Source organism: Peromyscus leucopus, chromosome X (genome assembly GCF_004664715.2).
Source record: "Peromyscus leucopus breed LL Stock chromosome X, UCI_PerLeu_2.1, whole genome shotgun sequence".
NCBI lineage: Eukaryota > Metazoa > Chordata > Mammalia > Rodentia > Cricetidae > Peromyscus > Peromyscus leucopus.
This window is the reverse complement of record NC_051083.1, coordinates 136650470-136718724: the sequence shown is the minus strand read 5'-3', so window position 1 is coordinate 136718724 and position 68255 is coordinate 136650470. Positions and strand designations below refer to the sequence as shown.

Sequence of the window (68255 nt, the reverse complement as noted above, 5' to 3'; positions counted from 1 at the left end):
ACTATACAGAAAAACCCTGTCTCAGATTTAAAAAAAAAAAATAGAAAAGGAAAGGAAAAAATAAGCACAGGGTTCACCGCCAAGATGGTCTACAAAACGAGTTCCAGGGCAGCCAGGACTGTTACACAGAGAAACCCTGTCTCAAACAAAACAACAAATAACCACAAAAAGAAACACAGGGGGCTGGAGAGATGGCTCAGAGGTTAAGAGCACCGACTGCTCTTCCAGAGGTCCTGAGTTCAATTCCCAGCACCCACATGGTGGCTCACAACCATCTGTAATGAGATCCGGCACCCTCTTCCGTATACATAATAAATTAATTAATTAATTAATTAATTAATTAATTAATTAATTAAAAGAAAAGAAACACAGGAATGAAGCCTGGGCAAGCAAGAGACCAATATGTGGTGATATATTGTGTCTCCCCAAATATTCTGTACCCTAATAAAGCTTATCTGAGAATCAGAGTAAAAAGCCAGCCACTATATTAAACACAGAAGTCAGGCAATGGTAGCACACGCCTTTTATCCTAGTATTTGGGAGGCAGAGATCCATGTGGGTCTCTGTGAGTTCAAGGCCACACTGGGAACAGAGCCAGGCATGGTGACACATGCCTTTAATCCCAGCACTAGCCATAGAGGTCTGTACAGACAGACAGGAAGTGACAGAGCTGGGCAGAAAGAGGAAGTGATGTAGCTGGGCTGAAAAAGAAAATGAGAGAACAGAACAGAAAGGCATATAGTCGTGGGTATACAGGAGGTAATTTTCTTTGGAGACTGAGGCATCTTTAAGGTGAGATTGGCTGTGGCTTGTTCTATTCCTCTGATATCTCAGGTTTTCACCCCAATATCTGGCTCCAGGTTTTTTTATTAATAAAATTGTTTAGCGGGGCTGGAGAGATGGCTCAGAGGTTAAGAGCACCGACTGCTCTTCCAGAGGACCTGAGTTCAATTCCCAGCAACCACATGGTGGCTCACAACCATCTGTAATGGAGATCTGGTGCCCTCTTCTGGCCTGCAGGCAGAACACTGTACACATAGTAAATAAATAAATCTTAAAAAAAAATAAAATAAAATTGTTTAGTAATTTGTGTTACATTTGGCAGCCCAATATTTGTGGCAAGAATTCATTAAAACACTGCAGGCCCAAGCTACATGTGGCTGGAGTCTCCACCCCACGTGGGCCAGAGTTTGTTTGTCTCTTTCTTTCCTGGTGGGTGGTGGGCTCTCTCTGGATTTCCATCTTGGACTATTACCACACTAGGTAGCTGCTTTGAAACTCCCTCAGACTCCTACTGTTCTATGCAGTTGGCAGAGTTGGTGAGTCAATTAAGATATCTTAAAGGATGAAATAAGTTTAAAAAGATTTCTTTTTTCCCCACATTAAAAAATGGGAAACATTTTTACTATGGATGGAATTTGGTCTCTGTTTGATAACACATTAGGAGGTCTGAAAATGGAACAATTAAATGAGAGGATAATTAATGTTGATGGGATTTACATAATAATTTTGAATACTATTTGTTTGATCATTTTATTTTAGCATTAAAAAGGTTGGTCAATTTGAGTGCCAAGATAAAAGCTTTAGAAAAACCTGTTAAAATGAATTATAGAGAAATTCAGATAGAAGTATTTAAAGGTGAACCTGTCTCAGCATTGAATTATATGGTTCCAGAGAAACAGCCTCAGGTTACCAGACAGCAAACATTAATCTATCCAGTAACTTTGCAGGAACAGCCAAATGCGCAAGGCTGTCTACAAGCTAACTGGACTCCAATTGAAATGTTAGATTTCAGGACATTCAAAGAAGCTGTAGTATCATATGGTATGCATTCTCCATTTGTGAAGCAGAGGTAAACTCATGGTCAACTTGTAATAGAATTATCCCTCAGGACTGGAAAGAATTAGTTACAGTAATGCTAGAGGCTGATCTACAGTTACAGTGGAGGACCTGGTGGAAGGATTAGGCTAAGACCATTGAACAATGATGTAGGGCTAGAGGTATGGACATTTCCCAAGATCAACTTCTTGGAGAAGGCAATTATGCTGATACACAAAGACAATCTTAATATGATTACCACATAGTGATTTTATGCCACATGGCAGCCTTGAATGCTTGGGACAGAATTGAAGAAGTAGGAAAGAAAATTGAGTCATTTACAAAAGTTATATGGGGCCCAAAAGAAAACTTCATCGATTTCTTACAAAGGCTGTCTTCAGTAGTAAATAGAATGATATCAAATTCAGAAGCTAGACAGATAGTAATTGAATCCCTGGCTTTTGAGAATGCCAATGCCACATAAAAAATGATAATTAGGTCATTAAAGGCAAGATCAGCACCCTTGGAGGATTGAATCAGAGACACAATTAATATTGAATCTCATGACTATGAAAATATGTGAGTAGGAGAGGTGATTTCAAGAGGTTTGAAGAAAAATAGTGGCCAGGCAGTGGTGGCGCATGCCTTTAATCCCAGCACTCAGGAGGCAGTGCCAGGCAGATCTCTGTGAGTTCGAGGCCAGCCTGGTCTACAGACCAATTAACAAGATAATTTAGCCAATGGGCTCTTTACAATCTGGAATACCTTTGCCTACTCTGTTACCTAAAGGATGGCCTCTTATAGTAATCAATTTAAAAGACTGTTTCTTTTCAATATCCTTATAAGAAAAAGAGAGAAAAATATTTGCCTTCACAGTGCCTACTTATAAATCTCAGCCTGTTAAGAGATATCAATGGAGGGGTCTCCCACAGAGAATGTTAAATAGACCAATCCTGTGCCAACATTTTGTATGACAGCCATTGGAAGTAATATGTAAACAATTTCCTAAATCTATACTTTATCATTACATGAACAATATTTTACTAGCTGATTCAAATGCAGATACTTTGAAAAGAATGTTTGAAGAAGAAAATTTTGCCTTGTTGGGGATTACAAATTGCTCCTGAAAAGACACAAAGAGGAGATTCTATTAATTATTTAGGATATAAAATAGGTTTACAAAAGTTAGACCCCCAAAGTTGCAAATCACGAGAGATCAATTACAGACTCTATATGACTTTTAAAGATTATTTGGAGATATTTCCCATCTACAGACTATTGTTGGGTAAAAAAATAATGAACCGAGTAATTTGTTCAAAACCTTAGAAGGTGACAAGGACTTAAATAGTTCAAGAGAATTATCACCTGAAGCTGAGAAAGACTTGGCCTTGGTAGAAAAGAAAATACAGGATGCACATGTGGATTGTGTGGATCCAAAGCTTGATTTCATTTTGGTTATTTTATCCTCTAAGCATTCTCCTACAGGAATTTTAATGCAGAGGGGAGATATTATATTGGAATGGATATTTCTACCAGATAAACAAAATAAAAAATTAAAAACTTATATGGAAAACATTTCTGAGTTGATTTTAAAAGGAAAATTAAGACTTTGTCAATTAGCAGGGATAGACTCAGCAGAAATTGTAGTACCTTTAACTAAGGATGACATTGACAAATTATGGGTAGAAAGTAAACCTTGGCAAAGAGCTTGCAGTAATTTTTTGGGAGAGATTAACAGCAAATATCCCAAAAGTAATAGAATTCAACTTATAAAGAGAGCTGATTGGATCCTGCCTCGCACTGTAGGGGAAACTACAATATCTGGAGCTCCTACAGTTTATACAGATGCAAACCAAAAAGAAAAGGCAGGTTACAAATCAGAAAATTTAAATAAAGTGGTTCAAAGTCCTTATAATTTGGTTCAAAAATCAGATATATGCTAATGGATTTTTCAGAACCTCTCAACATATTTACTGACTCTTGGTATGCTGAAAGAGTGGTTTTACATACTGAAACAGCAGAATTTATCCTGATAAGTCAGAATTAACTTTGTTATTTATTCAGTTACAAGACACAATCAGGAATAGGAAGCATCCCTTATACATAACTGACATCCAATCCCATATGGGTCTGCCAGGCCCTCTGGCACAAGGTAATGACAAAATTAATAAACTATTGATAGGAAATGTGCAGAAGGCCTCAGAATTTCATAAAAAAAAAAGTCATGTCAATAGTAAGGGTTAAAAAAGGATTTTTCCATAACCTGGCAACAAGCCAAGGAAATTATAAGATAATGTCCTACTTGTTATTTTTACAATCAGACTTCACTACCAGCAGGATGTAACCCAAAGGGTACTCAGAGGAATGAAATCTGGCAGATGGATGTGTTTCACTTTGCAGAATTTGGAAAATTGATATATGTACATCATACCATCGATACTTATTCAGGATTTCAATGGGCAACTGCTTTGAGTTCTGAAAAAGCTGATTCTATAATCATGCATTTGCTAGAGGTCATGGCCATCATGGGTATACCTGCACAAATTAAAACTGAAAATGCTCCAGCATATGTCTCTATTAAAATGAAACTGTTTTGCTTATTACAATATAAAGCATATTACAAGTATACCACACAATCTTACAGGCCAAGCAGTCATAGAAAGATCAAATCAAACTCTAAAGGATATGCTAAATAAACAGAAAGGGGTAACAAAACCCCCCAGAAATAGACTGCATAATGATCTATTAACTTTGAATTTTCTCAGTGCCAATGAGAAAGGAACAACAGCTGCAGAGAGAGATAATAGAAAAAACTACAGAATTAAATCAACCTATATACTTTAAGGATGTGCCAACCTCCAAATGGAAACCAGGATATGTGTTATGTTGTGGATGAGGTTTTGCTTTTGTTTCTACAGGAGAAGATAAGCTGCAGATACCATCAAAATTGATAAAGGTTCGATTTGAACAAGAGAGATCTCTTAATTAGAAGAGGTGATAGTTCATCAACCAGCATGAACATTCAATTTAATTAACTTATACCATTAACACATGCATTTTCATTTAATCAGATATAACTTGCCAAAAGGAAACCTCCCCAAAGGTAGGGTTGGGGAAGGGTTTTAGTTTTTGTCTTTCATGAGAATGTAGGATAAGGAATCTGAAGAACACTGGACAAATGAGACATCCGAAGAAAAAGGACAAATCACACAGAACAAAAATGTCCCAAGAAAAAGAGTAAAATGGCCTACTGGTATATCATATATCTAACAGGATAAAATTTCCTAAGTCTTCCTAAATGTTGGTTTCTGCTGTTCCCTACAGATACATAACACAAATGGTCTTTTGTAGTTCCAGTTCAATTAAAAATTAAAGCAGGCTTTAAAGTTGGAGCGTGGCTCTCTCCTTCTCTAGACCCAAGCATGCTTGATAAAAGGAAAATGCAAAATCTCTGTATCATTTCAGAAGAGCCACCTGATATGGGACAGAAGAAAAACAAAATTAAGGGACTATTCTATTGCCACTAATCTCAATTCTTTGGTTCTATTTTGATTCTTTAAAACTTTTCTTAAGGTATGAATTTTATATCAAAATTTATAAGATTTATATATATATTTAAACTTTTGTCATGATATTAATGGTAATATAGAGTACTAACTAATTCTAGAAAAAAAAGGCTTCATCTAGTGTAGCACGAATCTTAAATGTTCTTATTAATAAAAACAAACCTGAAGCCAGGTATTGGGGTGAACACTGGAAGATCAGAGAAGCAGAACAAGTCACAGCTACCTCACCTTGCCCATTCCTCAGCTGATCCTGTTTTCTCAGACTGGAAGTCTCTGTGTCCTCATCCAAATGGATCTCAGCTGAACTGCTTCTCAAAAGCCTGAAATCTTAACCAGCTAAAAGCTTCTAGTTTCTGATTTTCACGCCTTATATACCTTTCTGCTTTCTGCCATCACTCCCTGGGATTAAAGGCTCACTTTCTGGGATTAAAGGCGTGAGTCACCATGCTTGGCTGTATCCTTGAACACACAGAGATCCAGGTAGATCTCTGCCTCTGGAATGCTAGGATTAAAGGCGTGAGTGCCACCATTTTTAGCCTCTCTATCCAGTGGCTGTTCTGTTCTCTGACCCCAGATATGTTTATTAGGGTGCACAATATTTTGGGGAACACAATACCACTACATCTAGCTGCCTGTACATGTTTTCATGTTTTAGTCTCTATCATTCTTATGCAGGGAATCATGACCAGGCATAACAGCAAATTTGAAGTCTCCAAAAACAAGATGGGGCCCCACAAGGATGATTCCACATGGACGATAATAATTCCACTAAATTGACAAACATCACCCAAAGACCGGCTTTCGACTACAAACTGCTCAGGACAATTTTGAGATGGCTAGCTGAGATGATCCAGCCTCACTGACTACTTGAGTAAGGACTTGAGAAAAGCCCTGCATTTTCACATTATGCAGAAAGACTAGACAACAAATGATACAGCTACCTCTCCCAAGACTTGACAATTAACCCAAAATTTTTCTTTCAGGATCCCCTAAAGATGCCTTTGCCCTCAGACAGCAGGAAGTAATTTTAAGAAAACCACACCCACATTCCCAAGAGGTGGGGTGGGTGGTTTTTGGTCTTCAATGGGTTTTGGATAATTGTCATTGTTTAGGATGGTTGGTAACAAGTTGTTATTTGTTAATGGTTAGGAAAAAAAGTTAAAGGAAATTAGATTCAGGGTTCTTGTTTGAAAGAAAAAAAAGGATATAGATAAGAGGTAGCTTATTGAATTTACTCTGAAAAGAAAAAAGAGAGGATATAGATATGATAAGATAAAAAGGTAGATTATTGAATATACTTTTAGAAGGCAACTACTAGTTTTATATATTTTACACTGGATTGGATTTTTTATATTGTATATAAATTATATATGTTGGACTGGAGAAATGGCTCAGTGGTTAAGAGCACTGGCTGCTCTTCCAAAGACCCCAGATTCAATTCCCAGCACCTACATGGCAGCTTACAACTGTCTGCAACTCCAGTTCCAGGGCACCAGACACCCATGGCAAAGCATCAATACACACAAAATAAAAATAAACAAAAAACCAAATTATGTAACATTGATAAAATTTGAGATTGGTTTTGTTAGAATATATTGTACATATATTTCTAATCTTGTTCAAGGTATTGTACCTATACAGTTCATTTAACAATGTAATGCAATTTGCTAATCCTTGAAAGTTATTCTTACCAACTAATTCAAATATAAAGAAATGAAAGTTAGTAGTTAATCAATACAATCAAACTTGTAGTCATATTAGGTATGTTTCCAAGGTCAAGCAAAGATATATTTTAGATATACAGGTCATCTTCAAACACTTCAGAGACCTGTAGAATATGACATTTAAGATGTTTTAATAGATTTTTTTCTTTTTTTTTATGACAATGAGACATGTCTACTCCTGGCAGCACCAATCTACTTCAGAGATGATGGGCATTGAAGAAACTCCACATGGAGTTTACTTTCTCTGTGGCAAATGTTAGCCACTGGGCAAGAAAGTGCCCTCACATTGACTGCTGACAGTATGCTGTCCAAAATGGACAAGCAGGACACAAGACAAAGGACTGCTGATCCTTGCCAAGACAAGGTAGGAAGACTCTTTAGAAAATCCTGCTTCACAGAGGAGCCTGTCAGATATGCTAAGCCTGTAGGCCAAAGATGGTGCCCCAATGTTGCAGAGAAACCTCTGGTGATTGTCCAGGCAGCCAGCTGTTTCTGTCAACTCACATTTTTTGGAAGTCACTTGTTTGCACTTCCTGTTTTACTAGGTAATATTATTTCCTTCTCAGGTCTCTGAGGGAGTTGAAGATTAGATAGTTATACTTTTCCTTGTTAAGAAGTTCAGAAAAAGCCAGGCGGTGGTACACACCTTTAATGCCAGCACTCGGGAGACAGAGCCAGACAAATCTGTGTGAGTTCGAGGCCAGCCTGGTCTACAGAGCAAGATCTAGGACAGGCACCAACCAAAACTACACAGAGAAACCCTGTCTTGAAAAACAAACAAACAAACAAAAAAAGAAGTTCAGAAAAGAAATTCACTAAAGAGGTGTAAAGTGTATAAGTTTGAAAGACATCAAAAGATAGTTTGGGTAATGCAAATTAGGATAGAAAGTGAATTAGATACATCCTTTGGATTCACAAAAATAGATAATGGAATATTTTCTCTGAGTTTGTCAAATGCAAATGGACTAGACATTGTTGGTATATTTATTGCCTGTATATATTGCATATAGTTATTGTACTTGTTGTATATATTTTCCTTATAATTTTTTTTATTTTTATTTTAGACAAAAAAGGGGAAACATGGTGATATATTGTGTCTCCCAAAATATTGTGCAGCCTAATAAAGCTTATCTGAAGTTCAGAGGAAAAAGCTAGCCACTATATTAAACATAGAAGTCAGGCAATGGTAGCACATGCCTTTTATCCTAATATTTGGGAGGCAGAGATCCATCTGGGTCTCTGTGATCCATCAAGGCCACACTGGGAACAGAGCCAGGTGTGGGGACACATTCCTTTAATCCCAGCACTAACCATAGAGGTCTGGAGGTCTATACAGACAGACAGGAAGTGATATAGCAGGGAGGAGAGAGGAAATGAGATGGCAGAACAGAAAAGCATATAGGCATGGGTATACAGGAAGTAGGTCTCTTTGGAGACTGAGGTGTTGGTGAGGTGAGGTTGTCTGTGGCTTTTCTTATTCTTCTGATCTTTCAGGTATTTTTACCCCAATATCTGGCTCCAGGTTTTTTATTAATAAGACCATTTAGCAATTTGTCTTACACCAATTTCCTTTCTTCTCACCATACTACCTCTGTGCATGGCCCATCTGTTCCTTTGTGATGTCATAAATTTCCAGAAAATTGAATGGCATCTGCTGGCAGCTCCTCTACTTCTTCTACAGTCCTATTTTATCTTTTGAACTCTATATTCATCTCAGAGAACTTTCAAAGGGCCTACTTGATAGAGATTTAAAATATGCCCCCATGTCCTGCGGACCTAGACACTTACGCCTAGCCATTTCCGGGTCAAAATAGCCATTTCCAGGTTGAAATATTTCGAGTGACCAGGACCCCGTGGCTTTATGTGGTTGCATAAAGTGCACAGCGCAACCATGTGATCTACATACATGCATGGAATAGCTACATGGCCTGTGTGCACAGGTGCAGCCCAGCCTTTATAAGCTGGCGCCATGATTCCCGGCTCCATCTTTCTTTACTCACGTGTGTTTCCACAGGCCTGTCACGTCTGTCTCTCTTCCCTATCTTAATAAAACTCTTGTTAGTGGATTCTGTCATGTTTTGTGACATTTCCTCGAAGGGTAAGAGCACCGCAAATAAGCAACATCTGGTGTCGTGATGAAGTGGGTGCTTCCAGAAACCTATAAACGGGGGACTCTGCTCTGTACGCAACAGACCACTGTCCATTCGCCTGGCCGCATGAATTGCCATTCAACACCACTGCTCCAATTGATGAGTCCCCCACTTTTTGGCCAGCGTAAATGGTTTCCTGAATCTGTGAGAATGACTGTTGAGCATCTGGTACCTCACTGAGTATTCTTGAAACCGGGGAAACCCCAGACCACGGTCTTTACTGGCTATGGTCAGCCCCTATCACAGGCCTAAATTTCTAGCCATCTACCATGTCTGCAGCTTGAGATATTCCTTGAGGTTGGACCACCACCATTGGGTACGTCCTGAGGCTGTGTGGGAGCGACATGTTTTTCCGGCTTGACGAAGAGGTAGACACTGTTCCAGATTCCCAGGGAATCCTTGCTTCATGCAGTGGGGGGAGGGGGGGCTGCTTTTCGGCTGACAAGCCATCTAGCAGCCTGTGCCCAGTATCTGTCCTTGGCTTTAGGGATGCCTGGGGCCTTGGCTCCAGATCACGTTTTTTTTTTTTTTTTTTTTTTTAAATTTTTCTGCCTCTGCTGCAGACATGGGAAATAAGGCTTCCAACCTTATCAGTCCTACTTCTTCCTTAGGCTGTCTTCTTGAAGCTTTGAAACCTCTCAGCTTAATGCCTTACTTAAAGATTCCTAAGCTTATCCGTCTCTGTACTAAGAGATGGCCCAAATATGCTTTAGAAAATAACAAAAAAATGGCCACCAAGCCGCTCCTTAGATCCCGATATTTTATGGGAATTATCTAATTTCTGCCAGTGAACAGGCAAATGGAAAGAGTTGCCCTATATCATAGCTTTCTTGTTTCTCAGTGCTAAACCATCTCTGGATTCCTTCTCTCCTGCTCATATGCCCTTAGCTATGTCTAAACTAGAGGATTCTCTGACTCCGGAATCTCTGACTCTAGATCCTGCTAATGAACCTCCACATATCCAAGCTTCTGCTCCCACCCCTACTCCAAGGGCGTCTGTTCCTTCAGCTCCTCTTCCAGATTCTTCTCCTTCTAAAGCTGATCTTCCTTTGGCAGCAGCTGCTCCTCCCTCGGCAGTGGTTTTTTCCAAAGCCCTGCCCTGGCTCCGACCTTTACTCCTCCTACCACCCACTCTCGAACTGCTAAAATGCCTGATTCCAGCCACCCAAACCCTTCCACTGTTCTCCCTTTGTGAGAGGTGGCTGGTGTGGATGGACCATTCTCTCTCGCAGAACTCTCTCAGATAGAAACTAAGCTGGGTTCTTATACTTCTAATTCTGCTTCCTTTATTAAACAGTTTCAATATATAACTCAATCTTATAGTCTCACCTTTCATGATATATACATGATACTTTCTAATAATTTACTTCCTGAGGAGCACAGGCAGGTATGGGAACAGGCTTATAGGGCATTTCCTTCTAAAGTTCAGCTGTCAACTCCCCAGGTCACCTATTTGGGTCTATTACTCCAACCCATAAGACTATTACTGTAGACAGAAAGCGTCTAATCCAGTCTCTTACAGTCCCTTCTACTAAACAGGAGATCCTGTCTTTCCTAGGAATAGCTGGCTTTCTACGGTCTTGGGTTCCGTCTTTCTCTCTCCTTGCTCGCCCCTTATACGAGGTAGCTCAGGGCTCGCCACATGAGCCCCTTCTTCATCCTGTCACTAAACCTTTCCAGAAGCTCCATCAGGCTCTTCTTCAGGCCCCAGTGCTTCATCTTCCAGACTTAACCCGTCCCTTCTCCCTCTATGTAGTAGAGAAGGAAGGATTTGCCCTGGGAACTCTAGGGCATCAGCTGGGACCCTCCTTTGCACCTGTAGCCTATCTGTCAAAGAAGTTAGACTTTGCCAGTCAGGGCTGGGCACCTTGCATCTGTGCCTTAGCAGCTGCAGAGTTCCTTATTCGGGAATCAAAGAAGCTCAGCTTTGGGTCATCCATTACTGTCTTCTCTCACCATAATCTGTCCCATCTCTTAGGTTATAAAGGCTTACAAACTTTACCTCCTTCCCAGGTTCTTTCTCTTCAGGTGGCATTACTAGAGGATGCCACACTTACTTTCCAGACTTGTCCACCTCTTAATATTTCAAGCCTCCTTCCTCAACCTAATGCTGACTATTCTCCTTCTCATTCCTGCACTGAAACCTTGGAGGAACTGTTACCTCACCCTTCACACATACAGGAGGGCACATTGCCTCAGGCTACTTATACCTGGTACACAGATGGCAGCTCCTTTTTATATGAAGGGACCCATAAAGCAGGTTATGCCATAGTGTCAGATACTGAGATGATAGAGGCACAGGCATTACCCACACACACCACTAACCAACAGACTGAGCTGATAGCTCTCACCTGTGCCTTCCAATTGGTACAGGGACAATCTTTAAATGTTTAAACAGACTCCAAATATGCTTTTTATATCCTCCTGTCCCATGCTGCTATTTGGAGGGAACGTGGCCTTCTCACAGCAAAAGAGGGATCAATATCTAACTCAGTCCAAATAATGGCCATGCTGGAGCCTTCCCACCTCCCCAAGGCTATAGGAATTGTCCACTGCCGGTCTCATCAGACCGAGCTCCATCATCTCTAAGGGAAACAACCAGGCTGATCAGGCAGCCAGGACAGCGGCCCTCCAGGGCCAAGTCTCACCTCACCCACTACAGGGAATCCATACAGTATAGCTCACACCCTCACAGGGAACCCCTGACACTAGGCAAATTCTGTCCTATCTACACCATCTCTTTTATCCTAATAATCTTGCTCTGTCTCAATTCATAAAAGCTCACCTGCAGCCCAACTCTGAGGACTTACAGTTCTTAAGAACTATTACTGCCTCTTGTGAAATCTGCCAAAAAACAGATCCCAATACCAAGTACAGGAGTCAGCCTTTTCCCACCCACCAAGCTAGAGGTTCCCTTCCAGGGACTGATTGGTAGCTCAATTTTACCCATATGCCCACTGTCAGGAAAGTTAAATATCTCCTCATGATGGTGGACTCAGTTTCAAATTGGGTGGAGGCATATCCGGTTTCTAATAAGCAGGCTCAGACAGTTGCAGACCTCCTTCTCCGAGAAATTATTCCTCGGTTTGGGGTTCCTGCTTCTCTTCAGTCTGCCAATGGCCCAGAGTTCACCTCTCAGATTTCTCAGACACTAGCTAAGGCTCTTAACATTCCTTGGCATTTTCATATCCCATACTGTCCTCAATCCTCAGGAAAGGTGGAGCATACCAACCAGTCTTTAAAAACTATTCTTACTAAGATGTCACAGGAACTTTACCTCGACTGGGTAAGATTATTGCCTCTAGCTCTTCTCAGGCTCAGGGATCTTCCTAAAAAGCCTCTTTCAATTTCTCCATTTGAACTAATGTATGGAAGGCCGGTTCTAATACCAGGTCTTTTTTCCAACCCTCCAACTGTTCCAGATAGCCTGTTAACTCCCCTTTTATGTCACCTAAGGTCTATCCTATGGAGCTACGCAGACTGTTCATTATCTCAGCCGTGTGACAATAATTGTCCAACTCCAATCCACATTGGGGATCAGGTTCTTCTCTTCCCTCCAGGCCAGCGCCCTTCACCCCTTTCCCCTAAGTGGCAGGGACCCTTCAAGGTAATTCTTGTGACTCTTACAGCTGCTAAACTCGAGGGCTTTCCTCACTGGGTCCACCTGTCTCATCTAAAACCTTTTATCTCACCTCCATCCCAGAACAATCTCTCTTCATATACAGTGAAACAAACAGGGCTTTGTACTCCAGAGGACATCAGGATCCACTGCCTTGTCACCAATTCCAGAGGAATAAGGTATCACCCCTTCCTTTCCCAACCAGGGCCACACAGAGCCAGAGGCAAAAAGGACCATCAAAAACATCCAGGCGGTAAGGAAAATATAATACAATAGTCTATCATTGTTCAATACTCAACAACTGATCACTTGTGTTTCCTAAATGCTAGCCTAATAAGGGAAACAGGTGCCTTGAATAAACTACCTCTAATAAGGCTTGTCTCAGGTAAAAATTAAGCAGAGTACTAAGGCCAGCTCTACCTCAGATAAATGTCACATGTCTCCATCTGGGCAGGCCAGATCGACCTGAGGTAAATGCCAACTCCAAAAATAAAATAGTAATGATTCTTTTTTCTCTAAGCTTTTTCTGTGTCACCAGTATCTTGTCAGACAAAAGGTTCCCAGCCACACCACGAAGGATGGACAGCTGCAAAACAAGGGGACGACAGAACTTCATTCCAGGACCCCCTCACCATCATCCCAGGACTTCACAAGCTACCCTCCCCATTTCCCGCAAGAGCCAACTGATGCCCACTATTCAACCGGAAGCAGTCTTTGAGAGAAACGAAGCCCCATACCCACTCCAGGTCAAATTAGCCATTTCCCGATCGAAACATCTGGCGTGACCATGACCCTGTGACTTTGCATGGTTGCATAAAGCACACAGCACAACCATGTGATCTATGCGTATGAGTGGAGTAGCCACATGGGCCTGTGTGCACAGGTGCGGCCCAGCCTTTATAAGCCGGCGCCATATTCCTGGCTCCATCTTTCTTTAATCACGTGTGTTTCCACAGGCCTGTCACATCTGTCTCTCTTTCCTATCTTAATAAAACTCTTGTTAGTGGATTCTGTCGTGTTTCGTGACATTTCCTTGCAGGGTAAGAGCACTGCAAATAACTAACACTACCGAACTTGGGTCACACCTAATTAACCCTCCTCAGGCCAGCACCAGCTTCCAATAATGAGGTTCATACAGACAGTTGAACCCCAGTGGCCACACAGGAATCTTAGGAACTGGACCCTCTAGTTCTGCTCTTCAAGCTTGGCCCCAGGATGATTAATGTCAATTTGTGACAGGATCTAGAGTCTAGATTCTAGACTCACAAGAAGACCACCAGCCTCTAGTTGTGTCTGTGTAGGAGTTTCTATATTGAGGTAGGAAGATGCTGTCAGTGGGTATAGGTAGGACCATCCTATGGGCCAGAGTGTCAGAATAAATAAAAGGAACTAAGCCAGTATAGTAGCTCATGCCCTTATCCCAGCACTTGGGAGGCAGAGGCAAGCAGATTTCTGTGAGTTCTGGGCCAGCTTGGTCTACAGTGCAAGTTACACAGTAACCCCGTCTCGAAAAACCAAACCAAAAAAAAAAAAAAAAAAAAAAAAAAAAAAAAAAAAAAAAAAAAAACCAAAAACAAACAAAAAACAAAAAAACAAGCCTTTAGGGCAGTGGTGGCGCACCCCTTTAATCCCAACACTCTGGAGGCAGAGGCAGGCGGATCTCTGTGAGTTTGAGGCCAGCCTGGGCTACCAAGTGTGTTCCAGGAAAGGTGCAAAGTTACACAGAGAAACCCTGTCTCGAAAAACCAAAAAAAAAAAAAAAGGAGGAACTGAGCTGAGCACCATCTTTCACCTCTCTCTGCTTCCTGACTGTAGATGCAATGTGACCACCAGTTGCCTCAAGCTTCTGCCACCATGCTTTCTCTGCCATGATGGATTGTACCATCAAACTGTGAACCAAAATAAACCCTTTCTCCCTTTTTTAAAAAATCTATGTGCATTAGTATTTCGCCTGCATGTATGTCTGTGTGACAGTGTCAGGTCCTCTGGAACTGAGTTATAGACAGTTGTGAGCTGCCATGTGGGTGCTGGGCACTGAACCCAGGTCCTCTGGAAGAGCAACAATTGTTCTTAACTGCTGAGCCACCTTTCCAGCCCCACTTCCCCTTCTTCCTTAAGTAGCTTCTGTCAGCTATTTTATTGCAACAAGGAACATAGCTAATACAGCTCAACACTTCAAAGGGATCCTGGATCCACCATGGTACAGCCTTCCGTCTCTCCATTGGCCACAACAAGAATGTGGCCTCTCTAGCCAGGCATGTTGATATATCTTTAAACCCAGCACTCAGGAGGCAGAGACAGGTGGATCTCTATGAGTTTGAGGCCAGCCTGGTCTACATAGGGACCCCCAGGATAGCCAGGGCTACACAAAAAGACTGTCTCAAAGAAAATAAAACAAAAACAAACAAAAAACTGACATCTCTTTCCCTGACAGACCTTTATCCTCTTAGTCTTGACCCTAAGGTCTCCCCAAGTACTTGGGGTTGTTTCCGGAAAATAGATCTGTTGCATTTGTTTATGTGTTACTTTTCTTGTCGAAAACACCCAATTGGTATAATAAAGAGCTGAATGGCCAATAGCAAGGCAAGAGAAAGGATAGGTGGAGCTGTCAGGCAGAGAGAATAAATAGGAGAGCAAGAGAGATCAAAGAGTAAGAGAACAAGGAGGGGAGGATGCTAGGGGCCAGCTACCCAGCCACCCAGCCACCCAGCCATGGAGTAAGAGTAAAAGTTAGATATATAGATAAGAAAAGAAAAAAAACAGACGCAAAAGGAAGCTAGGATAATTTAAGGAAAGCTGGCTACAAATAAGCCAAGCTAAGGCCAAACATTTATAAGTAATAATAAGACTCCCTGTGGATTTATTTGGGAGCTGGGTGGTGGGCCCCCAAAAGAGCCAAAAATAAAAACAACCAACAACACAGATCCTTCCCCATGAAGACTCAGCAGTGAACTTCAAAGGAGTTCCTTTTCCAGAAGATGCAGAATTGTAGTAGCTTCTATCTAGGTATGACCTATCCAGGCTCAGAGTCCCTTGGGCCTCAGATCCATATGAATGTAGAGTTCAGAGAGCTTGGGGACTAAAGAGGGGATTTGAGGCACTAATATGTGGATAAGATAGCCGAGAGTGAACTTTTTATCCATAGTGCCTTCTTTTTCTGATGGCTTCTCAAATGGCAGATTGGGATTGTCACGGGGGACTAGACAATTCGCATCCAGGACTCCCAGCAGCATACATCTGGAGTAGAAGATGAGGTCTAACTACCTACTACAATGTGCTCTCCTGACCTACTTTACCCTCTCCATCCTCAAAGTGATCTCAGATGTCTCTACCATAGGCACAGAGTCAAGGACCAAGCCTCCTCCAGCAAAGCTCACTACGTAGTACCATTAGATATTCATGCTTGCCAGAGAGGCAAGGTGCAGACAAGCACCTGGCCTCAAACAGGGAAGGGACTCTCAACTCATCTTTTCTACTCTCCAAGCTGGACCACTATGTCTCAGCTTACCCAAGAGGAACTGAGAGAGCTGCCATTGAGATGGCAGAGCCACTGGTACTGAAGGCTGAGGCACTGTCCACCCCCAGATGGATCCTGCCCCTGGGGCTATAACAGTGACCAGTTCCCATGCAGTCTGAGCAGGGTAGGCACAGATGTGGCACGTGAACTTCAAGGCACCCATAGCAGCCATGACTGGTGGTACTGGGGACAGGAGCTAGGAGAGGTGCTTGGCCAAGACCCCATGGAAGAGGCAGCTAAGAGGACACAAGAACCCGGGAAGGAGGCTTAAGGAAGTATTTCCTTTTCACTCCAGAGCCCTGTCCAAGTGTGAGGCTATGTCCCCACATTCAAGAACAGTACTACCTAAGTGTCCTGGGGAAGGGAGGGCAGGGTCATGGCAACAGCTGGGCCTTCCCTTAGAAAGCCCTCCTTTTGCTTTCAGATTTGTTCCCATGGCATCCCTTTCTATTTCCAGACAAGTGAAATATCTAGAAGAGGCCAATCTACAGAAAGCTTAAAGGTTGCTAAGGTCTAGGCCTGGGGATATGAGGAATGACTGCTAAAAACCCAGGAAGTCCATGGAATAATGATGCAAATGTTCTCGATATATATGGAGGGGATGGTTGCATGCATTGTGAATAAACTAATTTATTCACAATGGTTTAAAAATGAATGGATGATGTGATGGTACATGCCTTTAATCTCAGCACTTGGGAGGCAGAGGTAGATGGATCTCTGAGTTCAAGGCCAGCCCGGTCTACAGAGTGAGTTCTAAGGACAGCTATGGCTATGTAGAGTGAACCTGTCTAAAAAAATAAAATAAAAAGGAATGGGTGAAAAGAAGAATCCTTTGGTGTGGTCTGTAGAAGAGGTTGACACAGGATCTTACTCTGTAGCTCAGGTTGGCCTAGAACTTGCTGTGCAACCCAGGCAAATCTCAAAACTCATGCTCCCTCTGCTTCTACTTCCCTAGTACTACGATTATAAGTATGATCACACACCTGGTAAAATGACCAAAATATTATATAAATGTTATTTCAACAAAAATGTTTTAGGTCTAGAGAGATAACTCAGTTGGTAAAGTGTTTGCATTGCAAACATGAGATTATCAGTTTAATCCCCAGAATCCATATTTTTAAAAGCCCAACGTTGATGATATACATGTACAATTTCAACCCTGGAGAGATAGAGACAGGTAGCTCCCTGGGGCTCACCGACCTTCCAGCCTAGTGTACTTGGCAAGTTCCAGGCCTGTGAGAGATCCCATCTCCAAAAAAAAGTTGGAGAACAAAAATGACTCTCAAGGTTGCCTTCTGGCAACACACACACACACACACTCTCTCTCTCTCTCTCTCTCTCTCTCTCTCTCTCTCTCTCTCTCTAAAAATAAAGCACAGGTTCTTATAATGCAGGCACTCTGACTCCCACATGTGCACTTTTTTATTGTAAAAGAGAAAAGTAGTAATGACAATATCAGGGCCAGAGAACAGCAACTAACATCCTCCCAGAGTGCTCTGGCATGATCCCAGGGAATCTAGGCACCTGGAGCCCTAGAGATATGGAGGGCACGCTGGGGAGAGCCAAGGTCATGCCCACTTCTGGATGCTCACCGGATCTGGTATGAGAAAATGGGGACACATGAAACAAGGAAAGGAAGCCAGGAAATAAATAGGGACAGGCTAGCATGTCACTTATGATTCTCCTCCCATCCCCGCCCCTGCCTCTGTGTGTGTGTGTGTGTGTGTGTGTGTGTGTGTGTGTGTGTGTGTGTGTGTGTATGTGTTAAAGTGGTCTTGCTATGTAGGGTGGCTGGGCACTTATGCTCCTCTTGCCTCAATTTCCCTAGTGGAGGGATTATAGGTATGTGTTACGATGTCAGATTAGTTATCTCTGGTTTCCTAGCAGGATGGTTGCAGGTCACTGAAAGCCGAGGTGACTCACACCCCTGACTTTGAGCTGCCCAGCCCAGCAGTGGGACCACCAAGAAGTAGCTTCCCAAGACCTAACCTTCCTGCCTGTCTTCCCTGACTCCTCACCGTGTACTTGTCCCATTTCTTCTCTGGGTCATAGGGCTCCCAGCGGCTGGCAGGAAAGATGTGCTTGTTCTTCTCATACCAGCTCCTCAGCACCACTTTGCCTGCATGTGACTGAGGAATGAAGGCTGTAATTCAGGGCCATACTACCTGACCTTGCCTTCCTGTGACTTCTCCCCAAGGACAACCCCCATGTCAGGCTCAGGGCACCTTTGCCTGACCAGTATCCTAGCACTATCATACCTCATCCTTCTCCACAGTGGCATCACTGAGCAGTCGTACATCATCATGAACATCAAAGTTGAAGAGTGGCCCTGGAAGGGAGAAGCAGTAATCCCAAGGCCATGCTACTGCCCTTCCCAACATATTAGAACAAGCTATAGCATAAACTAAGATAGAATCACTCACCACTCTTTCCTCGTGCCTTGGTAACGATGAAATCATAGAAGCTGTGATGCTAGGAGCAGAGAGTGAGAAAGGCAACCTTGATGATCCATCTAAGCCTCTATCACCCACTATTCCCCATACCCCTACCTGCAGGGTAGGAGCAGGCACCACTGTGCTCCCCAGCCCTGGAAGAGTGCACAGCAGTATGGTGACTCTATGAAACCAGTGTGTATGACCCTGGGTTGAAGGGACTCACGTGGGGGATGATTAAGTCCTCCTTGATATACATGAGCTGCTCCACCCCTGCTGACCTGAGAGAGAGAGAGAGAGAGAGGAGGGGATGAACAGCTGGAAGTCAGCAGAGTTGGCACAATGCTTTAAGCCTTATAGTTTAAGGGAAACTGTGTAGTTTAGTGAACCTGGGATGGGAATCCCAGTGTCCTCCACTTCTGGACCATATCACCAAGGCAGGGCTCTCTCACCTAAACTCTCTACAGGTGGAAGTTAAGAAAAAAGAGCACAGCTTTCCTCTTTGAGGAACAGTGCCCAGCATAAAATCTTCCCAGATGTGGAACAGTCAGCAGGGTTATCTGATACCCTGGCCAGGAAGGCAGGCTTTTCACAGATGCACAACACAGGCACACACGTGTATAGTTTGCTCACCTGAGCTCACTGAAATCTTTGCGCAAGATCTCAAGTGCTTTCTGCAGGAACTGCTGCATTGTGTTGCCCTTTTTCATCTGCAGAAGCAGGTATACCAGTAAATTGGGAAGTAAAAACAACAGTCCAAAGAAATACCTCCAAGAAGGCAAAGATCCACCCTGCTATCCACAGAGGTTTCCCAAGCCAAGACAAAGTTCCACTGAACTCAAGACAAAGGAGCCCTTCCACTTCTTACCTTAACTGTGCGCCGGTGTCCAGAGCCATCCCAGTAACTAAAGGTGATTTCAATCTCTTCACCTACAAATAAGAGTTGCCTCTCTTGATCTTCAGACCCAAGTGCTAAGAGTTCCCTTGAGATACATAACCAAGGTGAATATTTGCAAGAGAGCTGTTTGGGCCTTGTCCCTGTTCTCTCTCTGCCAACTCTAGACCACACATGCCCAACTCTACTAGAACTTGTTTTTTTTTTTTTTAATTTCTTTTTATTTTATGTGCATTGGTGTTTTGCCTGCAAGTATATCTGTGTGAGGGTGTCGGGTCCCCTGGAACTGGAGTTAGACAGTTGTGAGCTGCCATGTGGGTGCTGGGAACTGAACCTGGGTCCTCTGGAAGAGCTGTCAGTGCTCTTAACCACTGAGCCATCTCTCCAGCCACTATTGGTTGTTTTAGTGTCTGTTTTGTTTTTGACTTTTTGAGACTAGATCTAATGTAGCCAAGGCTGGCTTCAAACTAGCCTTGTAGCTAAAGATGACCTTGAACTTCAGATCCTTTTGCCTTAGTATCTTGAGTGCTGAGATAACAGGCCTAAGCCACTATATCTAGCTATATAGTACTCACTCTTGATTTTCTCCTGCTTGGCTTCCCACTCCTGACGCAGCTCTTCTCGAAGCCGATTCTCCTCCTCCTGAGAGGAAATGGACAAAGGATGAGGTTCAGGGCTGCTTCCAGGGCTAGAGTCTCCACCAAAACCAACTTCATGATCAACACCAAAGTCAACACCAGTTTTTACCTCTCGGTCCCGGTCAGGCAAGAAGCTTGTGTCCACATCAGGGTTCTTCCCCAATTTCCTTTTCTTTGTGGTGATCTCTATAGCAAATGAGACAAAGAACATCTTATCATTTTTCAGAAAATGATTTTGCATGTTTGTTTTTAGACAGAATCACATTTATGTAGCCCTGAGTGGTCTGGAACTCTCTTATATAGACCAGGCTAGGCTCAAACTCAGAGAACTTCCCGCCTCTGCCTCCCAAAGTGCTGGGATTAAAGGCATGTGCTACCACGACTGGCCTAAAAATGATTTTGATCTCTATGGACCTCTGTAACGTCTCGGTCTCTCAGGCCCCTAGAGTATGTTGTAAGAACTACTAACTGCCAGTAGGTGGTGGCGCAAGCCTTTGATCCTAGTACTCAGGAGGCAGAGGCAGGCGGATCTTTGTGAGTTCAAGGCCAGCCTGGGCTACAAAGTGAGTTCCAGGACAGCAGCCAGGGCTATTCAGAAAAACCCTGTCTCAAAAAACTAAAAAAAAAAAAAGTACTACTAACTTAGCCAGTTATGGTAGTACATAACTTTAATCCGAGCTCTGAAGAAAAGAAGCACATGGATCAAAGTTTAAGCCCAGCACTGTGTATACAGTGAGTGGCAGACATGCGACAACTACAGTTAAACCTTGTCTTAAAAATAAAATCGTGCCGGGCGGTGGTGGCGCACGCCTTTAATCCCAGCACTCGGGAGGCAGAGCCAGGCGGATCTCTGTGAGTTCGAGGCCAGCCTGGGCTACCAAGTGAGTTCCAGGAAAGGCGCAAAGCTACACAGAGAAACCCTGTCTCGAAAAAACCATAAAATCGTTAGGTGGTGGTGGCGGATGGCAGCACATGTCTTTAATCCCAACACTCGGGAGGCAGAGCCAGGCGGATCTCTGTGAGTTCAAGGCCAGCCTAGTCTACAGAGTGAGTTCTAGGACAGGTTCCAAAGCTATACAAAGAAATCCTGTCTTGAAAAGCAAAAAAAGAATAAAGAAAGAGAGAAAAAGAAAACCATTTGGGTGATGGTAGCTCAAGCCTTTAATCCCAGCACTCGGGAGGCAGAGGCAGGTGAATCTCTGTGATTTCAAGGCCAGCCTGGTCTACAAAGCAATTTCCAGGACAGCTAGGGCTGTTACACAGAAAAACCCTGTCTCCAAAAAAAGCCAAAATAAACAAACAAATGAAAAAAAACAAAAACATAACTATTAACCTAGATAAATAACAAGCATAAACTAAAAGAAAAAATAGATGCCAGGGCACTGGGTGATTAGTTCCTATTTCTAAAACACCAAAATGAAATCTCTGGATGGAAGGGGAAAGCCCATCACCCATGCTTTTCAAAAGCCCTAGTGAACTAGGTGTAGTGGCATACACCTGTAATCTTAGCACTCAGAAGGCTGAGGCAAGAGCATTGAAATTTGGACACCAGCCTAGGATATATAGTGAAACTATCTGAAAGAAAAAATCCCACTGATACACAGTGAGGTTGACAACATTTCCACTAGCCTATGTAATCTAGAACAGCTCCTAAGGTGGATGCAAGATGACTATCAAGGCCAGACTGAGCTACATAAGACCCTGTCTCAAAATACATCAAGCAAAAAAAAAAAAAAAAAAAAAAAAAACCCAAATCAAAACAAAACAAAAAACAATAACACTGCTTGCCACATAGAGCTCTGAACACTACTGAATGTATATCTAGTTCAAAAAAGCTATATTGGTATTATTTCTGGGTTAAATGTACTGCTAAAATTAAAGTGGAAGGGCCCAGTGTGGTAGTGCACACATTATCTTAGCATTGAGGAAAATCAGGAAGATCCGGAGTTCAAGACCAGCCTTAGCTACATGAGACCCCGTCTCAATAAAAGAAATTTTTAAAAATTACAGTGGCAGAAAGCAACCAGTGGAGGGGGGACGGACCTACATGGCTAAAATAACAGCTATTACCTAAATTATTCCAAGTCCTCACAGGTGTTCTTTGTCCTGTTATTTCAGTACAACTCTTTCACTTCATCATCTACTCTTCCTCCCTCCTCCCATCGCTGTAACTAATGAAATATTCATCCTTTATGCCCAATCCAACTATCCCCATATGACTATCTCACATTGATCTAGCAATTTCCCTTGGGCTCTAGGGAAAGCAGTAATCCCAAGTGTCCTGAGCCCACACTGACTGTGTAGCCTGGCCAGGCACAGAACAGATGTGTGTATATATATGTATATAAGACAGTACATTGGAGGCACTGTATTTCAGCATGTATAGATCAAATTCACCAATCACAATAAGTGCCCAGTGGCCACCTGTGGTGAGCAGTTACACCACTTGGCAGTGGCTAGTAGTGGTGGTGCACACTTTAATCCCAGCACTCAGGGAGTTAGAGGCAAGCGAATCTCTGTGAGTTCAAGGCCAGCTTTGTCTACAAAGCGAGTTCCAGACAGCCAGGACTATTACACAGATAAACCCTATCTCATAAAACCAAAACCAAACAAAACAAACAAAAAAACCCCACAATGCCTGGCAAGGTATTCACGAACACTTCTATTATTTCAGAAAGTTTCAGCAGGCAAGCCTAGTCTAGACTATCTTCTCTCTTCCTCAGTTTATCCTGTGTGCTCCAAAGGACAGCTTCTGGATCCTTTTAGACCAGGCACTAGTAGTACTCTGGTAACTTCTCACACCAGTGGCTCCTGTACTGGCCTAGCTCTGACTTAGTCTACTGCTGACAGCAACTCTATCCTTTAGGTTTAAAAATATAATGCTGCCTCAGTTCTGTCTTCTTCTCCTATCCTGTATGAAACTGGGGACCACAAGTACAGTAGGTGACTTAGGCTAAAAACTGAGTGTGTTTCTTCTTTTGCCGGCCCAAATGTCAGCCCAAATGCCAAGACAGAGTTCTGGCGGGCAGTGCCCTCACCTTCCCTCTCCAGTTCCTCCTCATACATGGCCACCTCTTCCTCCTCTTCACCTCCCTCTTCTTCTTCCTCCAAGGTGAAAGACAGGCTAGAGATCTTCCGCTTGGCCTCCTTCTTGCGTTCCTTTTCACGAAGCTTCTCTAGCTTCCTAACAAAGCATAGGTGGCCATCATACCCTATGTTCTTGCCCTGGGGCCCTTCTCTGACCCAGAGCCACTGTGTGCCTAGCATGGGGTCCACTTAGCACAAGCTGGATCTCCCCAGCACCCCAGAGGGATTCTATTTGCCCTAGTTTACTTCAAGCTCAAGGGCAGGGCTCGGATTATGACACACCAAGCATAAAGGACACAGGGGTCATGGGACAGAGAGGAATGGTGACAATGCAGGCTGTTCAGGCACCCAGTAAAAAGAAAGGGCTCAGAAAGGACTCACCACCTTTACAGAGAGCAGAAAGATAAACCTGGAAAGTGAGAACCAGTGTGGAGCTCAATAGATACCGCAACTGCTCCCAAAGCAGAAACTGGGGTCTCCCTGTGGAATGGGAACAGCCTGACCCACCCCCAGGAGCTCCTAAGCACTGGCTGCACTGGAAGGGGACCACTGCTTCGAAAGGATGGGGGACCCACAGCTGGAGCTCCTTTGACTGCTCCTTTTTTGCCAGCTGCTTCTCTCGCTCTTTCACCAGCGCCTCCTGCTTGGCCTTCATGTCATTCAGGGTCACAAGACCTGTGAGGCAAGGAGACATGGAAGGAAAGGCTGGTCAGCCAAGGCCAGTGAAGGAGTAGCCCCTGGGTCTGGAAGAAGGTGGTACATGTGTCCTGCTTACCCACAGTACTGGATTTGAGCTCTGCTTCCACAGCATCATAGTGTGCAGAAAACTTCTTGTCAATGTTGGATTTCATTATATTCTCCTGCAGGGGAGGTACACATCAGTGAAGGCCATCTACCACTCCACTGTGGAAGTGAAAGAGTGCCTGTGGGTCCTAGATCTGTACCCAGACACACTATGATATGATCTTAGAAAAGACACATACCCCTTTCCTTTTCTGGGGGGAAGGATCCATGAAGCTAGGAGGACTAAAGGAGCCAAAGGAGATCCTTTCCTTGGCATCCCTGAACTGCTCTGGCCCCTTCAGGTCTCCTGCTAGGGATCAGCACTCCCTCAGTAGCCTATAGCCACTACCATACTCACCTTTGGTCTTTTTCCTACTCAGTCTTTAAGCCAAAACTCCTGAGACCCAAACCATGGGATTTCAGGAAAGGATAAACGAGAAGAGGAATAAAAAGGTCGAGCCCACCCCCCATGAGAATTTTCCTTCTTTTTGGCCCAGGATGTCATCAGCAGCTACCCATGTCACTGTTCTTCAGTCCAACCCCATCATAATAGGTGCCATGTAGGTCCCTCTCTGACCAGGACCTCCCAGTGAGTGGCCAGCAGAGGTGTACTTACAGCTGCCACTGAGGCAATGGGGTCAGAGCTAGAGTACTAGGTGTCAATACAAGCATGACTGAGGGTTGATGATACTTCCATCTGAAGGCTGGTTCTTGGGTTTGGCTTCTCATTTCCCTAGATAGGGCTTGCTCTCACCTGGAGAGCTAAGGCCCTGCTCTTCTTAGGAGTCTTGCCCAAAGGATCAAGGCCAGGTCTCCTTGGTACCACGCCCCTGAATCCAGTGACCACTCAATGAAGAAGCCCTGAGGGAAACGCTAGTACTCTGGGATGCTAAAGGCTCTGGAATTAGCTTCAGTGGCATACCCCTGTGCCTCTCCACTTCCCTGTATGCATTGGAAGGCTGGGAACATAGAAAGCTCTGTGCTCAGGAGGAGTGCCAGTGAGTCTCGCCCAACATCAATGCCACCAAGAATCACAGACTGTGGCTCCCTCCTGCTGAAGTTTTCACAAGCTAGTGGTCTCAATCTCTGACATGGCCCAACACTGAGCCCATTTTACCCATTACACTGTCTCAGCTGGCTTCCCTAACCAGCCAGAGACGCACAAGCAAGTCCCGCCCCCCAGTGGGGGCCCGCCCTCCGGGCACTCTAGCCCGCCTAGAGGTCTCCTAGAGCCAAATAGCATGAGACCGCAAGGGGTCCCGCGCGAAGCGCATGCTCTGAGGCGCCCCGGCCTGGCCCACACCTCTGCAATCCTCTGCTTCATCTGCTCCATTTGCTCACGCTGTTTCTCCCTTTTCTTCATCAGGTGCATGGCGCGGCCCGCCTCGCTTGCAGCGCCCTTGTACTGAGCCATAATAGCTGTGGCAGTGGCGGTGGCAGCGGCAGCGGTGGTGGCGGCGGCAGCGGTGGCGACTTAGGCTGGAAAGAGTCCTGGCGGCAGCGGCAGCAGCAGCGGCTTAGTCAGCTGATGCTTGACGTCAGCCACCAGGGAACGTGTGGACGCCGGCCCTGCCTTACGCCCGCGGCTCTGGCACGTGATCGCGCCCCGCCCCGCCTCACAGGAGGTTGGACTCCTTTCCACACCATTTAGAGAAACTACAAGTTCTTTCTGCTGGCTTTTTTTGTGACAGAGCTGTGTCCCCTAGCTTCCTGCATGCCCTCAAAGTTAACTACTTCCTCCAGTTGGCCCCAAGGCTAAGCGCAGCGCTTCACTGACTTAGCTAATGGAGCTCTTCAAGCTACATTTCGTAGTTAAGTGTCCCCCTTCACTCTGAGGCTTAGTCTCTTTCCCCTACTTGGTCACAAAGTGACACTATTTGGCTGCTTGGATTCCCACCCCCCAGACAGTTTCTCTGCATAACCTTGGCTGTCCTAGAACTCACTCTGTAGACCAGGTTGGCCTCGAACTCACAGAGATCCACCTGCCCCTGTTTACCAAGTGCTGGCATTAAAAGCGTGAGCAACCACTGTGGTTATATATTTTATACCCTAATAAAATTTGTCTTAAGATCAAAGGACAGAATAAGCCACTAGATTAAACATATAGGCCAGGCAGAGGTAGCACACACCTTTAATCCCAGGACTAGGAAGTGATAGCTGGGTGGAGAAAGATATATAAGGCGTGAGGAGAAACTGAAGGCTTTTCAGGCTGGAGTCCTAGAGGTTAAGATGTGGCTGTGGCTTGTTCCTTTGTCTCTCTGATCTTTAAGCATTTACCTCAATATCTGGCTCTAGGTTTTTATTAAAAGACAGTTTAGAATTCGTGTTACATACTACCTCTCAGTTGGCTGCTTGGATTTTTTACTATCATCCAAGGCTAGGTATGGGTCCCTTTGCTTTCCCAGAACTGAGGCTGGTTCAGGCAGTGATGGGTACTAGAAGTACTTCCAGAGGACCCAAGTTCAATTCCCAGCACCAACTGACTGTAACTCCAGTTCCTGGAGATCCAACACCCTCTACTGCCTTTGCAGGCAGCAGACATGCAAGTGGTACACATTTATCTAGGCAAAACACCCATACACATAAAATGTTAAAGGTGCGTATATATGTGTTTGTCTGTGCATAAGCCATGGAATATGTGCAGAGGTCATACTGTGGGGTTGTTTTTCTCCTCCCACCTTTACATGGGCTCCAAAGATCAAAATCAAGGTTGCCTGGAAAGTGCCTTTACCCATTGATCCATCTCACCTGTGCTTCCCTGCCTCAGAGTCCAGAATGGCCTTGAACCCAGTCTCTACACCTAGATGCCTTCTCCCTGACTTAGAAACCACTAGTGCAGCTGGGCACTAGGAAGGCAGAGGCAGGCAGGTTTCTTGAGTTAGAGGCCAGCCTGGTCTACAGAGTGAGTTCCAGGACAGCCAGGGCTATAAAGAGAAACCCTGTCTCGAAATACCAAAAAGAAAAAAAAAAAAAAAGAAAGAAACCACAAGTGCAAAGATGATCCCACCAAACACCAGCTGTTGATCCTACCTACTTCACCTGCCTTGACCCTTGAGGATACAGCTCTAATTCCAGAAGCTAAATTGCTCCAGTCCTGCAAAACAACCCAACAACCTTTGAGAAAAGAACCTAAAGATCCAGACTCAGGTTTCAACAGTTTTATTGGGAGTTTTTTGTTTCCTGTGAAATACACTAGAGGTTGGGGAAGGGGACACATTCACTTTGCAAGATAAGGGTTCCCACCACTAAAGGAAAAGGCATGGGGCAGGGCACACTGGGGTTTGGATCCACTTTCCCACCTCCTTCTTCTTTGCTCACATTTACTTTTTCTCAGAGAACACAACACAAAGACAAGAAATTAAAAATAGATCAACCCCAGAGGGGGCTACACCTAAACCTTCACCCAACCCAGACTTTGCAAGGGCTGGGAGAAGCCAGGGCAGCTCACTCTACAGCCCCATGCTTCACAGAAAGGCTGAGGGCTCAGATAGGTAGGACAAAGTTAATAAATTAGAATAAATTATAAGGGGGAGGAGGAATGCAATTTTGTGCTGGAAGGGTCCCGTGTCTCCAACACATAAGAGTTGGGGGAGGAGATGGAGTATCTCCAAAGGCCACTACATTGGGAGTAAGAACAGTGGGTGCAGAGTCAGCTTTTCCTCCACTCCTTCCCAAACAGTAGAATTAGGGTGTATATGTGTACGTATGTGTACACACACACACACACACACACACACACACACACACACACACACACACGTGTGTACACACACACGTGTACACACACACACACAGGAATCCTCTTTTCCTAGAACAAGCGTAGGCCAAGAAAGAGGATACTATCCAACCCCCATTTCCCAAACCATCACTAAGGTTAAGGATTTGGTCAGTGAATCAAATCAATGAGGTGTATGATCGGAATGTGGTGGGGGAAGCAGAAGATTCTGGAAACAGGGATGTCCAGCCATACCATCTTCCCTGTTCCAGAGGACATACAGGTTGTAGAGAGGGGAACAGGGGCTGGAGGAGGGGAGTCAGCAATCACTGATCAGCCTCTCCAAAGACATCATTCTGTTTGCGCTTCATGTTCTCAAAATCAAAGGCAGACCCAGCCATGCGTTTGTAGATATCTTTGATGTCATTGCAGGTGGTCTCAAAGTGTGTGGTGGCATCATAAGAGCAGGAACAAAATACCTATAAATAGGCAAAACCCCAGGGCTCAGGGAAGTCAGGCAAAGGATCTTGGATGGGCATCAAGACTCTGGGCTGACTGGGACAGGTTTCTTACCTGACTCTCAGAACCATCATCAATAGGCTCATACAAATCACTGATAGCCACAAACCTGAGGGGCAAATGGGACAGAGAGGTAGATTAAAGTCTCCAGATGGGCCTTGCCCATTCCTGGTCTTTAACCAAGCCCTCCCAGTTTGGCTCAGCCCCTCACTTCTGGTCAATGGGTTCCAACAGCTCCAATGCAGGCTCAACCTCCTTTTCTGGTTCTGCAGTTTCCACGGTGGTGCTGGCAATGGCGATGTATTTGCCTTGTGCTGCCACGTTGTGTGCATAGGAGATCATGCACACATAGATGTCTGACCACAGAAAGCACTCGGTTAACATGTGTCAGGGGAAATGACCACACAAAAATGTAGTTCCTAGGAACTGGACAAGAATCTGGCACACCTGCCCCTCCCCAGCCCAACATGCAGACAGCATCCAAACTGTCACTCTCATGAAGAAGGGAAGGCCATCCAATCCCAGGTATATTCTGTAACAAAATGTCACAAGAAGCCACAAGACTTCTTGTGAGAAGAGAGGCATAGCAACAGAAGGTAGTCCCTCATCACCTGGCCTACCTGACTTCCTGTTGACCTGGTTCTGAGGGATGATAATTTGGCAGGAATTGGCATCATTGGTGTTCTTGATGGGGTGGCTGAGGATACAGATGATGCGAATAACCTGGCCAGCCTTTCGTACACGGTCTGGGATGTAGCTAGGGTCACAGATCAGCTGCTTGCAGCGGGCCACCTGTGAAGGCACCAGAAGGCTTTGCACCTATCAGATCACCCCCTTGCCCTTGGTAGTATAAGCTCAGAGCTGCTCTGAGTTGTCATCACCATCCCTACTATAGCACATAACCCCTTCTTCAAAGCTCAGAGAGGTAAGCCCTTACAAACAGGGATAGGTGACCCTACTGCTGAAACACAATCACAAACACATTTTTTTGGTGTTGATGGGTTTTTTTGTTTGAGTCTATTTGGCCCAAATTAGTCTCAAACTCAGGACCTTCCTCCCTCAGTCACCTCAGTGCTCATGCCCCATCACAACAGGCTGAAGGATTTTTTTGGAGGGGGCGCATGGACAGGCATGTGTCTCAGTTGGTAGAATGCTTGCCTATCATGCATAAAGCCCTGGGTTAGATTTCTAACATTGCCTAAACCAGGTATGTTGACACACACCTGTAATCCCAGCATGAGGAAGATGGAAACAAAAGGATTACGAGTTCATCTTCAGCTATATAGACTATTTGAGGCCAACCTGGGATATATGACACCCTTTCCAAAAGAATGCTTTCAGGACCACAGACACAGCATGTGACTTCTGAAGGTTATTTTTTTTATTTATTTATTTACTTATTTATTCATTTATTTATTCATTTGTTTGTTTATTTATTTGTTTGTTTGTTTATTGGTTTTTCGAGACAAGGTTTCTCTGTATAACCGTCCTGGCTATCCTGAAATTCACTCTGCACACTCCAGAGATCCACCTGCCTCTGCCTCCCAAGTGCTGGGATTAAAGGCATGCACCACCACCGCCCAGCTGAAGGTTACTTCTTGCTTCTTGATTGATTTAAATCCATCTGCCTCTGCCTCCTGAGTACTGGGATTGCAGGCATGTACCACCACACCTGGCAATTTGAAGGATACTTCTTGCCAAAGGAATAGCTACATAGACTTTTATTGACCACCCAGTTCCTAGCTATGAGGCTCTCAGGGTTAATCAACAGCAAACTTACCAGCAAAAAGGTTCCCTATGAACATAGCCCTAAAAAAAAGACCAAACCTTACCTGAGCCATGGTAACAAATGCACAGGGCATGCTTACCTCTCCCTCAGATTTCACGCCCACCACCTTGCCATTCTCCATGATGATGTCATCCACAGGTTTGTTCAGCATATATGTTCCCCCATAGATGGCACTCAATCTGTAGTAAGGAAAATGATTGGTAAGTCTTAGGAGAAGAGGGATCGAATCTCCTGTACTCTTCCCACCCTACCAGTGAGATAGAGAAAACTGCCCAAGTAGACAGAGTTCAACTCCAACTGTTTCAAGTGTCCCTCCTATGAACTTGGGGCCCCATCTTGGCATACTCCTTCCTCTCTGGAGTTTCCATCCAGAATATTCTATTCTGCAAAGGGACAAAGAGTGTAGGATGAAGGAGTAGCTCCACATAGTAATGGCCTAGGAATCTAGAATCAAGGACTCTGGAAAAGAGCCAGCACCCAGGGAAGCTCAGACTCAAGGTTCTGGGGTCCTAGACCTAGTCCTGATGCTACCAGATGGGGAATCGATGTTCATGGTGATCTGGTCCTTTACTTTGTATTTCATTTACTTTTTAAGTAATTTTTTTATATTCACTATTTTATGTGTATATATTTTGTTTGCACATTCCTGTACAATCATATGCATGCTTGGTGCCTGTGGAGGTCAGATAAAGGTGTTGGATTCCCTAAAACTGGAGTTATGGATAGTGTAAGCAACCATATGGGTGTTAGAATTGAACCTGGGTCCCCTGTAAAAACAAGTGCTCTTATCTGCTGAGCCAACTCTCCAACCCCTACTCTGCATTTTAATGCACTAGGGCTGTGCCGCCATTACCCAAGGATGAAGCAATGTACATGAAGATTGAATGGGAAAGTAGGAGATGCCACAAAAATGCTCAAGGAGGTAATTTCAATTCTTGGCCTTAGTCTTTTATTTATTTCATTTTATTTTGGGTTTTTGAGACAGGGTTTCTCTGTGTAGCCTTGACTGTCTTAGAACTTACTCTGTAGACCAGCCTGGCCTAGAATTTACAGAGATCCACCTACCTCTGCCTACCAAATGCTGGGAAGCTTGTACCACCACCTGGCTTATTGGCCTTAGTCTTACCAGTAATGCCAGCTGGAAGAAAAACAAACAGGTCCTCACCTTGCAAAACCCTGGGGCAGCTCACCCAGGCCATAGAGTGGGTACAAATATGGGCTCTTGCCATACCGGGCCAAGGACTCGCTGTACAACTTGATACGGTTAATAGTCTCAAGACAGGGCTGATCCAGGTAGCTGGGGAACAAGAGAAGATGCTTTGACAGCAGCACCCTGCTCACCTTCCAAGACACCATCCAGCCTTCCCCACCACCCTTTATGACCTGGCAAAGATATAGGTCAAATGGAAGAGGTATGGAAATTCAACAGATGAGCTTGTAGACAAGTAAAAGGGATATGTAGGGTGGGTGGTGGATACAATAGGCAGATGTGGGGAGGGTAAGGTGTGAGCCAGACAAAGGGGCTCCTGCCACCAGTCAGCTTTCCCCTCACTCATCAGTGCGGTAGAGCGCCAAGGCGTGGCCAGTGAAATCAATGACATCTTGGCCCAGATCAAACTTCCGGTAGACATCACGCATGCTGGTGGTCTGGGGATCGACACCCTCAAAGGTTTTGGGGTCATTCTCATCAAAGTTTGCCACAAACACCAAGAATTTTCGGAAGCGTCGCTTTTCAAACATGCCCATCAGATCTGAAGAAAGGGTTTTGAGAAGACCCGTTATATTACTAAGACATAAAACCCCTCTTTCCACCAGAGTAGGCCAGGAAAGTTGGTGTCCTGGCTCCCACCAGAGCTTAGTCATGGTAACCCTGCCCTACCCTTCTTGGCCTCAGTTTTCCTATTTGTAGGAAGAGGTCCTCCTAGCTCCACTTGGGGATGTTATGGGGGTCGTGGGCCCTCTGCCAAAAAGAAATCCTTCCCCCATAAGCTTCCTTTCTGGTAACTTGCCAGAATGGGTAGCACAGGCCAATAAAGGTACCATAAAGCAAGGGGACTCTGGTACTACATGGAGCTAAGATTAGGCTTAGGCAAATGGGAGCCTTTTGCCTAACTATCTTGAGAACAGTCTGTCTCCTCCTGTCCCATTATTCTCTGTGGAGACTCATACTCACTAGAAGCCAAGGCCTCAGTCTCAGTGGATGGTACTTTGTAGATCTTGCCTCCCTTGTATACAAAGCTGCCCTCTACCACTTTGAAGTCCAGATAACGAGTCACTTCGGTATACAGTAGCATCTTTACCAGCTGACCTGTGTCCAAAGGGGGGAAGTGACATTAGTGTGACTCCCTTCAAAAGCTCTCAGTTGTCTGACTGACCTTATTCTGAAGTTTAACTCTTCCCTCTGGTCTTCCCAATTACCACTACCCCCCAATCACCATATACATTATCTTCTTAATCTCTCTCACCATTGGCCATGAGGAATTTGGGGATCAAGTCAACGTTCCAGTCTCGGCCCCGGCCCATTGACTCAGGGGGCCCTTCCAGCAACTGGAAGCGCTTATATAGCTGTAAGACAGGAAGAAAGAAAATGTCAAGGACCATCCATCCCTCTCCCACTCTCCTGCCCAGCACCTGGGAACTACTTTACCCCCATTTCCCTATGTGAGACTAATGAGGGGTCTGGGTCTAAGCCCAGATCCGAGAAGCCTTACCTCCTCCAGAGGTGTGATGGAAGAGCTCTCACCCCCATAGTAGGGGTTCCGGTCCATGTGCAGCACCTTCTTTCCATTCACAGACATGATGCCAGACAGGATGCATTCCTGGGGGAGGGGTGGTATTTGCAGCTACACTCTCATCTGCCTTCTGACCTGCATCCCTGATTTGTCCCTGACTCAAACCTGCCACAAATTTCATAATGTAAAATCCTGGCTCTTGTAGCACTTAAAACTGGGGAGAGGGAAGATAGCTTCATGTGATGTTTCCTTTATAACCCTGCTGGGCAAAATGGTGAACTACTAGAGCATTAAAGAAGGCTTAAGGAGGCAGACCTTCCAGCAGACCCAAAGACAGTCTTCTAGCACCAAGGAAGTACCTACCTGCTCTGAGCCCACAAAAAGATAAGACAACGAATTCTGGAGAACCAATTCAAAGGGTCTTTGAAAGGGAAGGCCAGTCCTTGAAATCCCAGGCCCCACCCTGGGCTCCTCCTTCAAAAGGCAGGAGCCCTTGACCCTTCTGGCCTATCTACTGGTCCAGACTCAGGGTGCAAACCAACAAGATTTAGAGGAAGTGGGGAAGACAAACACCCCACCCTCACCAGTCACTGTCACTAGCCCAAGGACAAAGACCAAGGATATATTCAGCCTGAGATCTCCATGAGAAACAGGGTTGGGGTAGAAGGAATGTGGTAACCACCCCCATTGCTGCTGCTTCTGGAACATTCCCTGGGTTCCCCGTCCCCTCTCAAAAGGCGGAAAGGCAGGATGAGAGCCCGCCCTTGGGAAGCCCCCATAGCCATATCTTCATACTCCATGTCCTAGTGTGATCACCAAAAAATAAGGGATGCTAATCAAGTGATGAGTGCAGGCGAAGGGTGGGGGCTGGGTGCAACCGGTCCAGTGGGAGGAGGGGGAGTTTTCCACCTCAGTGACACAGATAAGGAAGATGAGAGGGGTCTGAGTTTAAGACCTAGGGTGCGGGGGGTACAGGCTGAAAGGGGACCCTCTACGGGGAATCGAGAACATGGCAGCGCAGTGGAGTCGACATCCTGGGGTGAGGTAGTGGGGTGGGCGCGGGGTTGGCTTTGCCAGGACCGGAGCCAGGAACGAAATGATGGGAGAATGAGATGGGTGGCCAGGGCTCTGCATCACCGCGGGGGATGGGAAAGGAATGATGCAGGGGTATGAGCGCCTGTGGTGGCACTTACGGTAAGACCTGTCCCCAGCACAATCACATCGTATTCCTCGTCCATGGTCAGGCCTTGGTACCAGCGCCCACTCAGCTCCTCCTCCTCCTTCACCACAGCAGCCACTGCCGCTGCTGTTGCGCCGCACTGAACCAAAGATGGCGGCTATTAATCGTCTCCCTATTCCTCCGCAGCGTCAAAGAGTCCCTCTACTTCCTCGGGCCCTGCCACTCAACCGAAGCCACCGTTCCCCGGCTTGTTTTCTGGAAGGGCTTCCGGCGCCTGAGTCCCAGCACCAGCACGACTCTGGGAGCAAGGCGGATATTCGTGAGCCCAGAGAAATACGGGGCGGGGCTGGTCCGCGGCAGGTGCTTCGTCCAGCAAGGATCCATGCGCCCGGGAGCCCCGCGCGCGCCCCGCCCAGTCCCGCCCCGCCCAGCGCACTCCCGTACCACCCCCCTGGGAGAAAAAGCAAGGCCCTGTGGTGTGTCTTTGCAGCTGACAGTATCATTGAGAAAGCTCCCATTGTCAGGACTCCTCCCAAGGCCAGGAGAAATAACAGGCCTCTACCCTAACTCTTAGAGTATCAGCTTGCTTCCCCTCTCACCTCCCTCCTGACAGGACTACACCCGGGAACTTCTTCCCCTCAGTCAAGAACAAATCTACTGTCAAGTGCAGAAATGAGTGACATGAAGCCGAAGCCCAACACATGGCAATACGTCTTTATTTTATTAGGAAGGAAAAAACAGAGCACCCCTACCCCCGCCTCTTGACAGGCAATCCTAGTGGGAACAAGCCGGAAACCCAGTAAGCACACTCTGCTCACCAGTCCTTGTGAAGGTCTCTTCCTTCTCAGGCCACAGAAATAAACCCCAACGTACCGCTCATTCTTAACACATCACCCAAAAAACACAACAGTTAAGCTGGACAGACAGTTAAGTAATCTTTCCACACCTCTGAAACTCAAGGAACCTCAAGTTCACTGCTGTTGCTGGAAGCTCCATAAAGCTTGGGGAGTGAGCATTAAGTACATAAAAGCACTATAAACAGCAAGGGATAGTAGCGGAGGGGCAAGAATAAATAAGGGGAAAGGGGAAAAGGGAAACACTAGAATTAATGTCCCTTCCCCTCATGATGATGGAGCCTGGAAAATTTGTCTAATATCTATGAAGAATATATACACTTTGTTGGTAGAGATGGGGGATAGCCCCAGGGAAGTCCCTAAGCAGGTTGAAGAGGAAGCAAAAGGTTGAGGGTTCATGCTATAATAGGAAGAGGACAAACCCTTCCATCCACTGTGCCACAAGATGGAAACATGACAACCTAGACACCAACACTTCCTCAATCCCTCTCTGGCACATGTCACACAATCTGTGTCAAAGTGATGGTGGGGCCCTTGTGGTCATCAAAGCGATCCATGGTCTTGAGGCTGAGTATCATGTGCAGGCCATAGGTGAAGATGAAAAGCATGAAGAGGGTGGTGAGCAGCCCCATCCAGATGCCTGGGGAGAAGAAGCCAGCACAGTCGCTAGCATAGGAGAACTGCTCACCTGTGACATTGAAGGCCTGGATCTAGGAGACACATAGACATTCATCAGAAGGGACTACAAGTTTCAACAGAAAGCAAGGGCTGGGGTTCTGAAATCAGTGAACAGTCTATACCTTCAGAGACAGCACAAGGATGGAACTCTCAGCTACATGCCCAAGCCATACTAAGATTCTCAGGGCTCTTCTTCCCTCCCCCTACTGCAACCAGCTTGGGGCCCATCCCCCCTTTCAATACCTGGAAGTTGTGAAGAGTCATCTGCCAGAGTGAGGGCACGTTGGTCACAAGGAGATTGCCTTTCTTGCTCAGACTGCTGACATACTCACAGTGGAAAGAGTAGATGCTGGGTCCCGTGACTTGGGAAACATTGAAATGGACAACAGAGCCATTGCTGTGGATTTCAAGTCGTTCCATGGTAAACCAGTATCGGGCAGACACTGGGTAAAAGCGACTAGCCAGAATGAACCTGGGAGGTGAGGGTAGCAGAGATGTCAGATGAACAGAAGAGAATGAAGACATACCAGCCCAGCTACACTTCAGTCACCAGAACTTACTTGAATGTCACTGTTGCATCAAAGAGTGGTTCATAGGTCAGTGAAAGCCTGTGAGACAAGGTAGAGGGGTGCTATCAGGCTCTTGAAGGACCTTGAGCAAGGTCCTCCTCAGGTTGGCTCCAACCTAAGCTGCCCTAGGTCCAGCTTTACAGTCACCTGCCAATACAGTGTCCTCATTTAGCAGGTGGGAAAACTAAGGCTCCAGTCATAACCAAATCAGGAGCAGTTGGGGGGTCAGCACCTAGGTCCCACACCTCCAGCTTAGGATTCCTTCCTCTGGTTCTCCTGACTCCCCTGGACCTCTTTCAGCCCCTTCTTAAGGTCATTCAGCTGCCTGCTGAGGTTTCAGGGGTAGGAGGCCTAGAACTGGTTTTGGCAGTTGATCTGCTATTTGCCCACATGCAGTCCCAGGGGTTGAGCTCAAAGAAGGGCCAAGGTCCCAAGGGACTATGTGATGGTACTAACACAGATCCTAACAACCAAGGCCTGTGTTTTTACATTGGAAGGCAAAACTTGTGAGAGGCTCCCTCTCTAGTAACCTCCCAGCAACATCACCCTGTGATACTGTCTCCAACTCTTTGGTGAACATACCATACAAAGACCTTCTTCACCCCCAACACATATACACCTGATCCTATATCCTTGCCCTGTACTGGGCTCACAGAGGCAACAAGGTCATGTGTGATAACACATTCCTTCCTTCCCTGCCTAGTAACCTTACATGGCAAAGGAGTCGTTCCAGAAGGAGCCAGTCAAGTTAAGATTCTCCACACCAAACGTGAGGGAAGTCAAGTCTTTCCACTCGTCTCTGTATGCCACAGAGAAGTTTTGTGCCCAGAACAGGATCCTTGGGGCAGTGTCATTGTAACTCACAGGAGGATGGATTGTAGGTGATGCCACCTGAGTCTGAAGCAGCTGGCGACCTAGACCCCCAGCCACCATGGGTACATCACGGGCCACCTGCAGAAATATCAACAAGCCTTCTCTCAACAGTCCTAAAAACAAAGCCTAATCCACTGTAGTGGTCTCCCTCCTCACTGGGTACCCTGTACACAATCTGAAAGTCCCTAGCCCTGATATTCCCTCTTCCTAAATTTATGATCACTTGCAGCAAGTGTGCATGAACACAAGTGGCTCACAAGCAAGATGGAAAAAAAGGCCCTGTGGATAAAGGAAGCAATCCTTTGCCCACTAATCCCCCAAGCTGAGAACTCATGGGAGGCCCTGCCTATGACATACCCTTCTATCTCCAGGCACACTCACCAGTGACGTCACAACCCCATGCCCCAGGGCCCCTGCTAGAAGAGTACGTACTCTAGGACGGACTGCAGTAAGAGCCGCGGTGTAAGGGACATCTTCAGACTTGAGTGTGCTCAGAACCTGTCCAATGACCTCATCTGAAGAGTGACACAAGAGCAGAAAGCCAAGTCACCAGGTAGCCTGCTTGAATAAATACTCCCCACTGTCTGCTTTAGAGACCTAGACCTTGAGAAAATCAGTGCTGTTAGTTTCCACTGAGGACCCCTAAAAACAGCTATTTCTCCTCCTACCCCCTGCCAGTCTCTCTGGCAGGCCTCAATTATTGACTCTCTAATGCCAAGCCCTACCTAAGTGAAACAAAATAAATAGTGGATATAAAGAACTCCATATCAATCCAACTCCTTTTCCATGCAGATAGACTGTCCTTTACTACAAAGACAAGTTCTCCTAATCGCCTTGCATAATGTTACTGGTCTATTAAATCCATAGATTCATCAGACCTGTGCAGAAACTAGATTCCGGAGCTCTTCCACAGGGGTCTAAAGTAACTCTGTCAGGTGAAGCTACAGAAGAACATGACCAGGCAGCCAGCCACTATGCCCCTGCTCAGCTGTCAGCTACTCTGAGAAACAGGGGCCACCCTTGTATTGAGAAACCAGTTCTATTTTCCTGGCTCAAAGGCAAGATGAGGAGATAAGTTCTCTGGGACCACACTCACCATTGCCTGTGAGGACCTCCCTGGGCGCCATCAGACCGGAGCTATGGATAAGAAAGTGAGAGACCCTCAGGTTGCTCTTTCCTCAAGTCCAAAAAGCTTGTCTGGAACAGTTCTCTGATGCTCACTCACTACCTTTCTCTCAGTCCTTCCAGCATCTTTCCCTGCTAGCCCCACTCACCAAGCCTGTGCACTTCAGCTGCTGCCCTGACAGTCATGCAGAGGCCAGCTTAGCCGCAGCTAGCCCCTGTACTTCTATTTACTTCAGTACCCCTGCCTAGAATCCCATCTCCCTTTCCCCATATTGCAGGTACAGCATCTGTTCACAGTTCTATAAAGAGGGCCTCAGCGAGTGAAGAGGTTTTCTAGGCCATGTTTGCCTCATTTCTGGAGGCCCAATAGGCATAACTCATTGATGGATACTTGTAAGTCACAGCCTGACAGGAAGTCCTTCCTGTCTCTTCTGGGCATACAAGGAACTTTCTGGAAGAGTCTCAAGGTGAACAGGGGAATATTGTCATCTTTGGCTCAACTCTGCCACCAAAGCTCAGAGCCTAGGACCTTACCCATCTCTCAAATTGTAAGGCTGGAGGCTGTGCCACCCAGGCTGTACCTGGCTGTATAGGGCAGGCGGATGAGCAGCAGGGCAGGGAGGCTGGCATTGAGCTTCAGCTCCTTTAGGGTAGCTAGATCCACATGCAGGGGACTAGCCCCAAGCTTCTCCTGCAGGTAGGTTGTCAGAGTGCTGATTGCATACCAGTCCACGGCAGGAAGCACCAGTGAGGAGGGGGCCAAATCCAGGGCATTCTGATGGTAGGGGAAAGGTGGAAGGCAAAGTAAGTCAGGGAACAATGTGCCTAATAACCCCTAAAAATCTTGCCTGGAAAGCTATACCCCACAGGAATATCACAATGGGTCAGAAAGTAAATGTCCCACAACTGACACTCACATCCCAGGCCCTCTACCCTCAAAGCCTCTGGTCCTGTCTCTGGGAGAGAGAACACAGAATGTATTATCTGTCCTCTTAGCTGGGGTTGTGAGCAGACCCTTACCTCCAGGTTAGAAAAGGCACTGTCCTGCTTATTTCCAAACACACCACCGTATGCTGTGAAATCCTCAATGCTTAGCTAAAAGGGAAGCAAAAGAGATGTCCCAGGAGGGTGGTTAAGGAACAAAGACTAAGGAGGATGGGTGTGCAGGGGTGGGGATTCTCAGGGCTAAAAAAACATTACAAGTCAGATTGGCATGGGGGAGGAGAGTGAACCACCAGCACTTGTGGTGGGGTCGAATGGAAGGCTCACTTTGTCCTCCCCAGCACTCTGAGGGCAAGGTGACAAGACATTGAAGGTGGTCATAGGGTTGGAAGATCTACGGACAGCTGGCTTATGATAACTTACAAAACAAGAGTCAGCCAGCAAGAACTGGGGAGGGAAGAGGGAAGCTGGAAAAGAGGAAGAAGACAGCAAAGAACATTTATTGCATGCCTCCTAGGAGGGAAGTAGAAGTCAGAGCAAAGGAGAACCTCTATGTTTAGTCTGAACAGGATCCTTTTCAAGGGAAGCAGTGCCCCACCATTTTTGGTGGGAATTGGGAGAGAGGAAGACACTGGAACACAATGGAGGAAGCTGGGACTTCTGAGCTCCCAGGAACCCAGTAAGTCCAATCTCATTCCCTTCCTCCTACAATCTACAAGTATCTCAGACCTCCTCCCTTCAACCCCCAGCTAGTTTCCTCTGGCTTTTCCCAGTTAGGCCCAGAGGGAATCTTAACCAGCTTCCCTAAACTCACTGTGTTTAGTATACATAAGCCCAGCCTCCTTTCCTAGCCTCTTCTCCTGCTATATACTCTCACATACTCTGTACTATATATGCAAGGCTTTGTTATACTCAAAACTGCCACCAACCTTTCCCTTTGTGCCTCCATCTCTAGGTAACGTAGCAGATCATCTCCTACCCTTTCAATCATTCACTAGGCTCCAGTCACACAAGCACTCCCTTGAACTTACTAAGAGCACTCCCTTGCCCAGGGCCTTTACACCTCATGTTCTCCAGCCAGTAATGTACTTGCTGCTGCTAACAAGATGTTACCTCCTGAAACCCTGCCTGATCATACTGTTATTGTGTTGCCTTAGCCTGCTTCTTTATCTAGAATAAAGAACTTTTTTTTTTAAGTTTTCTGAGACAGGGTTTCTCTGTGTAACAGTCCTGTCTGTCCTGGATCTTGCTCTGTAGACCAGGCTGGCCTCAGACTCACTGAGATCCACCTGCCTCTGCCTCCCAAGTGATGGGATTAAAGACATGTGCCACCATCGCCAGGCTTCAATTTAGCTCTTAACTACTTGCCTTCACAAGAATGTCTACTTCCTAACACATACTAAGCATTCTATCATTGGCAAAAGAAGGAAATACCCTAAGATTGGGAGACTGTGGCTAAAGGATTTATGTAGATTACTTCTCTCAGATATACCCCTGGAATAGGTGGATATCTTCATTTTACAGTTGTAGAAACTGTGGTTTACAAAGATTATTCTATGTGTCCCAAGGCTGAAACAAGTGGTAGGACTGAGTTCCAGTCTGACCTGTTATTTACCACCTTTCAAAAGGACTATTGACCAACATAATCACCACCACCAGCAGACACAGCAACAGAGGGAGACCACAAACAGAATGAGCCAGCCAGGCCACTAAAGAGGAAGGGACAAGCAGAGACTTGACATCCTCCTGAACAATAATCTTTTTTAAAAAGATTTATCTATTATGTATTCAGTGTTCTGCCTGCATATATGCCTGCAGGCCAGAAGAGGGCACCAGATCTCATTACAGATGGTTGTGAGCCACCATGTGTTTGCTGGGAATTGAACTCAGGACCTTTGGAAGAGCAGTCAGTGCTCTTAACCTCTGAGCCATCTCTCCAGCACCTCTGAGCCATCTCTCCAGCCCCTGAACAATAATCTTATGCTACACTAGAACCTTCTCATAGCCCATACTCCTGTTCTGGATAGACACACCTGGGAAAAAGGAAAATAGAATGCTGACTCAGCACAAAACTGGGGGAAAAGTCTGATACATCCAAGCTGGAAGCAGTGTGTTGTGCTGTCTCCAAATCTGGAGCTTCAACAATTCATTTTACCTCTTCAACATTACTTTCCTTGGTGGTTAAACCAAGAAAATGTTATCAGTAGAGCACAGTACATATAACAGGCTAAATAAGGGGTCATTTTCCAGTTACTCCTATTACAATTGTGACAGTTAACAATTACAATTCTGCCAACCATTAGCTATTGGGCAAGTCACTGATCTTTCCCCAAAGTGAATCTTCCATCTGTGAAACTGATAATTCCCACCATGCTCCAGGACACCAGAAAATAATGCTTAATACTAGGTTGGTATCTGATGTTTAACCCCTTGCTTCCTTAAATCAAGTCCCTGCATTTTCCATGAGTCTCCAGTTCCCACTGAAGCATCACCAACAGGTCTTAACAAAAATCTAACCACACCTGCCTACAGGTGGGACAAGGTCACTACAGCTTCACCTGGGGAAGTGGGGGTAGGGTAGGGTCTGCTTCCCGATGACAAAGACATAGCAGACTGAGTCAGGCTCACCTTGTCCTGCAGGAACAGCAGTACATTGCGGGGGCCCAGTTCCAGGGCAGGGTCTAAGTAGGTAGAAAGCTGCATATCGCTGGTTATATGGCCCTCATGTGTGTCGGCCACAGGAGACCACAGGTCCCTAAAAGTGGACAGAAAAGAAACTGCCAGATGTGATTGCATGGCTTGAGATCCTAAGCCCATGGGTGCCCGGCTTCACGTGGGGCCCTGAGAGCTGAACACTGGCCGTCATGGAGCAAGTCCCTGAGTAAGAGACTGTCTCCATCTGGGCCTCGAAGCCCCTGGCCAAGGACAGTCCTGGAGTTCAGCGAGGGCGACTCATCCACCGCGGCGCACAGCAAGTCCCTCACAAACCCCACCTGGCCCGATTCGACTCGGCCCGGCCCAGTCCGACCCGACCTGGCCCGACCAGCTCACCGGTCACTCGACCATAGTACCAGTGGCACCTGCTGCTCCGCGGCCACTGCCGCCGCCACCGCCACCAACGACAGAGGCAGCCACGGGACCGGGGCCCGCCGTGTCCCCATCCGCATCCGAGATACCACTGTTGCCGCCATCATAGCCTCAGCCTTCAGTGCCTGGGCCTCCGAGGCCGCTGCAGATCAGATGACCGTCACCTCCGCCCGAGCCCCGCCCCCATCGATCTGGGAAGGGGTTTTCTTCCATACTCTCCTGTGATTGGGCCAAGATCGTGGCACTCATGATCACTCGTTCTCATTGGTTGGCTGTACGTGTCTCCAGTCGCGCACGCTCCTTGTGAGAAAGGAGGCGGGACCGAGCGCTACCGGCTGCTACCTGGCTCAGCTGGGTGGGGTAGTTCGATAGAGTTCCATTCTCTAATATTTGCTTTTTTCTGTTTTCTTCTTAAAATTGCAAGACTGGATCTTTTTCTAAAGATAGACCCTCTGTCTGGTACAGATGAAAAACTGCAATACCGTAAAATAAGGAAAGGGTTCACCATATCATCAAGGGAACAACAGCCAACACTTAAAATGGACAGATTGGAGGAGGAACTAGAAATGAGAACAGATGCAGCTTCAGAAAGGAGGGGAAAACCCAGACGGTAGCCGAGTCTGAAGGACACCATTAAGTAACAGTGTCAATGTCATTTCCCATTAAAAGGCAGGTAATACGATGAGAGCAGAACACTGTTTCTTTTTACTTAGCAACATTTGATAACTTTGGCAAGGGTGATCCCACTGTAAATTAGGGGAGACTCCATGTGGGAGGATTATCCTCCTTTGTGATTTGCCTTAGAGGAAGGACTGACAGCTAGAGTGAGAAAATGGAAGTCACCGGCACAAACAAATTGACTTTTCTGTTTTTTTTTTTTTTTTTAAACAGGCATGAACAAAATTCACTATGCAAACCTCAACATTTCAAGTACTAGGATTACAACTGTGAGCCACCAAACATGCCTACATTTCTGTGCCATTTTTATTTCTTGGTCTGTTGATTATCTTTACATATAGGAAATTCATTCCCACACTACTACAAAAAAAAGAAAGGAAGTACAACCAAATCTTGAACTCTCCAGACATATGTGATTAATCTAGGACAGTGTTTCTCAACCTGTGGATGGTAACCCCCAAGAGATTCAAGGTCATCCTGGGATACACAGTGAGTTCAGAGACACTTGTACCAGCATATACACAGAACAGACACAATCCTGGGTTGAGGGAATTCCTCTCTTTATTCAACATTTTTTTTTATTTCTTGATTTTTTTTTTTTTTTTTAGTTTTTGGAGACAGGGTTTCTCTGTGTAGTTTTGGTGCCTGTCCTGGATCTTGCTCTGTAGACCAGGCTGGCCTTGAACTCACAGAGATCCTCCTGGCTCTGCCTCCTGAGTGCTGGGATTAAAGGTGTGTGCCACCAATACCCAGCAATTTCTTGATTTTTTTAAGGGCTGGAATTAAACCCAGGCACTCAGGGCCGCACACATTCTAAGTAAGTGCTGTATCATTGAGCCAAATCTCCAACCCCTTCTAAGATTTATTTTTTAATTTTTTTTGGGGGGGGGTTGTTTGTTTGTTTTTTCGAGACAGGGTTTCTGTGTAGCTTTGTGCCTTTCCTGGATCTCGCTCTGTAGACCAGGCTGGCCTTGAGCTCACAGAGATCCACCTGACTCTGCCTCCTGGGTGCTGGGATTAAAGGCGTGCACCATTGCCTGGCTTATTTTTTAAATTTTCTGTGTTTGTCTGCATGTATGTATGTGCACCACATGTATGCCTGGTACCAGTAGAGGCAAGAGAGCCTTGGATCTTCTGTAACTGGAGTTACACATGGTTGTATGTTACCACATGGGTGATGAGAAACAAACCTGGGTCCTCTGGAAGAGCAGTCAGTGTTCTGTTGAGCCATCTCTCCCACACCCCCTCCTTTCTTTTTAAGGTCTTTTTTTTGTCATGCTAGGGATCAAACCCAGGACTTCTTACATGCTAGGCACACACTATACCAGCCACAGTCCTTGGTTGCCATTGTTGTTTTAAGATAAGGGCTTGATAGGTAGCCCTGATTGGTCTGGAACTCGACATCCAGTTGAGGATGACTTTGAATTCTTCTGATCCTGCCTGTTTCCAGAGTTCTGCAATTAAAGGCTTGTGCTTGGCTGAAGGCTGTATTAATTTTTAAAGACAGGTCTCATGTAGCCCAAAAAGGCTCTGAATTTGCTATATTGCCAAGGATGATCTGAATTCCTACTCTTCCTGTCTCTACCTCCAAAATTCAGGCATTACTGGTATTTATCATCATGCCTGGGTTACTGTTTGTTCGAAACAGTTTCTTGTTTTGTGGCTCAGGCTGGCCTTGAACTTGAGTCATCCTCCTAAGGGCTAAAATTATAGGTAGGCACCACCATGACAAATCTTGGTCTTATCTTACCTCTGCCCCATCTCTCTCCTACTCTTTGCTTCCCACTGCCAAAGGGTGCACAGCTCTGTTCCATTGTGTCCTCCCCCATCATGATGCTCTCACAAGCCTACAGTGATGGGATCAAGTGACCATGATTGAAACACTGAAAGCAGAAGCCAATATAGTTCCTCCTTTAAGTTGACTTCTCTCAAGTATTTTGTCACAGCAGCAGAACGCTCAGAAACCCATTAATTGCTGGTAGGAATACAAACAATATAGCTACTTTAGAAGACTAGATGTTGGCTTCTGACAAGAATTAAACATATTCTTGCCATATAAACCAGCAAGCATATTCCTTGGTACTTACCCAAATAAGTTAAAAGTGTATATTCATGAAAAAATCTGCACAAAGATGTTTAGAGCATTTTAAATTGTAATTACTAAAGTTTGGAAGTATCCAAAATGTCTTTCAGTAGGTGAATGGCTAAATAAACTGGCACATTCATACTAGGGAATCTAATTCAGTGCTAAAAGGAAAGCAGCTATAATGCCATGAAAAAGACATAAGGCAAACTTAAATCACTAAGTGAAAAACAAGCAATCTGATAAAACTGTCAACTATGATTACAAATTTGCTGCATTCTACCTAAAGCAAAGCTGTGGAACAGTAAAAGACTAGCAGTAGCCAGGGGTTTGTTGGGAGGGGAGATAAGTAAGAGGAGTATAGTATTGCCAGGTGCCGGTGGCGCACGCCTTTAATCCCAGCACTCGGGAGGCAGAGCCAGGAGGATCTCTGTGAGTTCAAGACCAGCCTGGTCTACAGAGCAAGATCCAGGACAGGCACCAAAACTACACAGAGAAACCCTGTCTTGAAAAACAAAACAAAACAAAACAAAAAGAGTATAGTATTTATGGTAGTAAAGCTACAATAATGGAGGGCACGTGATAGACTGTACCTATATAAATAAACTATGGACTCAGGGAGATATGTCATGTGAGTTCATCCATGTGACAGATGTGTCCTAGTACAAAATTCTGGTGGTAGGGTAGACTATATGTGCAGGGTATATGGGGTAGGTAGAAGTTCAATATACTAATTTTGTTGTGACTATAAGACCATACTCAAAAATAGCCTGTATTTAAAGCACATGGTGTAGCTCAGTAGTAGACTGCTTGCCTAGCACACAGGAGGCAGTATTTTAAGTTATTTTTTAAGATTTATTTTTATTATTTATGTGTATGTTTGTGTGTAGGTGCCCATGGAGGCCAGAGAGGACACTGGGTCCCCTGGAGCTGGAGTTATAGGTGGTTGAGTCCCCTGACATGGATGCTAGGTATAGAACTTGGGTCCTCCACAAAATCAATAATCACTCTTAACTGCTGAACCATTTCTTCAGCATTCCCTGCCTGTGTGCATCTGTGTGTGTGTACACACATATATGGGCATGTGAGTGTCATAGCATGTATGTATTGGTCAGATGAGAGACAACTTTCGGCAGTTCCTTCTCTCCTTCCATCATGCGGGTTTCTGGGGATCTAACTCAGGTTGACAGGCTTGCTCAAACATCTTGCTGACCCTACTTTTTCTTTTTGATAAAAGGTCTCCTATAGCCCAAGCTGGCCCTGAACTCACTATATAGCTAAAGACCTTGAACTTCACTTTACAATTGCTGGGATTATAGGCTTGCATCACCATTCCACCAGGGGTGTGTGTTTGAACAAATGGAATTGTAACATCGGTATGAGTTCAAAACTCCTTAAGAAATGTAGCTAGCATTTCTCAAATATATACAAAATAAATACATGAAAAGGCAATGTTACCCTTGGACCTAAGTTGTATGGTTGGCTTTTACGTGTATTCTATCCCCACAAAGTGATGTTTTCCCCTTCTGAAAAATGTTTTAAATTTTTAATTGTCCCCCAACTCCACTTTCCCAAGACAGGGTCTCATTGCATAGCCCTGGCTAGCCTGGAATGCACTATGTAGACTAGGCTGGCCTCAAATTCAGAGACCCACCTTGTGGTAGTTTGGTGTGTCACTGTGCAGGTGGGCTTTGAGGTCTTCTATGTTCAAGCTATGCACAGTGTGGACACAGACTCCTGCTGCCTGCACATCAAGATGTAAAACTCTCAGCTTTTTCTCCAGTACCAAGTCTGCCTGCATGCCACCATGATGATAATGGACTAAACTTCTGAAACGGTAAACCACCCCAATTAAATGTTTTCCTTTATAAGAGTTGCTGTGGCCAGCTGTGGTGACACACGCCTTTAATCTTAGTACTCAGGAGGCAGAGGCAGATGGATCTCTGTGAGTTCAAGAGCTACATGGAGAAACTCTATCTCGGAAAAAAAAAAGTTGCTGTGATCATGGTGTCTCTTCACAGCAACAGAAACCCTAAGACACACCCACCCCAAGTGCTGAGATTAGAGTGCACCACCATATACACCTAATTTTCCTATTGAGATAGGATTTCACTGTGTAGCTCAGAGAGATCTGCCTGCCTTTGCCTCCCATGCTTGACTTTAATTTTTTTTTCTTTTTAGTCTCTTACTCAGTATCCCAGGCCAACCTTGAACATGTGGCAATATTCCTGCTTCAGCCTCCCTAGTGCTGGGATCACAGGTGTGTACTACCATGTCTGACTTCACTTGAGGTTTTGAAGCTAGTTTATTAGTCTTGTTTTGCCGCCATTATGAATCTCTACTCCTGCCACACTGTTATAGGGCTTAAAGTTAATAATGGAAGTCTCAAGTGGTCAGAGCACAGTGAAATCCCTATGTCCATCTACTTAAATGATCTCATTGTATCCAGGCTCAAGGGTCCTGTTTTCTTGTCCAGCAAGGTACTTCCCATCTGCATTCCTACACAGAAGACAGAGGTATAGTGGCATAACACAAATATTTTATTACTCTAAAAACAGGAAAACCCAGACCTCAGGACATAGGGAATGTCAAGGCAAAAAGGTTAGAGAAGTGGGTAGGCCCTGACATTGGGGGATTCACAGTCAGGTCTTGGGGGCCCTTTTTCTGCAATCTAGCAAAAACATCTAGTTAAGTTTAGCTAGGCTTGAATCCTGGCCAAGACTTGCTATTGTCTGGAGACCACCCAAGGACAAACCTTGCAGCAGAAGCTCAGGTAGAAGAATGACCTGGCTGACTGCCATCCCTAAGGAGATTGTGAGAAGTTCCTGGGAAAAGGCAGGCAAGTGGTAGTCCATCCAAGGGGCCATTTGGGTCCTCTTTCTGCATCTATGGGCAGGACACATATTCTCCTACTAGTTTTGCAACTGCCTGCTTTGCTCCCTTCCAATGCTAGCCCCTGAGAGATGTGAGGAGGCCAGCCCTTGCCTAAGAGTCTTCCTCCCTTCTCTGCCAAGTGTGAGGGACAGCCAAAGCTCTTCTTTTAGTCCAGGAGACCCAGAGGAGCCAGATGCTTGAGGATAAGAAAGGGTATCCAGGCCAAGCAATGGTGGCACACACCTTTAATCCCAGCTCTTGGGAGGCACAGGCAGATGGATCACTATGAGTTCAAGGCCAACCTGGTCTACAGAGTAAGTTCTAGGAGAGCCAGGGCTACATAGAGAAACCCTGTCTCAAAACAAAAAAAAAAAGAGTATCCAGCAGGGATTATGAGCCAATCTATCTGAGTTAAAACCATCAGTTCATCTTCCAGCCTCAGTTTTGTGCAGAGAAGAATCTCAAAGGCAGTACAGAGCCAAGTAGGGTTGGGCAGGGTCCTGCACCACCTCTTCCCAAACCCTGGAGGATCCAGTGCTCCCTTGGCTAAGGACTTCAGGGCACAGACTGGGCAGGCAAAACCTATCTTCCAGGCTGGAAATGGTTGTGGAGCTGTTCCGCCTGCATCTTCAGCCGCTGGAATTCCTCTTGAATGAAGTCTGTGAGGGCTTTCCGAATCTCCACCTGAGAGCAAGGATGGTGCTGGCCTGCACTCCCCAGGGACCATGGCTGAGGTACCCTGGGAGTCTGAGGGGCTGGGAAGGTCAAGGACAGCTAGGGGACCTTGGGTGGAAACTCACAGCTGACTTGTTTTCTGCCCGGAGCCGCTCAAGCACAGGGAGTGCACTGAAGGGCTTCCCGATCAGCACGGTGATTTTCTGTAAGGAGGCAGGCCATCAAGGATGACAAGGAGCCTATAGTTCCAGCTCAAACAATGTGAGGAGTCAGAGCCCTGCCTTGCCCTGCCCAATGGGCTTGGTGCTCCGGAAAGCCACTGTCTCTCTCTTCAAAACCGGCAGCTGGGCTTGGTGATATCCAAGAGACAGACTAATCCTAGGATCCGTCCTATCAATGACCTGTCCTGCCCCACCTTGTCCCCCACCTGATTTTCAATTCCTATTCTAAAGGCCTTGCTTCCAGAAAAGCCCCACCTAGCCCCCACTACACGCTTATGTTCAGCAAATAACCAATCCTTTATAATATGGGCTAGGAGACACAGGGCAGATAGCAGGCAAGTAGATAGACAGATAAGAATCAGCAGTGCCTACCCACCTGTCCAAATCGGGGGAAGTAGGGTGGGCTATTAGGGAGGACATCATTCATTCCTGTAGCACAGTGGATAGAAAGCCAGCCATTGGGAGAAGCAGTGTACCAGAGAGAGCCCCAGGCACTTCTCTCAGCCATCCAACCCACAATCCCCTTAAAAACATCTAAGGAAGTCCCTCCCTACCCCCAGTCCCTGGCTCACCAACATGCCATAGTGGCAGGATGATGGGGTTTAGATGACACTCAGCAATCAGCCGTCCAATTCCTACTTAGGAGAGAGGCAGAAACACTGGCACAAGTTGAGCCAAGCTTCCGTGCCAATCTCTGGCCAATGTCACTTCTATTGTCTCTCAGTTAAAGACTAGTCCTTGACTCACCATCTGTCCCCTTCCCACTGCTCCTGATACACCCACCAGAGAGGAGAATGAAGCCAGGGATCCACAGGGCCATGTTTGGATGGGGAACTTGGCTGTGTCAGCTTGACCAGCAACACTTACCCCATTTGAAGCGCAGGAACTCAGAACTCATGTTTACTTTCCCTAGTGAAAGAATAGAGACAAGGCTTGGAACCTGAAAACATGCATGCTGCAGGACCCTGACCAAGCACCCAACTGACCTTCTGGAAAGATGTGTACCCAGTCCCCATGGTTAAGCTTCTCCAAAATGAAGTCCATCCCTTTCTGGTAGACACCATCTCCTGCAGAGAAAGGTCTGTTCTCTTTGATTCATTCTCTGGGGAAGATATCAAGCTCTCCAAACCTCAGTGAAGTAGATTCACACATTAAAGCCACTCCTGATCCATCCTCATTAGGATAGAGGCAACAGTTCATAGCATCATCCATAGACACCTCCAATATCTATTTCCAGAGCCTGTTCCTCCCTGCCACCCTGACCCTTCACATTTTTGGTTTGACCACATCCTCCTCTCAAGATGGGCATGGTGGCTCATGCCTACAATCCCAGCACTTGGGAGGCTGAAGCAGGAGAGCTGCTGTGAGTTTGAGGTCAGGATGGGCCACAGAGTAAAATCCTGTATCAAAACAAAACAATGTCCTCTCAACCTCTTAGTGCCTCTCATGTGCAAATAGCACCTTCCTTTTCTTTTTTGAGACATATTACTGTATTACACAAGCTTGCCTCAAACTTATGGCAATACTCTTGCCTCAGCTTTCCTGGTGCTGGAATTACAGGTATACATCAAGATATCTGGTGCCGGGCGTTGGTGATGGCGCACACCTTTAATCCTAGTACTCGGGAGGCAGAGCCAGGCGGATCTCTGTGAGTTCGAGGCCAGCCTGGGCTACAAAGCGAATTCCAGGAAAGGCACAAAGCTACACAGAGAAACCCTTTCTTGAAAAATCAAAAAAAAAAAAAAAAAAAAGACATCTGGCTAGACAGTATCTCTTACTGAAATGATAACCATGGCAAGTCCTCCACCTCCCTCTGCCCTTATGGCCTGCCTGCTAGAACCTGCCCCCACAACACACACCCATTGCTGACTCCAGATCAGCTCCAGAGCCTCTCTACTCTTTGGATGCCACTACCTTGACCTTCCTTGAGGTTTCTGGGCCAAGGGAGAACATTTCAGTAAACAGAAAACACAAAAGAAACTGGGAAACTTGGAAGGATCGATCAGTATTTCACGGCCAGCCTGGGTTATATGAGACCATGTCTCAAAAAACAAACAAAAAGATTGAAAAAAAAACTGAAAATAGGAGTCAAGCTGCCCTGAGGCTAGTAAAACCTTAGAGATATTCTGAGATGATCACACTGGATTAAGGAAAGGCAACAACACAAACCTAGATCATCCAGGTAGCGTAGCTATCAGCCATACTATAGACATAGAGGCCTAACACCTCTTGCTGGTGTTAGTAAGACTCTCCACAACAGTGGAAGAATAACCATAGAGTGGACAGAACCAGGAAAGGGAAGGGAGGAGGCTAAAGGAATGGGCAAATATCCTAATCTTATAAAATGGGGCAGAGGGGGATGTCTCACAAGAAACAGAGCAACATTGGGGCTATCTCAGGTCAGTACATTAAGAATTGCCTTTCCGCCAGGAGGTGGTGGCACACGTCTTTAATCCCAGCACTTGGGAGGCAGAGGCAGGCGGATCTCTGTGAGTTCGAGGCCAGCCTGGGCTACCAAGTGAGTTCTAAGAAGGCGCAAAGCTACACAGAAAAACCCTGTCTGGGGGGTGGGGGGAGATTGCCTTTCCACAGTTCTCTGTAAGCCTACTATTTGGAAGATGTGGTTAGGGGTTCAGGAGTCTCAGCTCAACTTCAACAGGCAGCTCACTCAGGGGCCACAAGTGGGAATGATTTCAGGGAACAGAATGAGACACAAGTTCCTTGCTTGGGATGGCAGTACATAGCAAGGCTGGTCACTAAAGGTGTTTGCTCCTCTAGCAAAACCCACTGGTATATACCCTCTGAGCTTAAAACTGGGAAGTAAAAAGGATAACAGCAGCTCACACTTTTTAGCTTTTGCAAATGCTATTTCTACTTGTGTAAAATCACTTCAGTGCTTAAAGGTCAACCTACAAAGTCTTAGGCTTAGAGAAAAATGGTTTGTTTGTTTTAACACAGAAAGAGTATCTCAAGCTCTGTTTCAGTCGCATGTAATTAAATCTTTGCTGTCCTTGAAATTAATGTTTCATATTCTAGTTTTTGTTTTATAATTTTTACTATGCTGTGGATAGAACTCAGGGCTCTGTGCCAGCTACACACAAACTGTACCATTGAGCCACACCTCCAGCCCTCAATTTCTTTGTATGTGTGTATGTGGGCACACACTTGGGCTTTTTTTTGAGACAGGTCTCAGTCTCCAGCCCAAGCTAGCCTCAAACTCATGGTAAATCACCTATTTTTCACCTCCCAAATACAGGACTACAGGCACAGGCCACCATACCTAGCTTTTTTTGTTTGTTTTGAGACAGAGTTTCTCTTCGTAGCCCTGGCTATCTTGGAACTAGTGCTATAGACCAGGATAGCCTCAAACTCAGAGACATCATGCCCATCTCAGATCCTGTTTTTAACTGAAATAAAATGTAGGTACAGGCCGGGCAGTGGTGGCGTACACCTTTAATCCCAGCACTCAGGAGGCAGAGGCAGGTGGATCTCTGTGAGTTCGAGGCAAGGCTCAAAGCTACACAGAGAAACCCTGTCTCGAAAAACCAATAAATAAATAAATAAATAAATAAATAAATAAATAAATAAATAAATAAATAAATCTAGGAATAGATAAAAAAGAATGAACAGAACTGGGAATATAACTCAGAGGTATAGTATACGCCTAGAATGCACAAGTCTCTATGTTCTGTCCCCCAAACTGAAAACAAAGAAAAAGAATAAAAACAGACACATACACACAAGACTTTTGAGCTTGTTGAAGAGAGGCACTTAGAGTCAGAGACAGGTGTAAATTATTAAAATGCTGACCTATCAGAGCAGGACCTAAGAGAAAATGCCACTGTCATTCAGCAAGATGATGTAGTCTCACTGGAATGCTTAGAAAGATGGAAATAGAACTTTCCCTCCTTCAGACATTTTCTACCTTTCTCTTCTCTTCTCTAGCACCTAGCACATGCTCTCCCCTCCCTTTTGGAATGTTTTTTGTTTTGTTTTGTTTTGTTTTGTTTTGTTTTGTTTTGTTTTGTTTTTCGAGATAAACTTTTTCTGTAGCCCTGGCTGTTCTGGAACTTGCTTTGTAGACCAGGCTGTCCTCATACTCACAGAGATGCAATTGCCTCTGCCTCCTAAGTGCTGGGATTAAAGGCATGTGCCTCTACCCCTCAGCTTATTTGCCCATTTTTAGACTTTTTTCTTTCATTCTTTGCTTAAAAAGAAATCTGCTTCCCCAGAGGAAAGGGAAATGTGGATCTGAACCCTAAATTTATCCAAGGTCAGTCTATGATCTTGGACTTCTGAACTCTGTCTTGAGAATCTGAGCCCTATCTAGAGAATGGGGATCAAGATGGCCCCTACATCTAGGGGTTTGTGAAAAGTACTGAGTGATCATTCAATCCCAGGCTCCTCACCCCACCAGTCTGTTTGTTCTCACAGAAACAAATCCTCTAGCCTTCTATACATGTACCCCACTGACACCATAAAGTGATGGTACCGCACTCCTCTCCCTGAGAGGAATAGTAGATACAGAAGGGATGGCAAATAAAGCTTCCTTGAATTCTCATGTGAGTTCTGGACAATTAGGATCTAAGAGGCCATCCTTCTTCTTACCCTCTGCCACCTATACTGTTATGTTATGGCTCTCGTGAATCCTTCTAAGACAGAGACACTGACCACCAGCTTCCTTACCCCCAAGGGAGGCCTATACATGCCTCTCAAGAGGAGCAGCTCACCTCGACACACAGGCACACATTTGCCCAAGCTGAAGAAATGAGAGTGTAGCTCCTTGGTGAAGCAGATGTCTGCAGCTGCAGGGGTCCTAGAGCAGCAACAGACCCAGTCATCCCTGCCTTCAAGACTTCCTAGTCCTTGTTCCTAACTCCCCCCACCCAGTACAACACCTGCCATCATTGTCATGCAGAATATGAAGCTCAAGAGAAGGGTCTATGGGGCCCCACCCATGCCCTTCCTCGACTGATGGATGCCACCTCCTGAACAGAGGAGGAAGGCAAATCTGGGCAGAAATGGGTGGACCACTTTAAGGGGCCTATTGCTCCTCACCAACGCATCAACTTCAGGTTCCAGATGTGGCGGAGTTTCAGGATTCCTAGGAAAAAGGAAAGCCCTTGATTTGACATGGCCACTTCTACATTCCTTCTAAATTTCTGATATCCTGTTCAAATAACATTCCCTGGAAGAATCCTAAGAGGAACACAAAACTTCCAACAGCTAGGCAGTATATCCCACAAATAATGCCATGGTTTTCCTAAGAGCCTGGTAAGAAGTGAATCCATTCTGTCTTTGGCTGGGGCCTGTTCCTGTTTTTCCTCCCTGAACCCAAGTACACTGACACAGTACCCCATAGATGAGGGTCATCCATGCAGGATTGGTGGTTGGAGACGGTGATAAGGGGTGTGGCAGGGCCTCGGTTCTCAATGAGCTCATACAACACTTCTTTGTTGTGCACGGTGAGTTGGTTCATGTACTCTGGGAAGAGAAGTCAGGCTCAAGCTCTTGCTCATCTCCACCTGCCGCCAAAGAGACCCTGTCACACCCCCAGTACCCAAACCAAAATCAAACTCTGGCCAGGCTGGGAGCCTTTGACAGACTCTGCCTTGGCCTTTGGCCACTCACTGGTCCAGAAGCAGCTGTAGGTGCCCACCAGGCCCATGACGACACTGCTGGCTATGGTCCAGGTGAGCCGGGGCACCGCGGGGAACGGCCACTTCACGTGGAGGGGCATCTCCTCCGGTCCCGACCCTGCTGCCCGGAGCTTCTCCTGCCCCGGGCCAGCCCGTGTCCTCCACCGCTCAGGAGAGAGATCTCAGACACACTAGCAGGGGACTAGACTAAGGTCACCTAATGGGGCAGCTCAGGGCCTCCTTAGCACCGCTCTCTAAACAGAGAAGCGCCGCCGCTATGGCCAGGAGCCAGGGTTGCTGTGGGGAGCCATACGTACTAAGAGAACTTGCCTTGGGGGGGCCTCAGGGTCCGCATACCCGCCGGAAAAGGCTCCCCGCCTGTTGTCGCAAAACACGCCTAGGTCGCTTGACGGCTGCTGGGGGCAGGTCTACGCCAGTCTCGCCCCGCCTCCTTCCCGTCAGGGTCTTGGCTAGAGACCGCCGGAAGCTACGAGTCTCTTTGGTTCCTTAATTCTAGTGTCTATAGGTAACATGAGCTGCGCAGCACCATTACCTGAAGCCACTCAAGGCCTAGGCTGGCGGGACCCTTTTACTTATTATCTCTCCCTCTCCCTCCCCCACCCAGTGTGAATCCGGTTATACACGCTTCTGAAGTCGCACACAGAGGCAAGAAAAGGGCATTGAGTGTCCGCGTCCATCATTCTGTGCCATCATTTAGAAGCAAGGTCTATTATTGAACCTGGGGTCACATTTTTCGCCTAGGTTAGCGTCCAGGAAGCCTCAGAGATTATCTTTTATCAGCCCCCTCCTTTAAAACAATATAGTCTCATGCAGCCCACACTAACCTCAAACTCACTATGTAACCTAGGCTGGCCTTGAAGTCACAACAATCTCCTGCCTCCGTCTCTCAAGTGATGGTATTATGTGGGCATCACAAGAGGCTTTTTTTTTTTTTTTGAGAGGGGGGAGGATTTACTGTGATCCCTGACTAGTCTGGAACTTAATATATAGACCAGGCTAGACCCAAACTCACAGCGATACCTGCCTTTCAAATGCTGAGATTAAAGGCATATGCCACCACCACATCCTGGTATTGTTTTAAAACTCAGTTTTATTGATTGTACTGTAGTATTTCCCCCAGTAAGCTGGCGGGTGGAGGGTAAGGGGGGTTATCTCCACAATAAAGTCCTTGCCTAGCATTCCTGTGGTAGCAAAAGTAACAAATTTGTGCCCATGAGACGTTTTTCTAAGCTGCCACTCCATAGTCATCCAGTGGGGACCTGAAAGGATTCAGTCGCCAGTCGCGCTGCCTATCCTGTGCAGAAGGTCCATTGCTTTGGGTTTTCTGAGCAGTCACATTGGCAAACATAATTTAGGAGGGCCTGAGAACCTGGAGAAAAGACTGTCTTTGTTTCGCTTCCTGCTGCGAAGAAGGTGTCAGAGAATTAGTGAGCAAACCTACTCACCTTGGTCCCTGGGTCCAGATAACTGCTCAATGATGGGCCACTGCTCGTTGGCGCGGGTAGCACCAACCATACTCAGGTCCCCAAAATACTGTCTGCTCTGAAGAGACACCACCCATCTTGGGCGGGGAGGGCGGGCAGGTGGCCAATTCCCAGGCGCCGCCTCCTGGGCAGAGGGGCGGAGCCCAGCCCTCTTGTTGGGGCAAGCGAGCTGGCTGTGGGGCTGGCTCTTTGGGTGGGTCTGGAAGCGGGCTTCCTCTTTTCCCCACTCCAAGTCCTTACCCTGGCTGGCGCTGCGATTCTGTGGAGTGTTTCAATCGGTTCAAGGCTGAGGCAGGCGTGCCGCCAAGTAGGTCTGCCGAGGTATGAGAATCCTGAGGGCTAGGGAAAGGGAGGAGGTTGCTCTCTACCTGGGAGGGGCTTAAGAGGGGAAGAGAACTTTGATCCAAAACTTTGGCTTTGGAAGATTAGGATGGGCATTGAGCTGAGGCCAGGAACCATCATTCTTTGTGGTTCTTTCCCAGAGTTCTAGTGGTCTCAGTCTCTAAGTGTAGTTTGGCCAGTGCGGAGCTGCACCAATGCTCACATGTATCCCAGAATAGAAACCAGTGCAAAGAGACGAAAATAAGCATGAGTGACAGAGCAGATGGCCAGAAAGAAACAAATATCAAGGCCAGCCAGGAAGACACTAACAGAAACACTGAGATGGGCAGAACCGGGATGATAGAACAAGACACACAGGAAGAAACTAACAGAGAGGAGAAAGTGACAGGGTGACTGAGAAAGCAAGCAGACAGAAACAGAGGGCCTCATGCTTCAGAATGACATGGACAGGGAGTACAGTAAAGGGTGAGCCCAAAAGATATGGTAAGGCAGAGCTGACTCTGAGACAAAGATAAACCTGAGACAGATGCTCAAAGAGGGGCTCCAGGAGCACCCAGTAAAGTTGAGGCCAGCCTGGGACTACATAGTAAATTACAGACCAGCCTTGGTTATAAATTGAGGCCTGTATATTAAACAAGCAAAAATGAAAAAAAGAAAGAAAAGGGGAAAAGGAAAGCACATAACATGTCACAAATAGAAAGAGAGATGGTATGGTATAATGACTCAGCAGATAAGGACAATTGCTGTCAAATTAGATGGCCTGAGTTTGATCCCTGGAACCCACATGGTAGAAGAAAAAACAGACTCCACATAGAAGCATGCACAGGTGCATACATACACCAACACACACAAATACATGTTTAAAAAAAGAAAAAAGGTTTAAGAAGAAGAAAGAAATGCCTGAAGAGGTTCATGTTTTATTTTCTAATATGGATAGGACAAACTGAACCTTCCTGAATCTGGGACTATCTCTGTCCTAGCTAGGAAGTGGGCCTGTGTGGAAAATGATACACAGCAGTTTATTTATTTATTTATTTTTATTTCAAGACAGGGTTTCTCTGTGTATCCCTGGCTGCCTAGAACTCATTCTGTAGATGAGGCCGGCCTAGAACTCTGAGATCTGCATGCCTCTACCTCCTGAGTGTTGAGATTAAAGGCATATGCCACCACCACCCAGCTACTTCTCGACATTTCGAGGAAATAGGTTAAAAGAATGAGGTCAAACCCTTATGCACAGTTAGTGGGAATGTAAAATGGAACAACAGCTGTGAAAAGCAGTTTGGTGTTCCTTAAAAATTAAAAATAAAACTATCATATGAATCAGCAGTTCTGTTTTAGAAAATTGCTTTAGAAAATGGCTGAGCTGGAGGTTCAGATGATACAGTGCTTGCGTAGTTATGAGGCTTACCTAATATAGCTTACATAGTATAGCCTTCCCAACATAGCCAACATATGAGGCCCTGGGTTCTAGCACCAGCACTGCATAATCCAAGCTTGGTGGTATACACCTGTAATTCCAGTGTGGGTGAGGTAAAGGCAGGAAAATCAGAAGTTCAAGTTCAGTTTACCCCCCCAAAAAAGCAAACAAACAAAACACTACGGGGTTAAGGATATACCTCAGTGGTAGAGCAGTTCCTTAGCATGTGTAAGGCCCCATCTTCAATCCTCAATAACCCACATAAAAAAATTAAATAAGAGCCAGGCAATGGTGACACATGCCTTTAATCCTAACACTCAAGAAGCAGAGGCAGGTTGAGCTATGTGAATTTGAGGCCAGCCTGGTCTACAGAGCAAGTTTCAGGATAGCCAAGACTATACAGAGAGACCCTGTCTCAAAAAAACAAACAAGCAAGCAAACAAACAAACAAACAAATAAATAAATAAATAAATAAAAGAATCCAAGTAGTGGATGTACCCCAATGCTGATGGACAAAGTGTGTCTGAATATAGACTGGAATATTAATCATTCTTAATAAGGAAGGTGGGACCAGGCAGTGGTAGTGCATGCCTTTAATCCCAGCACTCAGGAGGCAGAGGCAGGCAGATCTCTGCGAGTTCGAGGCCAGCCTGGTCTACAAAGTGAGTTCCAGGACAGCCAGGACTGTTACACAGAGAAACCCTATCTCAGAGGAAAAAAAGAGTGTTTACTGTTCTTGCAGAGGACCTGAGTTTGTTTTCAAGTGCCTATAGGTTGCTCACAATCTCCTGTAACTCCAGCTTAAGAGGGATCTGATGTGTCTGGACTTTGAAGTTACCTGCCCTTACATGAACATATCCACATGCAGACACATACACATAATTGAAAGTGAAATATACCTTTTTTTAAAATGGAAGAGAATTTCTAGACTGACAAGATGTGTCAGTGGGTAAAGGCACCTGCTGTGAAAGCCTAGTACCCTGAGTTTGATCACCAGAACCTACGTAAAGGTAGCAGAAAGGAGATGACTCCACAAAGTTGTCCCCTGACCACCACATATGAGCCATGGCACATGCCCACCAACCAACACACACAATAACAACAATAATTTTAAAAAATTAAAGCCAGGTCTAGAGCCAGGTGTGGTAGTACACATCTTTAATCCCAGCACTCAGGAAGCAGAGGCAGTGGAATCTCTTTGAGTTGGAGGACAGCCTGGTCTACAGAATGGGGTCCAAGGCTACATAGTGAAAACTTGTCTCAAAAAACCCAAAATAATATGTAGAACTAAATTATATTGTAACAATAAAATAAAATTAAAAAAAACAAAATAGCTAAATACTAAAAAAAAAATAATAATAATATAAAAATAAACTAGACGGTGGTGGTACATGCCTTTAATCCCAGCACTCAGGAGGCAGAGGCAGGCAGATCTCTGTGAGTCTGAGGCCAACCTGGTCTATTTAGTGAGTTCCAGGACAGCCAGAGCTACACAGAGAAACCATGTCTCAAACAAACAAACAAACAACAAATAAATATAAAACCAAGGCAGGAGAGATGCTCAATAATTAATAGTGTATACTGCTCTTGCAGAGAACAAAAATAGCTCATAACTGCCTCTAACTTCAGCTCCAGGAGATTCAACTCTCTCTGTGGCCTCCCTAGGCATCTGCATGTACACTTACCCCATAAACATATACATAATTAAAAATAATATTTTGTTATTTCTTGAGACAGAGTTTCTCTGTGTAACAGCCCTGGCTGTCCTGGAATTTGCTCTGTAGACCAGGCTGGCCTCAAACTCAGAGATTCACCTTCTTCTGCCACCCAAGTGCTGGGATTAAAGGCGTGCGACAACACCTCCCTGCACTATATTTTTTAATCATTGTGATTGTGTGTTTTTTCTTGAGTATCACACAAGTTTATTTAGCAAAAATTTTCATATAAAAATGTACATGACCCAATTCTACATCACAGTCAAAAGAGACCCTTTGGGGAGGGTTGTGGACTTCTCTACTGAAAAGCCATTGTTTAGATGCTTTCCAAGTTTTCTAACAAGATGATACTGTTTCCTCATATGACCACTATTCCAGTGTTGTTCTGCTGCTCACTAGTTGTCATTTCCACACACTCATCAGTCTCAAGATTCATAAGGGGATCAAAGCCCTGCAGTATCCAAGTACTGGGAGTGTAGGTATATGCCACCAAACCTGGAAAGTCTCTCTCTCTCTCTCTCTCTCTCTCTCTCTCTCTCTCTCTCTCTCTCTCTCTCTCTCTCTCTCCTCTCTCTCTCTTTCCTCCCCTTCTCTCCCCTCTCCTCCCTCCTTCTTTTCAGTACTGAGGCTTGAACTCACAGTCTTTATCTTTCTAGGCATGGTAGATTATTATTATAGGAGTATGCCACCACACCTAGCCTTGTTTTTGTTTTTTTGAAAGACAGGGTCTCAGGACTGGGGAATTGCTCAATGGCAGGGTGCTTCTCTACCGTGCCTAGAAAGTTTTATGCCATACCACATGTATCTTATCAGGTGGCCAAGCCTAGTGTACAGAAGTTGAAACATTTCCCAGGAAGAGATGCAAGAAACATTCAGGGTCAGCAGCAGGGAGCACACCAATTAGCTGAGATCAGCTGCAGTGACAGTACACTCTGGACAACCTGGATTCCTTTGGAGGGCTCCTGATGCCACCACATATGGCCATGCAAGGTCTTGTTGTGGCTCTCCTGCTCATCCTCTTGGCTGGTGGGGCTGAAGCCTTTCGTATCTGTGCCTTCAATACCCAAAGACTGACACTGGCCAAGGTGGCGAAGGAGCCAGTGATGGATACCTTAGTTCAGGTAGGTTAAGCTCATTGTTGCAAATTATCTGTGCCCTTAAGGACCTTGACCAAAAGCCCTCAGCTTTGTCTGACCAGGGACATGCACTAAAAAGGGGGGTGGGCAGCATCCGGAAATGTGAGTGCACAGATGTGAAAAGTGTCTTTCAACTATCATTTAATTACCAACCTCTTCCTCTAAAAAATGGGCAAGGTATAATGGAATGATGCTTTTAATTTTCCTGGGTGCCACCTAGTCCCACTGCTATCAGCAGCCACTCTGATGCCAGTCTTTACATATGTCAGCCCCTCCATAGTGACAGCTCTGAATTGAGCTGATATCCCTCATTCCCTGCAGATCCTGACCCGATGTGATATCATGGTGCTTCAGGAGGTGGTGGATTCTTCCCAGAAAACTGTCTCCTTTTTGCTTCGAGAACTTAATAGGTAAAGAAGGGTTCTGTCAATCTAATCTGGGTTCCACCCAGAGCCTCAAGGGCCCTAACTCTGCGTTCTTTTTCTGGCAGATTTGATGGTTCCAGGAGTTACAGCTTTGTAAACAGCTCCCTGCTGGGGCGCAGCACATACAAGGAGAAGTATGTATATATCTACCGGTGAGTACGGGGCATGAAATCTATCCTCATAAAGACAATTCTAGCTGATCTTGGTGGTCTGAAGACGCAGCTAGTCTATTCATGAGGCTAAATTAGGTAGAAGAATTGCTTGAGTCCATGAGTTCAAGACCAGCTGGGCAATAATGAAATGGATCTCAAAAAGACTAATGTAAGTTCTAGGTAGAGCTGGAGAGATGGTTCAGTGGTTTAAGAGCACTTGCTGCTCTTTCAGAGGACTAGGGTTTTATTCCCAGCACCCACACAATAGCATAGCACACAACCATCAATAACTTCAGTTCCAGGGGATCAGACACCCTCTTCTGGCCTCTGCAGACCCATGGTATACAGAGACATACATGCAAGCAAAACACTCATACACATAAAATAAAATCTTGCCGGGCGGTGGTGGCGCACGCCTTTAATCCCAGTACTCGGGAGGCAGAGCCAGGCGGATCTCTGTGAGTTCGAGGCCAGCCTGGGCTACCAAGTGAGTTCCAGGAAAGGCGCAAAGCTACACAGAGAAACCCTGTCTCGAAAAACCAAAAAAAAAAAAAAAAATAAATAAATAAATAAATAAAAATAAAAAAAAAATAAAATCTTAAAACAAAAACAAAAATAGTCCCAGAGGGCTGGAGGCATAACTCAGTGGCAGAGTATCCCCAGTGATAAATGCTTTTAAGCTAGAAGTGGTGGTCCATGCCTTTAATCCTAGCACTCAGAGGCAGAGACAGGTGGATCTCTGAGTTCAAGGCCAGCCTGGTCTAGAGTTCCAGGACAGCCAGGAGTACATAATAGAGCGACCCTGTCTTAAAAAAAAAAAGAAAAATAGGAAGAAAGAAAAAACAGAAGTTCTAGTTCATGTGCCCATATGAAACTGGCAGAACAAGGAACCATGAATGTTCTTCCTTGAGCACTAGCTCTGCTGTTTTCACATAAATAAGACTTGGGTCCATTGCTTTCCACCTCTTGGTTTTCCCAGGTCTGACAAGACACAGGTTCTGAATGTCTATCAATACAATGACACAGATGACCTTTTTGCCCGAGAACCATTTGTGGCCCAGTTCACTCTCCCCAGCAAAAGTAAGAGGGGAAGAAAGGTGGGCCTAGTACATGGAAATAGGAGGGGAGGTGCAGCTGGCTTTCCTGTGGGTTGGTTCCTAGGGGAAGCAGAAGTGGATGTGTGTGAGAAGGGCTGGCAGCTGTGGCAGCCTCAGCTTCTTGGGCCTCACAGTTCTTCCTAGTGTGGTACTGGTTCCACTCCATACTACTCCCAAGGACGTAGAGAAGGAGCTGAATGCCCTATATGATGTGTTTCTGGATGTCTCCCAACGCTGGCAAAATGAGGTAGGGGTAATAGCTTGCAGAGGAGAGGGGATGGTGGGACTGCCCTCTGGCAAAGCCCAACCACTTGTTTCATCTTTAGGATGTGATCCTGCTTGGAGACTTCAATGCTGACTGTGCATCACTGACTAAAAAGCGTCTCAACAGCCTGCTACTGCGGACTGAGGCAGCTTTCCGCTGGGTGATTCCTGATGGCGTAGACACTACAGTGCGGGCCAGCACCAACTGTACATACGACCGAATTGTGATGCATGGACAGGGTTGTCAGACATTGCTGAGGGCTGCAGCTCCCTTCAACTTCCCCAGGAGTTTTCAGCTGACTGAGGAAGAGGTAAAGAAGCTAAATTGCCACAAGGGATACACAATGCTGAGGGCAGAATTGTGGAGGTGAGTTGACAGGAAAGCCCCTCAGGCACTGACACTTCATCTTGCTGTCCTACCACAGGCTCTCAGCATCAGTGACCATTATCCTGTGGAGGTGGAGCTGAGCCGGGGCAGCTCCAAGTATCCAACCCTTAGTCTGGCCATTCTGCTATCTCAGTTGGGTAGGTGGCTTGACACCTTTTATACCTGATGGCCATTGACTTGACTGCCATCTCCTGGAATTGAGGCAAGACCTGAAGAACTTCAACTGCAACCTTCCTTTTCATGTAGGATTTCTGCTGCCTGATATTCCAAGAGGAAGACAGGGCTGGCTGGCAGTGTTCTTGCCTATTAAATCCAATGCCCTGGGTTTGATTCCCATTTGGAAAGACAGGACTTGTCAATGTATGCCACTCTACCTCAGGTAGTTGGAAGCAGAGACAAAAAAGTTCCAGGACTATAAATGGGCTCAGGGATTTAGACTATACCTGCTGGAGACTTGTGCAACTGACAGGAAGGGTATTGTATGCCAGGTAGCTTATTGAAAATGAGCTCACATGAAAAGAAATTAAACACCTTGGAGACAGAACTCACCACTAGCTTGAAAAAGCTCTGGTAGATGTAAGATATGTTCATTACACCATCACCCCAGGTTTGTTTCCAAATTTTTAGATCTAAGTTATCCTGCTTCTCAAATGGTTAAACAATATGGGCTAGTCTTGTTTCCGGGCCACATATCCATGGTATGATAAACTTGCTCTGTACTCGTGTACTATATGGCTCTGCCAGGAATGTCAGGTTTAAAATATTCCAATAAAATCACCAATTTTAACTCTTTGTATGCTTAATTCACCTAACTGCCCTGCTTAACCAAACTATACAACCCCATGGTCTTAAGAATCAGATACAAATACATTAAGCACACTGGATGTGAGATTTATTACTGAACATGATTTGGTAGGGTACAGGAGAACACTGTGGAACCCCTCAGGAGTGCAGGGCGCGCCATTTGTCCAAGGGACCACGATTGGGGATATACTTGACCCCACAGCCATCAGGAATAAGGCGCTTCTCAGCAACCATGTCTTCAAATTCATCCGCATTAAACTTGGTGAAGCCCCATTTCTTTGAGATGTGGATCTAGAGGGAGACAGAAGAAAAATAACTTAGTGAAGAGGACCAGAGCAAGAAAGCAGAAGGGTCCCAGCACTCGGGAGGCAGAGCTAGGTGGATCTCTGTGAGTTCAAGGCCAGCCTGGGCTACAAAGCGAGTCCCAGGAAAGGCGCAAAGCTACACAGAGAAACCCTGTCTTGAAAAACAAAAAAAAACAAAAACAAAAACAAAAAAAAAAGAAAGAAAGAAAGCAGAAGGGAACTTAATAATACCACCTACCTTCTGGCGGCCAGGGAACTTGAACTTGGCTCTACGAAGAGCCTCAATCACATGTTCCTTATTCTGCAGCTTGGTACGGATGGACATGATGACCTGGCCAATGTGAACCCTGGCCACTGTGCCCTGGGGCTTCCCAAAGGCACCACGCATACCTGTTTGGAGCCTAGATTGGGAACAACATTGAAATCAGAGGCTTGAATAACTGCCAGAAAACTGTCTCCAAGGTCCCTTAGAGCAACCTATATAGGCAACAGGCTGCATACACTACCAAGGAAGCTGCTGTTTGCAACCATTGCACACCAGGCCCCCATGGGGAAAGGGACTTGGTCGGCTTAATTAGCTGCAAAAACAAACAAGCAAGCAAAAAAATCCCAAAATAATGATGTGGGTGGCATTACTAGCTTTTCAAAAGCTACCCAACTATGTACTCGAGGCAGATGATTGTCATGGTCAGAAAAAAAAAAAAGAGTATGAATAGCACAAGTTTTTCCCTTTACTTCAGGACCAGAGGCTGATAAGCCTTAGTTGTATGCCCATGCACCACACTAGTGTCCCATCATTGGACCCCTTTAGAATTGTACATGGGTCTTCTACAAGAGCCAAGTGCTCCTAGCCAGAGCTGAACCATCTTTCCAGCCCATCTCTGTCTTGACTGGTAAAAACAAACACAATATTACAGGGTGAGAACTGCCAGCTTACCTGTCAGCCCCAGCACAGGACAACATCTTGTTGATTCGGATAACATGGAAAGGGTGGAGCCTCACTCGAATATGAAAGCCATCCTTGCCACAACTCTTTACCATGTATTTGTTGGCACAAATACGGGCAGCCTCCAGAGCTGAGTGGGAAGAAAAGCAGCAGTGAAAACAGGATAGTGTAGAGGAAGGCCTGGGATGGAGGTCATGTTAGTAGAAACCTCAGATTAATGAAGTAGCTAATACCATGTACCGTGTACACAGGAAGAAATGTTGATCAACAAAGGGGATCTCACCTTCAGAAGAGAGCTGCTCATATTCATCTGACACCATGTGGCCACAAAGTGGGAATTCATCAACCTTTGCTTTCTTCCGTCCCAAGTCAAAGATGCGGATTTTAGCATCTGAAAAACACAAGTATTACAGTGCTAAATGCCTACGGACTGAGAATCAGACAACACCACAGATTCAGTTTGCCAGTTTTTCCCAACTTACCAGGGACACCTCGGCAGAAGCGAGACTTTGGGTACGGCTTGTTCTTACAATACCGGTAACTGCAGGAGGAAGGAAAGTCAGGTGTGGTAAGTGTGGCAACTAAACACAGCAAGCTTTTAAGCAGTGACAAAGGGAGGACAAAACCAACTCTGAATTCGGTCTCCATTACTGTAAACTAACTCTAAGGCAACTAATTAAACAGGCTGCCATACAAAACTCATGAAACAGAAGCCAAGCACCAGTATCACCCCCTAATCAGAGTGGGGTGAGATAGCACAATTTTTCAAGACCGTAGAGCACGTGGACATAAAACCCGTCCTCAGCCACGTGAAGAGAAAATGGCGCCCCCTGCAGGGCATACAGCTAGGTGGCGCCCACAACCGTTTGGCCGGCCCTTGGTGTACGGTCGAAACCACAAAGCACAAGGGTCCGGAAACAAGGTTTATTTTCGAGAAAGAAGGTTGGATGCATACGCACATGCTTCTAGCTCTACACAAGCGCTTTAAACTAGTCTTGGGTCAACCCACCCACAAGCTTGAAAAAACAAAGCTCCCAGTAAAGTACTAAAAAAAAAAAAAAAAAAAAAACCAAAACCTGGGGCCAGTTTTCAGTTTACGGTCGCTGAGTGACCGAGAGTCCACCCCCAAAAAATTTCTTTGGGAATAAATGCAATTATTGCTCCGTTTTTACAGTAGAAAAATAGTATGGCTTCAGCACTTACCACCGAGCGGGGCGGCGACCCATGATGACAATAGGATCGTCGGTGGCTGTAATAAAACGGTCAAAGTAAGAATACAGACCCAGATTAAGTGTAAAAGTCCTAAAAAAAAGAACGAAGAAAGCACCGAAAAACACCAAGGAAACGAACTCACTTACCGCGCCGGAGGAAAAGAGACGCTCCCACGCCTGCGCATGCCTTATATAGGCAGCCTATCTTCCAGCGTAGGAACCATAGAGTCCCAGCTATGGGGTGATGTCGACGCTCTATCAGACGCCAGGATCATAGATGCAGCGGCGCTCTGCGCATGTGTACCAGGCCGGCCCGAAACATGCGCAGAGTGTTTTGCTGTCTGGACATGGGAATCGGAGCCGAGAGCTAGCGAATGAGGTTTCGACACATAGGCAGGAGACACCAGCTTCCGTCTGGCCATTTTGGGCGGGGAGCCATTGACAGACTTTGCTGTAACTAATATTCTAACAATATCCTAAGACTTGAAAAAGAGGAGTTTTTCTCAGTGGAACTGGGCGGCCATGCAGGTGCTCCCTAGTTTATGGGACTCCAGAATACTGGTTCAAATTTTCCTCAAAGCTACAGGAAATGGCGCGAAAGTGCTATGCCAGGAACTCCCGGTTCCTTTGTCAGCTGGGAAGTTGGAGCCGGAGATCCACCCACAACGCTTATACCTACACCGAAGAGTCCGCAAAGAGCACCATGATAGGCGCTCGGTTTCAAGAGGCGGACAAAAAGCCTCCGTAGGCAATTGCGGTCGTAGTCACTAGTTGGGTCCTCTCCACTCTAAACTCCCGGGAAAAGATAACTTACATTCTCAAGATTTTAAACTGGCAAAAACAGTGGCAACACCACTACTTCCATTTAGCCAAAGAGGAGGATCACAATGCCTTGGGCCACGCCCCAATAGGGACATTGAAGCTCCTTTACTCAAGGTTCCAAAAGAAAAACAAGATGTAGCACACCCCTTCTTTTCACTAAGATGAGTTCAAAATGTACATCTGGGTATGTCTAGGAGGATTGGCAGCTAACCACTAACTACTTTCCCATACAAGGTTACTATTCAGGGAGACACCAGAAGGAGAATACTGTTCTGACCCAGGAGCAAGTGTCTGGATATCAATCACTGAGACTCTTCGAATTCTTGGTTCTAGTGTCACCTGAAGGAGACATGATAAGGACAGTACTGCAGAGAAATCCATTGGCTTTTCTATAGGTAAAGGTAGGGACAAGGAGACTTCCTCTCTACAGTTCTTACTGTGCATCTCCCAGGTACACAAGCCCAGCTTGTTCCAGCATGCTTAGGAGCCCCAGCTGCAGTCAAGAGTTAGTAGGTTTCCTCTGCCTTTCTTTGAAATTGCTTCCCTGGGGCTATCACCCAGTTCCTGTAGGCTTCCACACAGTAGTCCATCCCCACACATTGCCACCTATCTCCTGAAGACAGTTGTGTCCAGCCAGTCCTTTCCCTCATTGGTATTTGTGCAGTTGTAGAAGTGGCTGGAGGGGGATAAATGAGAATCTAGATTTATGTAAGTATGTATGTATGTATGTATGTATGTATGTATGTATGTATGTATTTTTGAGACAGGGTCTCACTATATGTTGCCTTGGCTGGCCTGAGCAGACTGCCATTAAACTCAAACTCAGACAGGTACCAGCTTCTGCGTCCACAGTACTGAATTTAAAGGCATGTGCCACCTCACCCTGCCTGGACCTAGCATCTTACTGCTGTGGGAAGATATCACCCAGAGTCACCCACAGGTACTCAAATCTTTCCCTTTTCCCTTGTCATTCTTTTTTTTTTTTTTTTTTTTTTTTGGTTTTTCGAGACAGGGTTTCTCTGTGTAGCTTTGCGCCTTTCCTGGGACTCACTTGGTAGCCCAGGCTGGCCTCGAACTCACAGAGATCCGCCTGGCTCTGCCTCCCGAGTGCTGGGATTAAAGGCGTGCGCCACCACCGCCCGGCTCCCTTGTCATTCTTATCCAGCTCCCTCTGGGCTTTCCTTGTTTTTGGCTCACTCAGGATGGACTGCCCTCTGATTCCCAACTGCTGTGTGACAGGTAACCCCAAGGTTAGTGCCTTCCA

At 45.7% G+C, this 68255-nt stretch overlaps 6 protein-coding genes and 1 non-coding gene across 11 annotated transcripts; 1 reads left to right on the top strand and 6 right to left on the bottom strand.

Annotated features, from left to right (window-relative positions):
• Positions 1 to 17777: 17777 nt before the first annotated feature.
• Positions 17778 to 25767, bottom strand: Fam50a (family with sequence similarity 50 member A). Its single transcript, XM_028888579.2, has 13 exons — positions 25533 to 25767; positions 24222 to 24306; positions 24022 to 24121; positions 23398 to 23543; positions 20469 to 20545; positions 20297 to 20363; positions 19695 to 19756; positions 19460 to 19536; positions 19053 to 19107; positions 18818 to 18866; positions 18653 to 18723; positions 18413 to 18523; positions 17778 to 17991 (listed from the first exon to the last, which is right to left on the bottom strand). The coding sequence occupies exons 1-13, from the start codon at positions 25641 to 25643 to the stop codon at positions 17983 to 17985; spliced, it is 1020 nt and encodes a 339-aa protein (XP_028744412.1). The 5' UTR covers positions 25644 to 25767; the 3' UTR covers positions 17778 to 17982.
• Positions 25768 to 27372: 1605 nt separating this feature from the next.
• On the bottom strand, positions 27373 to 34222 carry Gdi1 (GDP dissociation inhibitor 1). The gene is made up of 11 exons (XM_028888541.1): positions 34178 to 34222; positions 32964 to 33071; positions 32718 to 32817; positions 32426 to 32560; positions 31805 to 32003; positions 31418 to 31549; positions 30332 to 30431; positions 29084 to 29255; positions 28675 to 28819; positions 28518 to 28572; positions 27373 to 28423 (listed from the first exon to the last, which is right to left on the bottom strand). Exons 1-11 carry the CDS (start codon positions 34220 to 34222, stop codon positions 28271 to 28273), a joined length of 1344 nt encoding a protein of 447 aa, XP_028744374.1. The 3' UTR covers positions 27373 to 28270.
• A 636-nt stretch (positions 34223 to 34858) lies between these two features.
• Positions 34859 to 42482, bottom strand: Atp6ap1 (ATPase H+ transporting accessory protein 1). The gene is made up of 10 exons (XM_028888539.2): positions 42257 to 42482; positions 41834 to 41960; positions 39284 to 39358; positions 38845 to 39038; positions 38235 to 38275; positions 37571 to 37653; positions 36978 to 37216; positions 36257 to 36304; positions 35940 to 36168; positions 34859 to 35728 (listed from the first exon to the last, which is right to left on the bottom strand). The coding sequence occupies exons 1-10, from the start codon at positions 42397 to 42399 to the stop codon at positions 35519 to 35521; spliced, it is 1389 nt and encodes a 462-aa protein (XP_028744372.1). The 5' UTR covers positions 42400 to 42482; the 3' UTR covers positions 34859 to 35518.
• Positions 42483 to 47570: 5088 nt separating this feature from the next.
• On the bottom strand, positions 47571 to 56020 carry Taz (tafazzin). Of its 5 annotated transcripts, none has more exons than XM_037199352.1 (11): positions 55929 to 56020; positions 54455 to 55852; positions 54179 to 54307; positions 53882 to 53927; positions 53554 to 53639; positions 49810 to 49890; positions 49691 to 49732; positions 49396 to 49461; positions 49200 to 49252; positions 48728 to 48805; positions 47571 to 48611 (listed from the first exon to the last, which is right to left on the bottom strand). In XM_037199352.1, exons 2-11 carry the CDS (start codon positions 54561 to 54563, stop codon positions 48510 to 48512), a joined length of 792 nt encoding a protein of 263 aa, XP_037055247.1. In that variant the 5' UTR covers positions 54564 to 55852; positions 55929 to 56020; the 3' UTR covers positions 47571 to 48509. The 5 variants fall into 5 exon arrangements, with proteins under 5 accessions (XP_037055247.1, XP_028744330.1, XP_037055248.1 ...); XM_028888497.2 differs by having other exon boundaries at positions 49396 to 49458; XM_037199353.1 differs by having other exon boundaries at positions 54179 to 54348; positions 54793 to 55852.
• Positions 56021 to 56106: 86 nt separating this feature from the next.
• Dnase1l1 (deoxyribonuclease 1 like 1) lies at positions 56107 to 63690 on the top strand. The gene is made up of 8 exons (XM_028888495.2): positions 56107 to 56288; positions 60255 to 60562; positions 60899 to 60987; positions 61068 to 61154; positions 62134 to 62234; positions 62386 to 62498; positions 62578 to 62826; positions 62941 to 63690. The coding sequence occupies exons 2-8, from the start codon at positions 60407 to 60409 to the stop codon at positions 63067 to 63069; spliced, it is 924 nt and encodes a 307-aa protein (XP_028744328.1). The 5' UTR covers positions 56107 to 56288; positions 60255 to 60406; the 3' UTR covers positions 63070 to 63690.
• An 83-nt stretch (positions 63691 to 63773) lies between these two features.
• Positions 63774 to 66268, bottom strand: Rpl10 (ribosomal protein L10). Its single transcript, XM_028888502.2, has 6 exons — positions 66162 to 66268; positions 65441 to 65499; positions 65242 to 65349; positions 64950 to 65088; positions 64251 to 64413; positions 63774 to 63998 (listed from the first exon to the last, which is right to left on the bottom strand). The coding sequence occupies exons 1-6, from the start codon at positions 66182 to 66184 to the stop codon at positions 63846 to 63848; spliced, it is 645 nt and encodes a 214-aa protein (XP_028744335.1). The 5' UTR covers positions 66185 to 66268; the 3' UTR covers positions 63774 to 63845.
• LOC114706259 lies at positions 64462 to 64596 on the bottom strand. The gene has a single exon (XR_003736500.1). It is a non-coding gene; the product is annotated as a small nucleolar RNA SNORA70 (small nucleolar RNA).
• Positions 66269 to 68255: the final 1987 nt, after the last annotated feature.

Bases quoted from the DNA above. Each gene is read 5' to 3' on its own strand.
- Fam50a (XM_028888579.2), bottom strand. From the start codon at position 25,643: ATGGCTCAGTACAAGGGCGCTGCAAGCGAGGCGGGCCGCGCCATGCAC. The intron at 20,364-20,468 runs GTAAAAACTGGT...ATTTCCTCTCAG, and splicing joins TGCCTGACCGGGACCGAGAG to GAGGAGGAGAATCGGCTTCG. The intron at 19,108-19,459 runs GTGAGCAAACTA...TCTCTCTCTCAG, and splicing joins AAAGATTTCAGTGAGCTCAG to GTCAGCAGGGGTGGAGCAGC.
- Gdi1 (XM_028888541.1), bottom strand. From the start codon at position 34,222: ATGGACGAGGAATACGATGTGATTGTGCTGGGGACAGGTCTTACC. The intron at 32,561-32,717 runs GTGAGAGAGATT...CTTTGGACACAG, and splicing joins CAAATTCCTCATGGCCAATG to GTCAGCTGGTAAAGATGCTA. The intron at 32,004-32,425 runs GTGAGTATGAGT...CCCTTTCTTCAG, and splicing joins GACTGAGGCCTTGGCTTCTA to ATCTGATGGGCATGTTTGAA.
- Atp6ap1 (XM_028888539.2), bottom strand. From the start codon at position 42,399: ATGATGGCGGCAACAGTGGTATCTCGGATGCGGATGGGGACACGGCGG. The intron at 39,359-41,833 runs GTGAGCCTGACT...CTTCCCTTTTAG, and splicing joins TGCTGTTCCTGCAGGACAAG to CTAAGCATTGAGGATTTCAC. The intron at 38,276-38,844 runs GTACAGCCTGGG...TCTTATCCATAG, and splicing joins CGCCTGCCCTATACAGCCAG to CTCCGGTCTGATGGCGCCCA.
- Taz (XM_037199352.1), bottom strand. From the start codon at position 54,563: ATGCCCCTCCACGTGAAGTGGCCGTTCCCCGCGGTGCCCCGGCTCACC. The intron at 54,308-54,454 runs GTGAGTGGCCAA...TTCTCTTCCCAG, and splicing joins CTACAGCTGCTTCTGGACCA to AGTACATGAACCAACTCACC. The intron at 48,612-48,727 runs GTGAGTTTCCAC...CCTTGCTCTCAG, and splicing joins GGGCAGAAAACAAGTCAGCT to GTGGAGATTCGGAAAGCCCT.
- Dnase1l1 (XM_028888495.2), top strand. From the start codon at position 60,407: ATGCCACCACATATGGCCATGCAAGGTCTTGTTGTGGCTCTCCTGCTC. The intron at 60,563-60,898 runs GTAGGTTAAGCT...CATTCCCTGCAG, and splicing joins TGATGGATACCTTAGTTCAG to ATCCTGACCCGATGTGATAT. The intron at 60,988-61,067 runs GTAAAGAAGGGT...TTTTTCTGGCAG, and splicing joins TTGCTTCGAGAACTTAATAG to ATTTGATGGTTCCAGGAGTT.
- Rpl10 (XM_028888502.2), bottom strand. From the start codon at position 66,184: ATGGGTCGCCGCCCCGCTCGGTG. The intron at 65,350-65,440 runs GTAAGTTGGGAA...TGTGTTTTTCAG, and splicing joins CTTCTGCCGAGGTGTCCCTG to ATGCTAAAATCCGCATCTTT. The intron at 64,414-64,949 runs GTAAGCTGGCAG...TTCCCAATCTAG, and splicing joins TCCTGTGCTGGGGCTGACAG to GCTCCAAACAGGTATGCGTG.